Source organism: Bufo gargarizans, chromosome 1 (genome assembly GCF_014858855.1).
Source record: "Bufo gargarizans isolate SCDJY-AF-19 chromosome 1, ASM1485885v1, whole genome shotgun sequence".
Taxonomy (NCBI): domain Eukaryota; kingdom Metazoa; phylum Chordata; class Amphibia; order Anura; family Bufonidae; genus Bufo; species Bufo gargarizans.
This window is the reverse complement of record NC_058080.1, coordinates 120,104,138-120,176,226: the sequence shown is the minus strand read 5'-3', so window position 1 is coordinate 120,176,226 and position 72,089 is coordinate 120,104,138. Positions and strand designations below refer to the sequence as shown.

At 45.2% G+C, this 72,089-nt stretch overlaps 1 protein-coding gene and 1 long non-coding RNA gene across 2 annotated transcripts; one reads left to right on the top strand and one right to left on the bottom strand.

The window, feature by feature from the left end:
• Positions 1–21,743: 21,743 nt before the first annotated feature.
• On the bottom strand, positions 21,744–48,360 carry LOC122933893. The gene is made up of 3 exons (XR_006388588.1): positions 48,317–48,360; positions 22,336–22,589; positions 21,744–21,924 (listed from the first exon to the last, which is right to left on the bottom strand). It is a non-coding gene; the product is annotated as an uncharacterized LOC122933893 (long non-coding RNA).
• LOC122933827 (putative claudin-24) lies at positions 47,196–48,174 on the top strand. The gene has a single exon (XM_044288925.1). It carries the CDS (start codon positions 47,253–47,255, stop codon positions 47,913–47,915), a length of 663 nt encoding a protein of 220 aa, XP_044144860.1. The 5' UTR covers positions 47,196–47,252; the 3' UTR covers positions 47,916–48,174.
• Positions 48,361–72,089: the final 23,729 nt, after the last annotated feature.

Genomic DNA, 72,089 nt, shown 5'->3' with positions numbered 1-72,089 from the left:
GGCCTTAGACTCGACCATTACCATGCACTGGTGCTGCTGCTGTTATCTGTCCTGATCATCTTGAGTTATGTGTTGGCCTTATACTCCACCGTTACCGTTATCTGCTGCTGCTGTCTGTCCTGATGTTGATGAGTTATGTGCCGGCCTTATCTTACAGCATTACCATTTCCCTGATGCTGTCTGTTCTGTACCTGCTGAGGTAGGGCCAGCTATGTGTATGCCTTAGACTACAGCGTTACCAGTTACCTGCTGCTATCTGTTCTGTTTCTGGCGAGTTAAGCCCAGCTATGTGTACAGTCGTGGCCAAAAGTTTTGAGAATGACACAAATATTAGTTTTCACAAAGTTTGCTGCTAAACTGCTTTTAGATCTTTGTTTCAGTTGTTTCTGTGATGTAGTGAAATATAATTACACGCACTTCATACGCTTCAAAGGCTTTTATCGACAATTACATGACATTTATGCAAAGAGTCAGTATTTGCAGTGTTGGCCCTTCTTTTTCAGGACCTCTGCAATTCGACTAGGCATGCTCTCAATCAACTTCTGGGCCAATTCCTGACTGATAGCAACCCATTCTTTCATAATCACTTCTTGGAGTTTGTCAGAATTAGTGGGTTTTTGTTTGTCCACCCTCCTCTTGAGGATTGACCACACGTTCTCAATGGGATTAAGATCTGGGGAGTTTCCAGGCCATGGACCCAAAATGTCAACGTTTTGGTCCCCGAGCCACTTAGTTATCACTTTTGCCTTATGGCACGGTGCTCCATCGTGCTGTAAAATGCATTGTTCTTCACCAAACTGTTGTTGGATTGTTGGAAGAAGTTGCTGTTGGAGGGTGTTTTGGTACCATTCTTTATTCATAGCTGTGTTTTTGGGCAAAATTGTGAGTGAGCCCACTCCCTTGGATGAGAAGCAACCCCACACATGAATGGTCTCAGGATGCTTTACTGTTGGCATGACACAGGACGGATGGTAGCGCTCACCTTTTCTTCTCTGGACAAGCCTTTTTCCTGATGCCCCAAACAATCGGAAAGAGGCTTCATCAGAGAATATGACTTTGCCCCAGTCCTCAGCAGTCCATTCACTATATTTTCTGCAGAAGATCAAGTTGTCCCTGATGTTTTTTTTTGGAGAGAAGTGGCTTCTTTGCTGCCCTTCTTGACACCAGGTCATCTTCCAAAAGTCTTCGCCTCACTGTGCGTGCAGATGCACTCACACCTGCCTGCTGCCATTCCTGAGCAAGCTCTGCACTGGTGGCACTCCGATCCTGCAGCTGAATCCTCTTTAGGAGACGATCATGGCGCTTGCTGGACTTTCTTGGATGCCCTGTAGCCTTCTTAACAAGAATTTAACCTCTTTCCTTGAAGTTCTTGATGATCCTATAAATTGTTGATTAAGGTGCAATCTTAGTAGCCACAATATCCTTGCCTGTGAAGCCATTTTTATGCAACGTAATGATGGCTGCACTCGTTTCTTTGCAGGTCACCATGGTTATCAATGGAAGAACAATGATTTCAAGCATCACCCTCCTTTTAACAGGTCAAGTCTGCCATTTTAACCCAATCAGCCTGACATAATGATCTCCAGCCTTGTGCTTGTCAACATTCTCACCTAAGTTAACAAGACGATTACTGAGATGATCTCAGCAGGTCCTTTAATGACAGCAATGAAATGCAGTGGAAAGGTTTTTTGGGGATTAAGTTAATTTTCATGGCAAAGAAGGACTATGCAATTCATCTGATCACTCTTCAAAACATTCTGGAGTATAGGCAAATTGCTATTATAAAAACTTAAGCAGCAACTTTTCCAATTTCCAATATTTATGTAATTCTCAAAACTTTTGGCCACGACTGTACTCCTGACACTACAGCATTAGCATTTTCAAACTCCTGTTATCTGTCCTGATATTACAGAGTTAGGCCCAGCTATGTGTAAGCCGTATACTACAGCTTTACCATTTCCCTGCTGCTGTCTTTTCTGTTCATGCTGAGTTAGGCAAAGCTCTGTGTATGCTTTACACTACAGCATTACCATTTACCTGCTGCAGTCTGACCTGCTCCTGCTGAGTTTGGACTAGCTAGGTGTAGGCCTTATACTATACCCTTAACAATTATCTGCTGCTGCTGTTTGTCCTGATCCTGCTGAGGACTACCAGCATGGACCACTTATTCGCCTTGGATCATTCATCACAAAAAGTTTTATTTATTTATTTAATTTGTCATAATTTAGCTTTTATTGGGTTTTGGGCGGCCCTGGTTGTGGTTCTTACTAAAATTAGGTGGGGACCAAATGTGGGCTTCACTTGTCAAAAGGTCTTGTGCAGTTAACATTGTACAGGACTGATTGAGGACCCAAATTATTATTATTTTTTTATTAGTTTGTTTTAATCAGGATATAGGTTTGAACATGGTGTTTTCTGTCCTCCTGAACAGAATGCCTGACTTCCATGTTGACCTCTCCACATTGTTGGGTATGACTGGCGTTATACTCATCCGTGTGGTAATCCTGTTTTGGGAATGGAGCGTTATTGCCACATGTATATACACTCACCTAAAGAATTATTAGGAACACCTGTTCTATTTCTCATTAATGCGATTATCTAGTCAACCAATCACATGGCAATTTCTTCAATGCATGTAGGGTTGTGGTCCTGGTCAAGACAATCTCCTGAACTCCAAACTGAATGTCAGAATGGGAAAGAAAGGTGATTTAAGCAATTTTGAGCATGGCATGGTTGTTGGTGCCAGACAGGCCGGTCTGAGTATTTCACAATCTGCTCAGTTACTGGGATTTTCACGCACAACCATTTCTAGGGTTTACAAAGAATGGTGTGAAAAGGGAAAAACATCCAGTATGCGGCAGTCCTGTGGGCGAAAATGCCTTGTTGATGCTTGAGGTCAGAGGGGAATGGGCCGACTGATTCAAGCTGATAGAAGAGCAACGTTAATTGAAATAACCACTCGTTACAACCGAGGTATGCAGCAAAGCATTTGTGAAGCCACAACACGCACACCCTTGAGGCGGATGGGCTACAACAGCAGAATATCCCACCGGGTACCACTCATCTCCACTACAAATAGGAAAAAGAGGCTACAATTTGCTCGAGCACACCAAAATTGGACTGTTGAAGACTGGAAAAATGTTGCCTGGTCTGATGAGTCTCGATTTCTGTTGAGACAGTCAAATGATAGAGTCAGAATTTGGCGTAAACAAAATGAGAACATGTATCCATCATGCCTTGTTACCACTGTGCAGGCTGGTGGTGGTGTAATGGTGTGGGGGATGTTTTCTGGGCACACTTTAGGCCCCTTAGTGCCAATTGGCCATCGTTTAAATGCCACGGGCTACCTGAGCATTGTTTCTGACCATGTCCATCCCTTTATGACCACCATGTACCCATCTTCTGATGGCTACTTCCAGCAGGATAATGCACCATGTCACAAAGCTTGAATCATTTCAAATTGGTTTCTTGAACATGACAATGAGTTCACTGTACTAAAATGGCCCCCACAGTCACCAGATCTCAACCCAATAGAGCATCTTTGGGATGTGGTGGAACGGGAGCTTCGTGCCCTGGATGTGCATCCCTCAAATCTCCATCAACTGCAAGATGCTATCCTATCAATATGGGCCAACATTTCTAAAGAATGCTATCAGCACCTTGTTGAATCAATGCCACGTAGAATTAAGGCAGTTCTGAAGGCAAAAGGGGGTCCAACACCGTATTAGTATGGTGTTCCTAATAATTCTTTAGGTGAGTGTATGTACAGTTGCAAGAAAAAGTATGTGAACCCTTTGGAATGATATGGATTTCTGCACAAATTGGTCATATAAGTTACAACACTAGACAATCACAGTCTGCCTAAACTAATAACATACAAATAATTAAATGTTACCATGTTTTTTTTTTTTAACACACCATGTAAACATTCACAGTGCAGGTGGAAAAAGTATGTGAACCCCTAAGACTGATAACATCTCCAAGAGCTAATTGGAGTGAGGTGTCAGCAAACTGGAGTCGAATCAATGAGATGAGATTGGAGGTGTTGGTTACAGCTGCCCTATAAAAAACACACACCAGTTCTGCTTTTCACAAGAAGCATTGCCTGATGTGAATGATGCCTCGCACAAAAGAGCTCTCAGAAGACCTACGATTAAAAATTGTTGACTTGCATAAAGCTGGAAAGGGTTATAAAAGTATCTCCAAAAGCCTTGCTGTTCATCAGTCCACGGTAAGACAAATTGTCTATAAATGGAGAAAGTTCAGCACTGCTGCTACTCTCCCTAGGAGTAGCTGTCCTGTAAAGAGGACTGCAAGAGCACAGCGTAGACTGCTCAATGAGGTGAAGAAGAATCCTAGAGTGTCAGCTAAAGACTTACAAAAGAGGAAATCATTCAGCCGGCATCCCGTAACAACGCAGAGGGGATCATTTGACCTCCCGTATCGGCGATCGCAGAAAACCGCAGGTCAATTCAGACCTGCGGTTTTCTGCGTTTCCGGTCCATTCGGGTGTCCTGTGACCCGATGAACTGGAAAAAGACTGCGATCGGTGGCGTGATTACACACCACCAATCGCAGTGCGAAGATTTGGAGAGGTGGTGCTGGCCCTGGTGCTGAACACTGCTGTCCAGGGTGCTAATTGGTGCAGGGGAGAGAGTCGCGAGATTCAAACTTCCTGCGCTCCTCTCTCCCCTCCTCTTCCTGTTCTGCACGAGCACCCGGCAGCATCGTCCAGCACCAGCTCCTGAGTCCTCGTTAATCGCTATCCATCACCCTCCTGCACCCATCGCCCTCCAGGTAGGTTAGGGTCAGTGAGGGAGAGGCACCGTTAGGCAGGGAAAGAAGGGAAAAGTTAGTTGGAAAAAAAAAAAAAGCACTTTTATTCCAAACTTTCTTTGATCCATCTATCAGACCCCAGACCCCCCCCCCCGCCACTTGCCCCCCTCCCCCCACCAACCCCCCCACCAGGGGGCGCTGACTGGTCGGCACTTTTTAGCGTCTGTCCACTGTTAGCGCATCGCCCGCCCCACCACCCCACCGCTGATCAGCGTTGTACCGCTGATCAGCAAGTTTGAACACCCGTTGCCCCCACACACCTGCACATATAATAAAGTTTTCCACACACGCACACATACACGCACACACACCCATGGCCCGCCGGATGTTCTCGGCCGAGGAGGCAAACGCCCAGATTGCCTCCGACTCTGAGAGCCCCAGTGAGGATGAGGATGACCCCACATTCCTTTTATCATCCGCATCCTCCTCATCATCATCGCATGACGATGAGCCACCAAGGTGGCGGAGACGCTGCCAGGCGGAGCCAGGGGCCCCACATGCTAGGGATCCTATGGCCCACCCTAGTACGAGCCGCCCTGGGGTTCGTACTGGTTTCCCGGCCCACCAAATAAGTTCACCGGAGCCCCCTGCCGATGAACTTATCTGGTGTCCCCCAGTGGACTTTGAGCCTGAGATTCCGGATTTTGCTGGCAATCCTGGAATCCAGATTCCCACAGTGGGGTTTACTGAAATTGACTATTTTAGTTTTTTTTTCAGTAACCCACTGGTGAATCTGATGGTGGAGCAGACGAATCTGTACGCCCAACAGTTCGTTGCTCAAAACCCAGGCTCATTTTTGGCTAGACCCGGTGGCTGGACGCCGGTCAGTGCAGCCGAGATGAGGACATTTTGGGGCCTCGTGCTGCATATGGGTCTAGTCCAAAAACCCAGTGTCAGGCAATACTGGAGTGGGGATGTCCTATACCTGACCCCACTGTACAGTATCGTCATTACATGTCCCCGGTTTGAGGCCACCCGGAAATGTCTGCATTATTCCAATAATGCAGCATGTCCCCCCCGAGGTGATCCTGCCTATGACCGGCTGTATAAGATACGGCCAGTCATCGATCACTTTGGGGCCAAATTCATGGAGGCCTACGTACCTAGAAGGGAGGTCGCGGTTGATGAGTCTCTCGTTGCGTTCAAGGGGAGACTCAGTTTCCGCCAATATATTCCCACAAAGCGGGCGAGGTATGGCGTGAAGCTATACAAAATTAGTGAGAGTACCTCAGGGTACACTTACAAATTTCGTGTGTACGAGGGGCGAGATTCCCGTATTCAACCCACAGAATGTCCCCCCACTCTGGGTGTTAGCGGGAAACTCGTGTGGGACCTTATGTACCCACTGCTGGATAACGGTTACCACTTGTACGTGGATAACTTTTATACCAGCATTCCCTTGTTCAGGTCCCTTGCCGCCAGATCAACGTTCGCTTGTGGGACCGTGCAGAAAAATCAACGCGGCCTCCCTGCCTACCCCCTCCAGGTACCTATCCCCAGGGGTGAGACCCGTGCACTTACCAGTGGAAACCTGTTGCTGGTCAGGTATAAGGACAAGAGGGATATCCTTATGCTGTCCACAATCCACGGTAACAGCACCACCCTAGTCTCTGTGCGAGGTACCACGGCAACGGTCCTCAAGCCCAATTGTATCGTCGACTACAATCGGTATATATGAGGAGTTAATCTCTCTGATCAAGTCCTCAAGCCATATAATGCCATGCGCAAAACCCGGGCATGGTACAAAAAAGTTGCGGTCTACTTGGTACAGGTTGCCATGTACAACTCTTTTTTACTATCCCGAAGCGCTGGCAGCACAGGGACATTCCTCCAGTTCTATGAGGCAGTCCTCAAGGCCCTGATCTTTTCGGACCGGGAAAGAGCAGGCCGGAGTAACTCGGGAACTGGAGGCGCCCGGATCGTCCCTGGCCAACACTTTCCAGGTGTGGTCCCCCATACTGGAAAGAAGGGACGAACCCCAAAAAAGTGCAGAGTGTGTCGCAGGAGGGGGATACAGAAGGACACCACCACTCAGTGCGACACGTGCCCCGATCATCCAGGCCTCTGCGTTATCGATTGCTTCAGGGAGTATCACACTTCCATGGAGTACTACATTTTTATAATCCCCAATAGTCCACTAGAGAACATAAAAAACTATGGCTCTCAGCCTTTGGAGACACGAAAACAATTTTTTTTCCCCAAAAAAAATATTAGTTTTAGTGCAGGCATCCTCAAACTGCAGCCCTCCAGATGTTGTAAAACTACAACTCCCAGCATGCCCAGACAACCTACAGCCATCAGCAGGGCATGGTGGGAATTGTAGTTTTACAACATCTGGAGGGCCGCAGTTTTAGGATGCCTGCTTAGTGTCTCCAAAGTCTGAGAGCCATACATATTGGGCATCGTCGCGTGCGTAAAAGTTGTTGCTATAAAAATAACTTTTGACCAAACGCCTCGGATGAACGGTGTTAAAAATATAAAATAAAAACGGTGCCAAAACACCCATTTTTGGGCAAAATTTCAATTTGAATTCTTTTTGCCGGTAATAAAGCAAGGGTTAACAGCCAAACAAAACTCAAAATTTATTGCCCCGATTCTGTAGTTTTCAGAAACACCCCATATGTGGTTGTAAATGGCTATATAGCCGCACGGCAGGGCATAGAACGAAGGGAACACCATACGGTTTCTGGAAGGCAGATTTTGATGGACAGTTTGTTTTTGGACACCATGTCCCATTAGAAGCCCCCCCTGATGTAGCCTAGACTAGAAACTCCAAAAAAAGGTATTCAAAAGTTACTTTACAAACTATGTTAACCCTTTAGGTGTTCCACAAAACTAAATAGCGAATGTAGAAACAATTTTAGAATTACATTTTTTTGTTACATTGCCTCAAAAAAGAGTAATATAGAGCAACCAAAAATCATATTTACCCCTAAAATAGTCCCAAAACAACAACCACCTTATCCCGTAGTTTCCTAGATGGGGTCACTTTTATGAAGTTTCTACTCTAGGGGTGCATCAGGGAGCTTGAAAGGGTACATTGTGTAAATAAACCAGTCCAGCAAAATCTGCCTTCCAAAAACCATATGACGTTCCTCTTCTTCTATGTCCTGCCGTTTAGCCAAATAGTAGTTTACAGCCACATATGGGGTGTTTCTGCAAACTACAGAATCAGGGCAACCCATTTTGAGTTTTGTTTGGCTGTTAACCCATTTTTTTCCAGTAATAAAGTAAGGGTTAAAATGGAAAATTTTCCAAAAAATTGAAATTTCAAAATTGTTTCTCCATCTGCCATTAAAGAGGACCTTTCACCAGATTCAAACTTCTAAAGTAACTATACAGGCATGTAGAGTGGCGCCCAGGGACCCCCCTGCACTTACTGTTATTCCTGGGCGCCTCTCCGTTCTCCCGTAATTGCCTCCGGTATCTTTACAGTTAGGCTCCACCCAGGGGAACCTGCCGGCGCCTCCTTCTCCCATGCTGCAGCGCTGGCCAATCACAGCGCTCAGCTCATAGCCTGAGAGGCTTTTGAAATTTTTGAAATTTCTATTCAAGGGGTGCAACAGGGGGCTTAAAATGGGACATGGTATAAACAAAACCAGTCCTGCAAAATCTGCCTTCCAAAACCCATATGGTGTTCCCCTCCTTCTATGTGCTCCCGTTCGGCCAAACAGTAGTTTACGACCACATATGGGGTGTTTCTGCAAACTACAGAATCAAGGCAACCCATTTAGTGTTTGACAGTTAACCCTTGTTTTACTCCTGGAAAAAATTGATTATATTGGAAAATTTTCCAAAAAATAGAAATTTCGAAATTGTTTCCCAATCTGCCATTAACTCTTGTGGAAGACCTAAAGGGTTAATAAAGTTTGAAAAAACAGTTTTGAATACCTTGGGAGGTTTCTATTATCTAAGCCTCACAATATGATTTCAAACCGGAACTGGTCCATAAAAAGTGGGATTTTGAAGATTTCAGAAAAATTTCTAAATTTGCTTCTAAATTTCTAAGCCTTGTAAAATCCCCAAAAAATAAAATATCATTCCCAAAATGCTACAAACATGAAGTAGACATATGGGTAATGTAAAATCATCAACATTTTTGGGGGTATTACTATGTATTCCAGAAGTATAGAAACTGAAACTTAGAAATTTGCTAATTTTTCAAATTTTTTGTCAAAAAATGTATTTTTTTATGCAAAAAAGTAACTTTTTTGACCCAATTTTAGCAGTGTCATGAAGTACAATATGTGACGAAAAAACAATCTCAGAACGGCCTGGGTAAGTCAAAGCGTTTTAAAGTTATGAGCACTTAGTGACACTGGTCAGATTTGCAAAAAATGGCTAAGTCCTTAAGGTGAAATAGGGCTGAGTCCTTAAGGGGTTAAGCAGACTGTGATTGTCTATTGTTGTGACTTAGATGAAGATCGGATCACATTTTATGACCAATTTGTGCAGAAATCCATATCATTCCAAAGGGTTCACATACTTTTACTTGCAACTGTATGTGTATATATATATATATATATATATATATATATATACATTTTAATTTGATGTTACTTCTTGACAACTATGTAATGATAATGTGCACATGCGATTTTTATAGAATCAAAGCTTTTCAATTTACAATATATAATGTATATATAATATTCTTGCAGCCATGTCGCCATTTTGGGGGCTATTCTTATCATTTTCAAGGTTTGCTATCATGTAGCCACATAGACTAGATGTGTTTGTGGCTCAGCTTGTGTTCACTGTCTGGTGCGAACACGTGATCTGTTATCATTTGAACGCCCTGTCTATGGACACTCGTGGCCTCTGTGTGTTCCTCCTTCGATGCGATGACATTATTGCATCACATTTTTCTTTATGTAATGCGGAAGCTATGCGCCAACATGCGCCGTTAACCAAACGGGACGCTATATTGGATCCATGCTGGTTAGTTCTTGGCACCCTCCATTATATTTTTAATCAGTACACCGGACATAATTAGCTTTTTTGATATAATTTTAAATATTGAAATTTGATTAATTAAGCTGATAATATGAATTCACATACTGTAATGGAAGTTATTAACCGCCTCTGGACCGCCTAACGCAGGATCGCTGTCCGGAGGCGGCAGAGTCACGCATATGCCCGTCATCTCGCGAGACGCAAGATGACACTCACAGCCGGCCCGCGCATGCGCATCGCAGGCTGGCAAAAGTTAGAGGGGGGGTTACATCATCAGCCTGCCAACCAATGATCATCGCTGGCAGGCTGGTGATTAAAAAAAAAAAAACGAATCACAGGCCATTTAACACCTTATATTTATAAATATAAGGTGTTAAATGGCTTCTCTGCTCCTCTGCTGATTCTTTTGGTCGGTTGGTCTCAGCAGAGGAGCAGACATCACAGTGAGTACACCAAACACCACACTTAGCCCCCAGATCACCCCCTATCACTCCAATTAACCCCTTGATTGCCCCTGTCAATCACCTAGCGAAAGGGAAAAAAGTGATCAGTGTAAACTGTCACTTTTTTTTTTCTCACTGGTATTGACTGATAGGTTTTAGGATAGTTTAGGCCCCTTGGTTAGGTAGTTAGCGCCCAGCCCACCGCACCGCAGTCACTGATTCGCTGATTAGCGTATCACTAATCAGCATTTGTACTTTTATAGTATCTGTAAGTGATCAAAACTGATCACAGTCAGAGCTATTATAGTATTAGTGTCACCTTAGTTCGCCCTCCACCCAAAACACAGTGTTTGCCCGATCAGGGCTGATCGGACGCCCACACGTGCGTTCACCCACGCCCGCCCCACCGCAGTGACAAAATTTTATTTATTTTTTTATCACTACACAATCACTTTACAAGCGCTGCGGCGATAAAAAAAATCAGTTTTCATATTTTTTTTCAATCGCAGCGGCCTCCGGTTTGTAAGACAGGCTTGCTTTTTTTCTTGGGTAGTCTCAGGGAATACCCCTAAATTTAATAGTCCAAATGTCAAACAGGGGGTATTCTTCTGAAGAGGCCTACAGGCTTCTGACCCAGTCAGATGAGCAATGGGAACCCTCATCTGACGAATCCAGCGGGTTAGAATATGAACCTGTAGAAAGCAGTGGCAGTCTGACCCAAAGTTCAGACGAGGAGGTTGAGGTCCCTGATACCAACAGGCGTACCCGGCCTCGTGTTGCTACACCACAGGTTGTGCAGGATCCGCTTCAAGGGCAGCATAGTGGGGCTGGCGCTGTCGGATTACGTGGTGAGGCATAGACCAGCAGCGCAGCCCACCCTGGACCTAGTACCAGCACTGCCGTACAACATGGTGAAGTGGCGAGCACCAGAAGGGCAGTTGAAGCTGGTAAGGTGGCACGTGCAATAGTTACTCCGTCGCAGCCACCGCACAGACACCCCTGTAGACCCCCTAGAGTCCCTGAGGTGCTGGCAAACCCTGATTGGCAGTCCCCAACTTCAGCCACACCATTAGTTCCCCCTTTCACCGCTCAGTCTGGAGTTCGGGTAGAGACAGCTCAGATCGGTTCGGAACTGGGATTTTTTTTAGCTGTTCTTGACTGCGGAGCTCTTGGACATAGTCGTGGCAGAAACAAATCGGTATTCCACTCAATTTATAGCCGCCAACCCGGGAAGCTATTATGCCCAGCCTCTCCAGTGGAAACCCGTCCAAGTTTCTGAATAAAAAAAATTTCTGGGCCTTCTCCTCAACATGGGTCTAATCAAAAAGCATGAATTGCGGTCATATTGGTCCACGAACCCAATTCATCACATGCCCATGTTCTCTGCTGCCATGTCCAGAGCATGATTTGAGGCCATCCTGCGTTTCCTGCACTTTAGCGATAACACCACCTCCCGTCCCAGAGGCCACCCAGCTTTTGACCGGCTCCACAAAATTTAGCCCCTTATAGACCACAACAACAAATTTGCAGATTTGTATACCCCTGAGCAAAACATCTGCGTAGACGAGTCCCTTATACATTTTACCGGGCGCCTTGGCTTCAAACAATACATCCCAAGCAAGCGCGCCCGGTATGGGGTCAAATTGTATAAGCTCTGTGAAAGGGCCACAGGCTATACCCACAAATTTCGGATCTATGAGGGTAAAGATCAGACCCTGGAGCCGGTCGGTTGCCCTGACTACCTGGGGAGCAGCAGGAAGACAGTCTGGGACTTGGTGTCACCCTTATTTGGCAAGAGGTACCATCTTTATTTGGACAATTTATACACAAGTGTGCCCCTCTTCAGGCATTTGTTCCTAGAACTGATTGGCTGCTGTGGCACCGTGCAACCTAGTCACCAGGGCTTCCTCCAACGGCTTGTTACCACCCATCTTACAAGGGGGGAGAGGGCTGCCTTGTGTAATGAAGAACTACTTGTGGTGAAATGGAGAGACAAGCGTGACGTTTACATGCTCTCCTCCATTCACGCAGACACGACAATACAAATTGAACGAGCAACCAGTGTCATTGAAAAGCCCCTCTCTGTCCACGACTATAATTCGCTCATGGGAGGGGTGGACTTCAATGACCAGATGTTGGCTCCTTATTTAGTCTCCCGACGCACCAGACGCTGGTATAAGAAGGTGTCTGTATATTTAATTCAATTGGCTGTATATTTAAGGCTGGGAGAACAGGATCCTTCCTCAAATTTCAGGAAGAGATCATCAAGAACCTCCTGTATCCAGGAGGTTCCGTGGCCCCATCCACCAGTGTAGTGAGCTGTCTACACGAGCAATATTTCCCCAATGTCGTTGCTGGTACCTCAACCCAACCGTCACCCCGAAAAAGATGTTGTGTCTGTAGCAGGAGTGGAATAAGGTGTGACACCCGCTATTTCTGTCCTGACTGCCCTGACCACCCTGCCCTATGCTTAGGAAGTACCACACACAGGTACACTTAGCATAGGGATTGCATCTCACAGGACAGGCACACAGGGCTATTAGGGTCCATTCACACAGAGCTGCTGCAAACCTCTCCTTTCACCTGGGACAAAGTGCATAATGTACTTTGCCACATCTTTGGGCGATTTGCGCTTTGCACATTGTCCCATGGGGAAGGAGAGGTTTGTCCTATAAAAGTAAAAAAATTAATAAATCACCAGTAAGCAAAAAAGTTAACGTTCTGTTAAAAAAGTTAAATAAAGTTTATATGTTCCGTTTAAATGTTATTCTAAAGTTAATAAATTTATTGCGTTGCGGCCTGTTTTTTTTTTTACCTTCCAGGTGGACCAACTGATCGACTAGCTGCAGCACTGATGTGCATTCTGACAGAAGCATTGCGCTACTGTCAGAGTACACAAAAGTCGGTGTATGCGGCGCTGCAAGACGAGATTTCTCCTCTGCAGTAAAAGATACGTTTGCAGAGGCATATGAGCTGAGGGGGCGGCGGTGTTCATATGCTTTGGCAAACACTTTGTATATAAAAAAATAATAATCCCGGCAATGATTTATTTATCCACATTGATTGATGTGAATGGAGAAATCAGGTTTGCCAGGGCATACGAGCTAAGTGGGTATGGATGTTGGGCGGAGCTCCTATGTCCTGGCAGACGCCTTTCCCCTCCTTTTTTTTTTTTTTGGGCATAGATATTTTCATCCACATTGATCGATGCGAATGAAGAAATCTGTGTTCATTTTTTCTTTCAGCCCAGAGGCGGAACGGAAAAAAAAATTCTCATTACCTGTATGCTCAATATAAGTAGAATAGCAGAAACTCCTAATGCTGGCCATACATGTAATAATTGCCGAGACCCTCAAATGCCAGGGCAGTAAAAACACCCCACAAATGACCCCATTTTGGAAAGAAGACACCCCAAGGTATTCGCTGAGGGGCATATTGAGTCCATGAAAGATTGACATTTTTGTCCCAAGTTAGCGGAAAGCGAGACTTTGTGAGAAAAAAAATAAAATAAATTTCCGCTAACTTGTGCCCAAAAAAAAATATGTTTACGAACTCGTCATGCCCCTCATTGAATACCTTTGAGTGTCTTCTTTCCAAAATGGGGTCACATGTGGGGTTTTTATACTGCCCTGGCATTTTAGGGGCCCTAAAGCGTGAGAAGAAGTCTGGGATCTAAATGTCTAAAAATGTCCTCCTAAAAGGAATTTGAGCCCCTTTGCGCATCTAGGCTGCAAAAAAGTGTCACACATGTGGTATCGCCATACTCAGGAGAAGTTGGGGAATGTGTTTTGGGGTGTCATTTTACATATACCCATGCTGGGTGAGATAAATATCTTGGTCAAATGCCATCTTTGTATAAAAAAATTGGAAAAGTTGTTGTCTTTAGCCGAGTTATTTCTCTCACCCAGCATGGGTATATGTAAAAAGACACCCCAAAACACATTACCCTACTTTTTCGGAGTACGGCGATACCACATGTGTGACACTTTTTTGCAGCCTAGGTGGGCAAATGGGCCCACATTCCAAAGAGCACCTTTCGGATTTCACAGGGCATTTTTTACAGATTTTGATTTCAAACTACTTCTCATGCATTAGGGCCCCTAAAATGCCAGGGCAGTATAACTTCCCCACAAGTGACCCCATTTTGGAAAGAAGACACCCCAAGGTATTCCGTGAGGGGCATGGTGAGTTCATGGAAGTTTTTATTTTTTTTGTCACAAGTTAGTGGAATATGAGACTTTGTAAGAATTTTTTTTCGGTAACTTGTGACAAAAAATAAAGTTCGATGAACTTACTATGCCCACCACCGAATACCTTAGAGTGTCTACTTTCCGAAATGGGGTTATTTGTGGGGTATTTCTACTGTCTGGGCATTGTAGAACCCCAGGAAACATGACAGGTGCTCAGAAAGTCAGAGCTGCTTCAAAAAGCGGAAATTCACATTTTTGTACCATAGTTTGTAAACGCTATAACTAGAGTTTAGCGAACACCTGGATGTTCGGGTTCGAGAAGTTCGGCCGAACTTCCCGGTAATGTTCGGGATCTGAACCCGACCCGAACTTCGCCCTGAACCCGAACCCCATTGAGGTCAAAGGGGACCCAAACTTTTCGGCACTAAAAAGGCTGTAAAACAGCCCAGGAAAGGGCTAGAGGGCTACAAAAGGCAGCAAAATGTAGTTAAATCCCCTGCAAACAAATGTGGATAGGGACATGAATAAAAATACAAATAAAATAAATAAAAATTAACCAATATCAATTGGAGAGAGGTCCCATAGCAGAGAATCTGGCTTCATGTCAGCAGAGAATCAGTCTTCATGTCATAGCAGAGAAACAGGCTTCACGTCACCCAACACTGGAACAGTCCATTGTCACATATTTAGGCCCTGGCACCCAGACAGAGGAGAGAGGTCCCATAACAGAGATTCAGGCTTAATGTCAGCAGAGAATCAGTCTTTATGTCATAGAAGAGAATCAGGCTTCACGTCACCCACCACTGGAACAGTCCATTGTCAGATATTTAGGCCCCAGCATCCAGGCAGAGGAGAGAGGTCCCTTAACAGAGATTCAGGCTTCATGTCAGCAGAGAATCAGTCTTCATGTCATAGCAGAGAATCAGGCTTCATGTCATAGCAGAGAATCAGGCTTCACGTCACCCAACACTGGAACAGGCCACTGTCAGATAGTTTTAGGCCCCGGCACCCAGACAGAGGAGAGGTTCATTCAACTTTAGGTTGCCCCGCAATATAATGGTAAAATGAAAATAAAAATAGGATTAAATGAGGAAGTGCCCTGGAGTACAATAATATATGGTTAAGGGGAGGTAGTTAATGTCTAATCTGCACAAGGGATGGACAGGTCCTGTGGGATCCATGCCTGGTTCATTTTTATGAACGTCAGCTTGTCCACATTGGCTGTAGACAGGCGGCTGCGTTTGTCTGTAATGACGCCCCCTGCCGTGCTGAATACACATTCAGACAAAACGCTGGCCGCCGGGCAGGCCAGCACCTCCAAGGCATAAAAGGCTAGCTCTGGCCACGTGGACAATTTGGAGACCCAGAAGTTGAATGGGGCTGAACCATCAGTCAGTACATGGAGGGGTGTGCACACGTACTGTTCCACCATGTTAGTGAAATGTTGCCTCCTGCTAACACGTTGCGTATCAGGTGGTGGTGCAGTTAGCTGTGGCGTGTTGACAAAACTTTTCCACATCTCTGCCCTGCTAACCCTGCTCTCAGAGGAGCTGGCCGTGACACAGCTGCGTTGGCGACCTCTTGCTCCACCTCTGCCTTCGCCTTGGGCTTCCACTTGTTCCCCTGTGACATTTGGGAATGCTCTCAGTAGCGCGTCTACCAACGTGCGATTGTACTCGCGCATCTTCCTATCACGCTCCAGTGCAGGAAGTAAGGTGGGCACATTGTCTTTGTACTGTGGATCCATTAGGGTGGCAACCCAGTCGTCCGCACACGTTAAAATGTGGGCAACTCTGCTGTCATTGTGCAGGCACTGCAGCATGTAGTCGCTCATGTGTGCGAGGCTGCCCAGAGGTAAGGACAAGCTGTCCTCTGTGGGAGGCGTATTGTCATTGTCCTGCGTTTCCCCCCAGCCACGCACCAGTGATGGGCCCGAGCTGCGTTGGGTGCCACCCCGCTGTAAACATGCTTCATCCTCATCCTCCTCATCCTCGTCCTCCAGTAGTGGACCCTGTCTGGCCACATTTGTACCGGGCCTCTGCTGTTGCAAAAAACCTCCCTCTGAGTCACTTCGAAGAGACTGGCCTGAAAGTGCTAAAAATGACCCCTCTTCTTCCTCCTCCTCCTGGGCCACCTCCTCTTCCATCATTGCCCTAAGTGTTTTCTCAAGGAGACATAGAAGTGGTATTGTAACGCTGAGAACGGCGTCATCGCCACTGGCCATGTTGGTGGAGTACTCGAAACAGCGCAACAGGGCACACAGGTCTCGCATGGAGGCCCAGTCATTGGTGGTGAAGTGGTGCTGTTCCGCAGTGCGACTGACCCGTGCGTGCTGCAGCTGAAACTCCACTATGGCCTGCTGCTGCTCGCACAGTCTGTCCAGCATGTGCAAGGTGGAGTTCCACCTGGTGGGCACGTCGCATATGAGGCGGTGAGCGGGAAGGCCGAAGTTACGCTGTAGCGAAGACAGGCGAGCAGCGGCAGGATGTGAACGCCGGAAGCGCGAACAGACGGCCCGCACTTTATGCAGCAGCTCTGACATGTCGGGGTAGTTGTGAATGAACTTCTGCACCACCAAATTCAGCACATGCGCCAGGCAAGGGATGTGCGTCAAACCGGCTAGTCCCAGAGCTGCAACGAGATTTCGCCCATTATCGCACACCACCAGGCTGGGCTTGAGGCTCACCGGCAGCAACCACTCGTCGGTCTGTTGTTCTATACCCCACCACAACTCCTGTGCGGTGTGGGGCCTGTCCCCCAAACATATGAGTTTCAGAATGGCCTGCTGATGTTTACCCCGGGCTGTGCTGAAGTTGGTGGTGAAGGTGTGTGGCTGACTGGATGAGCAGGTGGAAGAAGAGGAGGAGGAAGCCGAGTAGGAGGAGGAGGCAACAGGAGGCAAAGAATGTTGCCCTGCGATCCTTTGCGGCGGATGGACGTGCGCCAAACAGCTCTCCGCCTGGGGCCCAGCCGCCACTACATTTACCTAGTGTGCAGTTAGAGAGATATAGCGTTCCTGGCCGTGCTTACTGGTCCACGTATCTGTGGTTAGGTGGACCTTGCCACAGTTGCGCAGTGCACACTTGATTTTATCGGATACTTGGTTGTGCAGGGAAGGCACATCTCTCTTGGAGAAGTACTGGCCGCTGGGAACAACATACTGTGGGACAGCAAGCGACATGAGCTGTTTGAAGCTGTCTGTGTCCACCAGCCTAAATGACAGCATTTCATAGGCCAGTAGTTTAGAAATGCTAACATTCAGGGCCAGGGATCGAGGGTGGCTAGGTGGGAAATTACTCTTTCTCTCAATTGTTTGTGAGATGGAGAGCTGAACGCTGCCATGTGACATGGTTGAGATGCTTGGTGACGGAGGTGGTGGTGTTGGTGGTACATCCCCTGTTTGCTGGGCGGCAGGTGCCAACGTTCCTCCAGAGGCGGAGGAAGAGGCCGAGGCGGCGGCAGCAGCAGAAGAGGCCGAGGCAGCAGCAGCAGAAGAGGTAGCATGGGGAGCCTGAGTGACTTCCTTGTTTTTAAGGTGTTTACTCCACTGCAGTTCATGCTTTGCATGCAGGTGCCTGGTCATGCAGGTTGTGCTAAGGTTCAGAGCGTTAATTCCTCGCTTCAGGCTCTGATGGCACAGCGTGCAAACCACTCGGGTCTTGTCGTCAGCACATTGTTTGAAGAAGTGCCATGCCAGGGAACTCCTTGAAGCTGCCTTTGGGGTGCTCGGTCCCAGATGGCAGCGGTCAGTAGCAGGCGGAGTCTCTTGGCGGCGGGTGTTCTGCTTTTGCCCACTGCTCCCTCTTTTGCTACGCTGTTGGCTCGGTCTCACCACTGCCTCTTCCTCTGAACTGTGAAACTCAGTGGCACGACCTTCATTCCATGTGGGGTCTAGGACCTCATCGTCCCCTGCATAGTCTTCCACCCAGTCTTCCTCCCTGACCTCCTGTTCAGTCTGCACACTGCAGAAAGACGCAGCAGTTGGCACCTGTATTTCGTCATCATCAGAGACGTGCTGAGGTGGTATTCCCATGTCCTCATCATCAGGAAACATAAGTGGTTGTTCATCAGTGCATTCTATGTCTTCCACCGCCGGGGAAGGGCTAAGTGGATGCCCTTGGGAAACCCTGCCATCAGAGTCTTCAAACAGCATAAGAGACTGCTGTATAACTTGAGGCTCAGACAGTTTCCCTGATATGCATGGGGGTGATGTGACAGACTGATGTGCTTGGTTTTCAGGCGCCATCTGTGCGCTTTCTGCAGAAGACTGGGTGGGAGATAATGTGAACGTGCTAGATCCACTGTCGGCCACCCAATTGACTAATGCCTGTACCTGCTCAGGCCTTACCATCCTTAGAACGGCATTGGGCCCCAGAAAATATCGCTGTAAATTCTGGCGGCTACTGGGACCTGAGGTAGTTGGTACACTAGGGCGTGTGGCTGTGGCAGAACGGCCACGTCCTCTCCCAGCACCAGAGGGTCCACTAACACCACCACGACCATGTCCGCGTCCGCGCCCCTTACTAGATGTTTTCCTCATTGTTACCGTTCACCACAATAAGAAAAATATTATTTGGCCCAATGTATTGAATTCAAATTCAGCCCTTTTTTTACAGACACCTAACACTATCTGGCTATCTATTTAGGTACCGTATTACACTAATACAGGCACAGCAGTAACAACAGATTTAGCTGAATATAAATTGTAGGCCTAGTATTTAGGCGCTGGATGACAGGTATACGTTTACGGACAGAATTAGACTTGGAAATGCACGGTAGCATGTGAAGTTATTGTGGATGACCCTATCAGCACCTTGAATCTAATATACCCTTTTATGGATAGATTTAAAGTAGGCCTGATACAGCAGAAACCACTAATTTAGGGAATTGCTAAGTTGGGAATTGTGTTTCAACCCAGAACAAATACTGTGCGTTGGCGGACACTAAATGAATTGAACAGCCTCAGCAATAAACACAGATTTAGCTGAATATAAATTTGAGGCCTATTATTTTGGTGCTGGGTGACAGGTATATGTTTACGGACAGAATTAGACTTGGAAATGCACGGTAGCTTGTGTGTGAAGTTATTGAGAATGACCCTATCTGCACCTTTAATCTAATATACCCTTTTATGGATGGATTTTAAGTAGGCCTGATACAGCAGAAACCACAGATTTAGGGAATTGCTAATTTGGGAATTGTATTTCAACCCAGAACAAAAATATATCCTTTGCCAGACAGCAGACAGTATTACAATTGGCTGGCCACAGGTGAAACACCAGATTTAGGGTACTGCTATTTTGGCAATTGTATTTCACCCCTCAATAAAATAGCAAGCACAGCCAAGCCCCTGATGTAGGATATAGCAAAAAAATAACCACACTATTGATGGTTAAATGGACTTGGTGGCAGCTTGTGCTGGCGCACCACAAGACAAAATGGCCGCTGATCACCCCAGAGAAAAGTGACTGAAAAACGCTCTGGGCAGCCTAAAAACAGTGAGCAATTGAATAGCAGCAGTTCAATGATCCACAGCTGTAGATCGATCACTGACTTAAGTGTTTTTGAGGAGTTAATGACTGCCTAATCTCGCCCTAACAGTCGCAGCTGCAACCTCTCCCTACACTGATCAGAGCGGAGTGACGTGCGGCCCTACGTGACTCCAGCTTAAATAGAGGCTGGGTCACATGCTGCACTGGCCAATCACAGCCATGCCAATAGTAGGCATGGCTGTAATGGCCTCTTGGGGCAAGTAGTATGACGCTTGTTGATTGGCTGCTTTGCAGCCTTTCAAAAAGCGCCAAGAAAGCGTCGATCACCGAACCCGAACCTGGACTTTTACGAAAATGTTCGGGTTCGGGTCCATGTCACGGACATCTCAAAATACAGTTTGGGTTCGCTCATCCCTAGCTATAACTTTTACCCAAACCATTTTTTTTACCCAAACATTTTTTTTTTATCAAAGACATGTAGAACAATAAATTTAGAGAAAAATGTATATATAGATGTCGTTGTTTTTTTTAAAATTTACAACTGAAAGTGAAAAATGTCATTTTTTGGCAAAAATTTTGTTACATTTCGATTAATAACAAAAAAAGTAAAAATTTCAGCAGCAATGAAATACCACCAAATGAAAGCTCTATTAGTGAGAAGAAAAGGAGGTAAAATTCATTTGGGTGGTAAGTTGCATGACCGAGCAATAAACAGTGAAAGTAGTGTAGTGCAGAATTGTAAAAAGTGGTCTGGTCATTAAGGGTGTTTAAGCTAGGGGAGCTGAGGTGGTTAATCTCTTCACAATATGGATAATTGCATATTATTGCATTTTTTTGTTTTAAATTTAAACACAATTCAAATCAAACATATAAAACAAATTCTATTATTAATAGTTTTAATAAAATAATCCCCTTGAGTTAGTATTTGTACTTGGCAACATTCACTTTTGTTACTGCTTGAGCAAGGTGCCATTGTGTGGACTGAAACGTAACTTTTTGTTAATTTAACGCACATTTACTTGAGGCTTTGCTTTGGCTTGTGTGTGTGTGTGTGTGTATATATATATATATATATATATATATATATATATATATATATAAAAAATTCTTCTGGGCTTTACAAACTTCAATATCCTTTAAAATAAAAATTGTAAAAGGACTATATTAAAATTTGTATGCATGGCAAAACATTCCTGCTGCCAACAAAGAACATGCTGCTGTCAGAGGTGTATAAGTTTATTTTTGGGGTTGCCACGGTCTAGCGGGGGCCCATTCGTGGAAACATATTCATCCTACAAACAAAGAACAGGCTCCTGTCTGTTCTGACTGAGTTTTGCAGAGCTATGTGTAGGCCTTATACTACACCATTACAATTTACCTGCTGTTGCCTGTCCTGATGACTTTGGTAGACCTATGTGTAGGCCTTATACTACACCATTACCATTTACCTGGGGCTGTCTGTTCTGATGAGTGTGGCCGAGCTATGTCTAGACCTTATACTACACCATCACCATTTACCTGCTGTTGTCTGTTCAGATGAGTTTGGTAGACCTATGTGTAGTCCTTATATTACACCGTTACCATGTACCTGCTTCTGCTACTGTCTGACCTGATCCTGCTGAGTTTTTTGTAGGCCGTTTACTCCACTGTCACCTTTACCTGCTGCTGCTGTCTGTCCTGATCCCGATGACTTTGGCCCAGGACTAAAGGGGACTTCCTACAATCTAAACAAACGAAAGCACATGTTAGAACGTAACAAAATATTTATTAACAATGTAGACGACCAAATATGCCTCTAAAGCATACGTTTCTTATGGAGGTCCAGCAACTCCTGGTTGACCTTACTATGCCTCTCCTCCAGCTGATGCACCTTCTTTTCGACATGGCGCAGCTGCTGATTCAACTGCATTTGCTACTCCCTAATCTTTTTTTATGTTTTTTATCTCCAACATTGCTTCTTCATCCTCGTCCTGCAGCTGGATTATTATTATTTTTTCAATTTACGGAGAACTGTTAGGATAAAAAAAAATTTGAATTACTTTCAATTAAGATTCTGAGGCAATTAGTGCATTGTGTGGAGTATTTGTTAAAGCACTGACGATTTACATTACAATTTTTTTTATGATATTTATGATGATTATATAGTTGGTTAGTGATAGTTCAGTATAGTATATTGTTATCTAGTTGGTTAGTTTGTGCTAGTACAGTAGAGTATAATTGTATTTAGTTGGTTAGTTTATTACAGTTATGTAGAGTAAAATGTGATTTATTGGTTAGTAAATGGATTTATGTAGACTACAGAGTTAGTGTATAGTGTTATTTTCTATTACTGTAGTGTGCTTCTTTCCCTTCATTTCTGGCCCTTTGTTTCTGTACACTTTATGCATATACAGAATTATATTGCTGTGTGCACATATTTACCCTCCTGACGGGGGCTGGTGATGACCTCTTCCTCTTCTTCCTCATCAGGAACTGGGGGGGATGCGGTTGGTAAGAGGGACCAGCCTCTTCGGCTTCCACCTCCACATTTTCTCCAACAGGTGGTGGTGTAGCATCAGCATGCTGGGAGGGTCCAGCCTGCTCTCCCTCATCCACCTCCTCCTCCTCTGCAGACACCACCACAACCTTCATTACTTCGGAGGCAGTCCAGCGGCGCACAGTGGGAACTGGAACCCCTGTAATTACACAATGTTCCGAATTTAGAGAAATAACTCAGAACTCATAACAAATGCAAACTCACCCCTTCATGACTGGGCCACTTTTCACCTTTCTGCCCAGGCCATTTTTAGCAAATCTGACATGTCACTTTATGTGGTAGTAACTTTAAAATGCCATTGGGAGAAAAACAGAACTGGATCGCACATCCATAATGCTATGCTTTGATCTAATTAAACTCGCTTCTCAGCGCCATATTGAAGTGTACAGCCCCCGATACTGCATGCTGTGCAAGAGGCTTTAGTGTACATTTTGATCAAAAGGTATAAGCCCACTCACCAAGCCAAGGTCGCCTCTTTGAGTGGGACCTACTCTGATAAAAAGGCGCAGCGCAATGTGGTGACAAAGCGGCACTGCCCTAGTAGGTGGTGGGAACCAGGAGTCAAACAGCAACCCTGCTGTCTGACAATGCCACCCATGGCACTGGGTCCCACCAACCCACCAGTACAGCACCATAAAAACAAAGGCCACCACACAGTACTGCACCATGTGAACAGTTGTCTAACACAACATGTCCATTGCTATCAGGAGCTACAGGTCAATGACCACTTTATGCAGACTTCTGTGATTAAAACCACCTGTGCTGAATGGGAGGAGTGCTGATACCAGTAGTGAAGAAGAAAATAGTCCAATAACATGCCAGTGGGAGAAAAACAGAACTGGATCGCAAATCCACAATGTTACTTTAAAACACTTTTACTTATCCAGGCAATTCTGAGATAGTTTTCTCGTCACATACTGTATTTCATGTAGTAATTCCCCTTTTCTTCCCATACCCTGCCCCTCCCTCCTCTACCCTCCCTTTCCTCCCCTTTCCATCCCTCCCCCCCTTTTCCCTTTTCTTATTCTCTTTTTTCCCAGTAACATATCTATAATTCTATATTTACATATATGGGTTACCCATAAGGCTATTTGCCCTCTATATCTGATTCTATATTTGACAAGTGGACAACTGACATCCCGCATTAATGTTTTATTTACTAAAAGTGGCAGTTTTCTTGATGATGACTAATCTGATGCAGCCTACGTATATTTATAATGTCCACACTCGGATGCTATTCCTGGGAAAGCAGGGTCCGCTGTTGGAACGCAAACCCGGCCAATTCCGCACACGTGGCGCATCCTGGCGTCCCGGATGTCACGTGAGGCCCGATCACATGACCGGAATGAGTTCCGGTCTGTACACTTTAGAAATACGGCGTACACGCTTGAACGCCACATATCCAGCGCCCTGCCGATTACCCCGCATGCGCCGCCTGTACAAGCACGGTCCCGGCGACTGAGCCGGGTGTCAGTTACACTACTTAGAGGCGGGGTTAGGGCAGGGGCGTTACAGCCCGGAGTGAGGGAAGGGCTACCCCCTTGACTGCTAGGGTGACTTCAGGAGCTGGAGACAAGGATTTTATAAGTCATTTTTTCATGAATATCCATCCCAGGAAAGCGGCACAAGAATGCATTGAAACACAATGAGGATAATCTATAAGGTACTGGTAATAGTTTATTAAGTGAAATCCTGGTGAAAGGTTTGCTTTATTCCATAAAGGGCATAAATTACCTAACAATCCCCAAATTTTTTGAACATGGTTTAAAACATCCAGTGTGTGTATACGATCACGTATGATGTTGTATCGATCAGGAAGTGTAAGGGTTACGCCCGCTTCACAGACATTGACAGACCAAACTCCCCTTTTAATGCCCCGCAAACAGTCCATTTGCCCTACTGCAAACTTCCCATTTGCACAAGGTTGGATACCAAGCTAGCCATGTCCTGTTGATGTCATTGAAGGTTTCTTCCTCCACCCAGCCACGTACAACACCAAGGGTCCCCGAAAGGTGAATTGATTTTTCGAACGGGGAGATGGTTAAAAAACGCTGCCTCCCTCTCCTTTTTTTTAATCCACTCCACGGTCATTGCTTCTTCGCCGTGCAATTTACTGTCACACCCGATATGAGTGGTATTTTCTGTAGTACTATTCTCATCAGTTTAATCCCTGTTACGTGACGTCCCCAATCTGGGGTCCATTTATTAAATTGATTTTTCGAACGGGGAGATGGTTAGAAAACACTGGCTCCCTCCCCTTTGTTTGAATCCACGCCACGGTCACTGGGTCTGCACCGTGCAATTTACTGTCCGATATGAGTGGTATTTTCTGTAGTACTATTCTCATCAGTTTAATCCCTGTTACGTCCCATATCAGGGATTGCCTTTTGTGAAAAAAAAATTAGGCAGGGTACCTTCGACTGCCTTCACAGTGACAGACCAAACTCTGACATACCAAACTGAATTGATTTTAGGAACCGGGAGATGGAAAAAGCAGCTTGGTCGGTCCTCTTACTTCCAAGTTGGGGCACTGCGTGTGCACAGAGCAATGTGCTGTGACACCCTAAATTAGTGGTGTCTTAACTAGTTCTATTCCTATCAGTTTAATCCCTGTTATGTCCCCTATCCGGGGACGTGTGTCAAATTGATTAATCATTGTCGAATTAACGACATCCTGATATAATTTTGTTCTGAGCTCTGTACTTGCTTTGTATTGGAATTGATGGGGATTTTTTAAATTGTCTGCATTATTTCTAATAAACTAGAGGCCAGAAAGATTAGGCATGTACACATGGCCGAAAAATCAGGTATTGTTGCAGCCGCTGCTGTAGCAGCGGCCGGAAAAATTGATGTTTTCAGGCAGAAAGGTGACTAAAACATTGCGGCTTGAACCCTAGTTGGTGGCGGAGCATTCACGAAAGTCATCCAGTATGCAGACATTAAATACAGCAGCGTGGGGACCATTTTGAGGCCAAGGCATGTCATCAGGCCTTTTGTTAGTCAAACGTATCCCCCACTGTCAGTCCCTTCGGGATCCATGCCTCACTCATCTTAATGAAGGTGAGGTAATCAACACTTTTTTGACCGAGGCGACTTCTTTTGTCAGTGACAATGCCTCCTGCTGCACTGAAGGTCCTTTCTGACAGGACACTTGATGCGGGGCAGGCCAGAAGTTCTATCGCAAACTGGGATAGTTTAGGCCACAGGTCAAGCCTGCACACCCAGTAGTCAATGGGTTCATCGCTCCTCAGAGTGTTGATATCTGCAGTTAAGGCGAGGTAGTCTGCTACCTGTCGGTCGAGTCGTTCTCTAAGGCTGGATCCCGAAGGGCTGTGGCGATGTGTAGGACTGAAAAAGCTCTGCATGTCCTCCATCAACAACACGTCTGTAAAGCATCCTGTCCTTGCCGCCGTGGTCGTGGTAGGAGGAGGATTACTTTCACCTCTTCCCCTGTTAGATTCCCGTTGTGCTGTGACATCCCCCTTATAAGCTGTGTAAAGCATATTTTTTAGTTTGGTTTTGAACTGCTGCATCCTTTCTGACTTTCGGTAATTTGGTAACATTTCCGCCGCTTTCTGCTTATACTGGGGGTCTAGTAGCGTGGCCACCCAGTACAGGTCGTTCTCCTTCATCCTTTTTATATGAGGGTCCCTCAACAGACATGACAGCATGAAAGACCCCATTTGCACAAGGTTGGATGCTGAGCTACTCATTTCCCGTTCCTCGTCCTCACTGATGTCATTGACGGTCTGTCCTTCCCCCCAGCCACGTACAACACCATGGGTCCCAGATAGGTGACAACAACGAGCACCCTGGGATGCCTGCTGTGGTTGGTCTTCCTCCTCCTCAAAGCCACGTTCCTCCTCTGACTCCTCTTCCTCATGCTCCTCTTCCAGCGTTGCCGCAGGTCCGGCAAGCAATGATAAGGCTGTTTCTGGTGGTGATGGTGACCACAACTCTTCCTCTTCACGCTCATCTACAGCCTGATCCAGCACTCTTCGCAGGGCGCACTCCAGGAAGAAAACAAATGGGATCAGGTCGCTGATGGTGCCTTCGGTGCGACTGACTAGGTTTGTCACCTCCTCAAAAGGATGCATGAGCCTACAGTCATTGCGCATGAGCGGCCAGTAACGTGGCAAAAAAAATCCCAGCTCCGCAGAGGCTGTCCTAGCACCCCGGTCATATAAATACTCGGCTTTTTCTTGTTGGAGCAGGAGGTCGAACATTAGGAGTTTTGAATTCGAACGTGTCGGGCTGTCGTAAATCATGTGCCTCACTGGCACGTTGTTTCGGCGCTGAATGTCTGAAAAGTGCGCCATGGCCGTGTAGGAACGCCTGAAATGGCCACACACCTTCCTGGCCTGCTTGAGGACATCCTGTAAGCCTGGGTACTTAGACACAAAGCGTTGTACGACGAGATTCAACACATGTGCCACAACTTGCCCAAATTCAATGCCGCCAACAATTTGCTTCCATTGTCACACACCACTTTGCCGATCTCCAGTTGGTGCGGGGTCAGCCACTGATCCACCTGTGCGTTCAGGACGGACAGGAGTGCTGGTCCGGTGTGGCTCTCTGCTTTCAGGCAAGTCAACCCTAAGACAGCGTGACACTGTCGTATCCGGGATGTGGAATAGCCCCTGGGGAGCAAGGGGGATTCAGTTGATGTGCAGCCAGACGCCGCAGCAGAAGAGGACTCAGCCAAGGAGGTTATCGAAGAGGATGGAGTAGGAGGAGTAGAGGAGGTGGCAGTAGGCCTGCCTGCAAGTCGTGGCGGTGTCACCAACTCCTCTGCAGAGTCACGCATTCCATGCTTGGCAGCTGTCAGCAGGTTGACCAAATGCGCAGTGTAGGTGATATACCTGCCCTGACCGTGCTTTGCAGACCAGGTATCAGTGGTCAGATGGACCCTTGCCCCAACACTGTATGCCAGAGATGTCATGATTTCCTTTTCAATCATTGAGTAGGGGTTTGGGATTGCCTTTTTTGAAAAAGAAATGTGTCCGGGTACCTTCCACTGTGGTGTCCCAATAGCGACACATTTTTTGAAGGCCTCAGACTCCACCAGCTGGTATGGTAAAAGCTGGCGGGCTAAGAGTTCCGTCAAGCCAGCTGTCAGACGCCGGGCAAGGGGGTGACTCTGTGACATTGGCTTCTTACGCTCAAACATTTCCTTTACAGACACCTGACTGTGGGCAGATGAGATGGAACTGCTGAAGGTGAGAGGCGGAGTGACGGGTGGTTGAGAGGGGGCAAGGAGGACAGCAGTGGTTGACGTGGCTGAAGATGCTGGACCAGGAGGAGGATGGTGGCTTTGAGCTTGAGTGCTGCTTCTACTCGTCATCATGTGTTGATCCCACAGGCGTTTGTGATGTGAGATCATGTGCCTTCGCAAAGCAGTTGTACCTAGGTGGGTGTTGGATTTCCCACGACTCAGTTTCTTTTGGCACAGGTTGCAAATGCCTCAATATTTACTACATGTAATGTGGCTAATTTAGCCTTTTGTTGGCACCGAATACTTCTGTATTGGAATGCATTGGCTGTATGAGTAATACAGTGAGTATTACTCATACAGCTTCCTGCCTGTGAGATCCAGGGGGCTGGATCTCACAGGCTCGTCACCGGAAGGCAGTGCGATGCCTTCCTTAGGCATTGCACTGCCTTCCATGCCATTGTGTCCCCCCTACAGCCGCATGGGGACCCGATGGCACCGCCGATGGCACCAGGTGGCGGTGATCGGAAATACACATGTCGTACTGGTACATCATGTGTCCTTAAGTACCAGGACAACATGCCGTACCGGTACGTCATTTGTCCTGAAGAGGTTAATGATGTAATATCGCAAAACAATGGTTTATTAAGCACACTTTTTTTTTTTTTTACGGTGTTCATCTGAAGGGTTAGGTCATGTGATACATAAGGATAAGGACGTGGTGATACATAATGTGTCTACTTTTCTTTTTTTTGCCTATTTTTTCCAATTTTTATTTAACTTTATTTTGGGAAAAGGTATTTTTTGGGGTGACTTGAATTTTTTTGGGGGAAAGCTTTATTTTTATAACTATTTTTTTCAGTTTAGTTTTTGTCCCTCTCTGGGACTTCAACTTTTGGGGGTCTATACTCCTTTACAATGCATTACTATACTTCTGTATTCTAATGCATTGGCTGTAAGTGTATTACCGCTGTAATACAGGGGGCTTGATCTCACAGGCCCTCCTGGAAGGCAAACACGATGCATAAGAAAGGAATTGGACTACCTTCCCAGCCATGGATGGACACCCCGCACATGTTTGAATCTCAAACAATCCACGGTCAGCGCTGACCATGGCCGTGCAGGGGTTAATGCTCTGGCATCTGTGATTTCACAAATCCCGGCGCATACAGCAGGGGTCCGTCTATCAGTGACTGCTGGACCACTGACCCCGATCGGGCGGGCGCAGCTCCTGAACCCGCCCTATCACCATGCAGTACATTTACGTCACTGGGCTTTAAGTCATGTCCAGATCTGAAATACATGTACGTCATCAGGCATTAAAGAGTTAAGTGGGGGATGTATTTAATGTAATGATGTATAGGGCCTTTTGCTGGAATACAGAATGATTATTACAGTTTATGCATATATTCACACACATATATATATATTTCTGTGTGTGTAAAACGCACAAAACAAACCAGTTACATCATACATCTGTACCTCGCTGCGTGTATAAATATATATATATATATATATATATATACAGTACAGGCCAAAAGTTTGGACACACCTTCTCATTCAAAGAGTTTTCTTTCTTTTCATGACTATGAAAATTGTAGATTCACACTGAAGGCATCAAAACTATGAATTAACACATGTGGGATTATATACATAACAAAAAAGTGCAAAACAACTGAAAATATGTAATATTCAAGGTTCTTCAAAGTAGCCACCTTTTGCTTTGATTAATGCTTTGCACACTCTTGGCATTCTTGTCATGGTCTTACCTTCTGCTGTTCTCCTTCGTTTGACATGTGCTGGCGGCCATCTTGGTTTCTGGGTTTCTTGTAGCCTCCCACCCTGCGGCTTCTCCTTCCCACTGGGAGGAGCTGGATGCCTAGCTCATATATATAGGAGGTCTGTGGCTTCAGTTCCTTGCTTGGTCCTCCTGTGTGCACATGCTTCTAAGACTGCTGCTGCTTCTGGTTCCTGATCCTGGCCTCGTCTGACTACCCCGCTGGTTCCTGATCCTGGCTTCGTCTGACTACCCTTCTGGTTCCTGATCCTGGCTTCGTCTGACTACCCCTCTGGTTCCTGACCTCTGGCTTCGCAAGACCCTGCTCCGGTTTAGCCATCCGTTTGGACTTTTGCTTACAGCTTGATTTGCAATAAAGCCTTCTTATTTCCACGTATCTCTTGTTGTACGTCTGGTTCATGGTTCCTTGACATTAGGACCAAGCCATGAATTCTGACGGTACAGGGCCATCCTCGCTACCTACGCTGGTTGCCAGACTTGATCAGCAGGATCACCTGTTGGGTCGGTTCGCTGTGGCGTTGCAAACCCTGCTTGAACGCACGGCTCATTTCGCTTCCGTTGCCGATGGTTCGGTTGTCGCTCCTGGGCCCGCTCCTACTGCCGCTCCGGTTGTTGCGCCAGAGTCTACCCCGACACCTGTTGCTGCGCCTGCGGTGTCTCGGGGTATGACCGGTTCTGCCCCCCTTCCACAGCGCTTTGGGGGAGAGCCAACTCAGTGCCGAGGTTTTCTTAACCAGGTGGGCATTTATTTCGAGTTGCTGCCACATGCCTTTCCTACTGAGAGATCAAAGGTGGGCTTCTTGATCTCGCTGCTCTCGGACAAGGCCTTGGCCTGGGCCAGCCCTTTATGGGAGAACAACAATCTGGTGGTTGCCGAGTTTTCCGGTTTTGTTGCTTCTCTTCGGAAGGTATTCGATGTGCCGGCTCGTGCTGCCTCTGCTGCGAAGCTCCTTATGTCCATCAGACAGGGTTCACGATCCGTAGCTGAATACGCCATTGAGTTTCGTACCCTGGCAGCAGAGGTGGGCTGGAATAATGAGGCTCTGGTCGCTGCTTTCTCTCATGGTCTCTCGGATGCCTTGAAGGATGAGGTTGCAGCTAAGGACCTACCAGTGGAGCTCGAGTCTCTTATTTCTTTCCTGATTTTGATTGACACCAGACTCAGGGAGAGACCTTCCTTTAAGGAGAGCCTGCAGGAGGTCTTCTAACAGATTGGCGCCTACGTTTGCTGTCCCACCCGTGCCTCCCTCTCCTCCCACGCCTCCTGGGGATGACTTGTCTGGGGGTGAACCCATGCAGCTGGGGTTTGCTCGCCTGTCCGAGGGGGAGAGGGTACTCCGCGAGGGCCGATGCATGTACTGTGGTCTCGGTGGGCATTTTCGGTTGGCATGTCCGAACCGTCCGGGAAACGCTCGCACCTGAGATCCTGTCGGGGGCAGATCTTGGGTGGAGTCTCCTCGTCCCCGGTTTCCCGTGTTGACAAACCACTGATCACTGTTGTCCCCTCCTGGGTCGGGGGCTCGGTGACGACCCAGGCGTTGGTGGACTCTGGTGCTGGTGGTTTGTTCATTGATAGTGTGTTCGCTGCCGCCAATTCCATTCCTCTGCAGCCTCGAGGTTCCCCACTGGCTCTTGAGGCGATAGACGGCAGACTCCTTCTGCCGCCACACGTGACTCATGAGACCCTTCCAGTGGGGATAGCCATTGGTGCCGTTCACAGAGAGTCGGTCTGTCTCCAGGTTATTTCGTCTCCACACTACTCGGTGGTCTTGGGGTACCCCTGGCTCCAGAAGCATAATCCGACTTTCGATTGGAGATCGGCCGAGATCCTCTCGTGGTCACCGCAGTGTGGGGCTAGTTGCATCCATGGGCCTGTCAAGTTGCTGTGTACTTCCTCGGACTCTCTGTTCCCTCCTGAATACGAAGAGTACCGGGATGTATTCGATAAGGTGCGCGCGGTTGCCCTACCTCCGCACCGCCCATACGATTGTGCCATAGAGTTACAATCTGGTGCCGTTCCTCCTCGTGGCAAGGTCTATCCACTGTCGGTAGCGGAGAATGAGGCCATGGAGGAGTACGTGAGGGAGGCGCTTTCACGCGGACACATCCGCAAATCCTCGTCCCCGGCAGGGGCTGGATTTTTCTTTGTGAAAAAGAAGGGCGGTGAGTTGAGGCCTTGCATCGATTACAGGGGTCTCAATCGCATCACGATCAAGAACGCTTACCCGATACCCTTGATTTCCGAGCTGTTCGATCGCCTCAAAGGGGCCACGGTCTTTACCAAACTCGACCTGAGGGCGGCATATAACCTGGTAAGGATCAAGGCGGGCGATGAGTGGAAGACCGCGTTTAACACCAGGACCGGTCATTATGAATCCTTGGTTATGCCCTTTGGGTTGTGCAATGCGCCCGCAGTCTTCCAGGAATTCATCAACGATGTTTTCCGTGACCTGTTGCAGCAGTGTGTGGTGGTCTATTTGGATGACATCTTGGTATATTCTGAATCCATGGAGGCCCACATTATGGATGTCAGACGAGTGTTGCAACGGTTACGAGAGAACAGGCTGTTCGGTAAGCTTGAGAAATGCGAATTTCACCGATCCCAGGTAACCTTAGGTTACATCATTTCCGCTGAGGGGTTCTCCATGGATCCTGAGAAGGTTTCGGCTGTCTTACAGTGGCCCCAGCCCAGTGGTCTTCGTGCCCTGCAGCGCTTTTTGGGCTTCGCCAATTATTATCGGAAGTTCATCAGGGACTTTTCTATGCTAGCCAAGCCTCTCACGGATCTGACCAGGAAGGGCAGTAATTTCCAGGTCTGGCCGCTCGAGGCCATCCGAGCTTTTGAGGCTCTAAAGTCCGCCTTTGTGTCGGCTCCGATTCTGTCGCATCCCAACCCTGGGTTGCCCTTTGTCCTCGAGGTGGACGCGTCTGAGACGGGAGTAGGCGCCCTTCTGTCTCAGCGTAGAACACCAGAGGGTCCTCTGCTTCCTTGTGGGTTTTACTCCTGGAAACTGTCTTCCGCGGAGTGCAACTATCAGATTGGTGACAGGGAGTTATTGGCCATCGTGCAGGCCCTTAAAGAATGGAGGCACTTGCTCGAGGGTTCGGTGGTTCCGGTTCTCATCCTGACGGACCACAAGAATCTGACCTACCTTTCTGAGGCCAAGAGATTGACACCACGTCAGGCCAGATGGGCTCTGTTCTTGTCACGTTTTAATTACGTGGTCTCCTACCTACCCGGTTCCAAGAACATCAGAGCAGATGCCTTATCACGGCAGTACTCCGAGCTGTCCAGGGAGGAGTCGATTCCGACTTCGGTCATACCTCCGAATCAGATCCTGGCCGCCATTCGCACCAGCCTGACCTCTCCCCTGGGTGAGCAGATTTTGGCGGCTCAATCTGGTGCTCCCTCTGGGAGACCCAACGGCAGATGTTTTGTGCCTGAGGAGTTGCGCACTCGGTTGTTGCGAACCTACCATAACTCCAAGGCCGCGGGGCATCCTGGAAAGAATCAGCTGTCCTGGGCTGTTTCACGTCTGTTCTGGTGGCCTTCTCTACGTTCCGACATCGCCGCATATGTAGCGGCATGCTCCGTTTGTGCCCAGAGTAAGTCCCCTCGGCACCTTCCGTTGGGCCTTTTGCAACCCATAGCCACCGGGGAGCGCCCATGGTCACACCTGGGGATGGATTTCATTGTGGACCTCCCTGCATCCCGAGGCCATACGGTCATTCTCATGATTGTGGATCGGTTTTCCAAAATGTGCCACTGTGTTCCTCTCAAGAAGTTACCCTCTGCACAAGAGTTGGCCACGATTTTCGCCAGGGAGGTCTTCCGGTTGCACGGTTTGCCCAAGGAGATTGTGTCGGATCGGGGGAGTCAGTTTGTGTCCAGGTTCTGGCGCGCCTTTTGCTCCCAGTTGGGGATTCATCTCTCTTTCTCCTCGGCCTACCACCCTCAGTCCAATGGGGCCGCAGAACGATCCAATCAGGCCTTGGAGCAATTCCTTCGTTGCTATGTCTCCGATCACCAAGACAATTGGGTTGACCTCCTGCCTTGGGCTGAGTTTGCCAGGAACACAGCGGTGAACTCTTCCTCTGGGACGTCTCCCTTCATGGCCAATTATGGGTTCCAACCTGCCGTGTTACCGGAGGTATTCTCTCCCCAGGATATTCCGGCTGTGGAGGATCACCTTTCCGTCCTACGTGCTTCTTGGGTACAGATCCAGAGGTCCCTTGAGGTCTCTGCGCAGCGCCAGAGACTCCAGGCTGATCGCAGACGAGCGCCCGCTCCTTCCTACCAGGTCGGAGACCGTGTATGGTTGTCCACCCGCAACCTCAACCTTCGAGTGCCCACTCCCAAGCTGGCGCCTCGCTTTGTTGGTCCCTTCCGAGTGCTTCGCAGGGTAAACCCGGTAGCCTATGCCCTTGCGCTTCCTCCTGGCATGCGGATCTCCAACGTGTTTCATGTCTCCCTGTTGAAGCCATTGGTGTGTAATCGTTTCACTTCCTCGGTTCCTCGGCCTCGTCCGGTCCAAGTGGGCAATCGTGAGGAGTATGAGGTGAGCAATATCCTGGACTCACGCCTGGTCCGCGGTCGGTTGCAGTTTTTGGTCCATTGGCGTGGTTATGGTCCAGAGGAGCGTTCCTGGGTTCCCTCCGCAGATGTCCATGCTCCTGCCTTGCTCCGAGCCTTCCACGCACGCTTCCCTCAGAAACCGTTCCTTACTCCGCGGAGGACGGGCCCTTGAGGGGGAGGTACTGTCATGGTCTTACCTTCTGCTGTTCTCCTTCGTTTGACATGTGCTGGCGGCCATCTTGGTTTCTGGGTTTCTTGTAGCCTCCCACCCTGCGGCTTCTCCTTCCCACTGGGAGGAGCTGGATGCCTAGCTCATATATATAGGAGGTCTGTGGCTTCAGTTCCTTGCTTGGTCCTCCTGTGTGCACATGCTTCTAAGACTGCTGCTGCTTCTGGTTCCTGATCCTGGCCTCGTCTGACTACCCCGCTGGTTCCTGATCCTGGCTTCGTCTGACTACCCTTCTGGTTCCTGATCCTGGCTTCGTCTGACTACCCCTCTGGTTCCTGACCTCTGGCTTCGCAAGACCCTGCTCCGGTTTAGCCATCCGTTTGGACTTTTGCTTACAGCTTGATTTGCAATAAAGCCTTCTTATTTCCACGTATCTCTTGTTGTACGTCTGGTTCATGGTTCCTTGACAATTCTGTTGATGAGCTTCAAGAGGTAGTCACCTGAAATGGTTTTCACTTCACAGGTGTGCCCTGTCAGTGGGATTTCTTGCCTTATAAATGGGGTTGAGACTATCGGTTGCATTGTGGAGAAGTCAGGTGGATACACAGCTGATAGTCCTACTGAATAGACTGTTAGAATTTGTATTATGACAAGAAAAAAGCAGCTAAGTAAAGAAAAACGAGTGGCCATCATTACTTTAAGAAATGAAGGTCAGTCAGTCTGAAAACTTGGGAAAACTTTGAAAGTGTCCCCAAGTGCAGTCACAAAAACCATCAAGCGCTACAAAGAAACTGGCTCACATGCAGACCGCCCCAGGAAAGGAAGACCAAGAGTCACCTCTGCTGCGGAGGATAAGTTCATCCGAGTCACCAGCCTCAGAAATCGCATGTTAACAGCAGCTCAGATTAGAGACCAGGTCAATGCCACACAGAGTTCTAGCAGCAGACACATCTCTAGAACAACTGTTAAGAGGAGACTGTGTGAATCAGGCCTTCATGGTAGAATATCTGCTAGGAAACCACTGCTAAGGACAGGCAACAAGCAGAAGAGACTTGTTTGGGCTAAAGAACACAAGGAATGGACATTAGACCAGTAGAAATCTGTGCTTTGGTCTGATGAGTCCAAATTTGAGATCTTTGGTTCCAACCACCGTGTCTTTGTGCGACGCAGAAAAGGTGAACGGATGGACTCTACATGCCTGGTTCCCACCACGAAGCATGAAGGAGGAGGTGTGATGGTGTGGGGGTGCTTTGCTGGTGACACTGTTGGGGATTTATTCAAAATTGAAGGCATACTGAACCAGCATGGCTACCACGGCATCTTGCAGCGGCATGCTATTCCATCCGGTTTGCGTTTAGTTGGACCATCATTTATTTTTCAACAGGACAATGACCCCAAACATACCTCCAGGCTGTGTAAGGGCTATTTGACCATAAAGGAGAGTGATGGGGTGCTGGCCTCCACAGTCACCAGACCTGAACCCAATCGAGATGGTTTGGTGTGAGCTGGACCGCAGAGTGAAGGCAAAAGGGCCAACAAGTGCTAAGCATCTCTGGGAACTCCTTCAAGACTGTTGGAAGACCATTTCAGGTGACTACCTCTTGAAGCTCATCAAGAGAATGCCAAGAGTGTGCAAAGCAATAATCAAAGCAAAAGGTGGCTACTTTGAAGAACATAGAATATGACACATTTTCAGTTGTTTCACATTTTTTTGTTATGTATATAATTCCACATGTGTTAATTCATAGTTTTGATGCCTTCAGTGTGAATCTACAATTTTCATAGTCATGAAAATAAAGAAAACTCTTTGAATGAGAAGGTGTGTCCAAACTTTTGGTCTGTACTGTATATATAAACAAAAAACAAAGTGGCAGCACCGTCGCTGGTGTAGACCAAAGGGTGCAGCTGGCCCAATATGGATATAAGCCAATCCAAATAGATAAAAAATGTAAAAAAAAGGCAGCACTCCAGAAGGTAAAAATGCAAAAAAGTACTTTATTTACCCAAAAAGGACATGCAACGGTTCGGCTCTATACAGGAGCCTTCCTCAAGCAATGTGTACAGACAAAATGCTGAGTATATATAGCATTGTGCTAAATCATATCAATTTACAAAACATATGTGTTCAATTCATAACAATTAAAAACCAATTTGATAAAAAATACAATACATATACATGACAATAAAGTGTAACACAGACAATCAATAATTCATGATCATATCATAAATATCCAAATGGCAAAGTGTACTCATGATTCTATAGTGTATAGAAACTCATCGGAGTATTGTGCGCAGTACTGGAGGCCATATCTCCAGAAGGATATAGATACTCTAGAGAGAGTTCAGAGAAGAGCTACTAAACTAGTACATGGATTGCAGGATAAAACTTACCAGGAAAGGTTAAAAGACCTTAATATGTATAGCTTGGAAGAAAGAAGAGACCGAGGGGATATGATAGAAACTTTTAAATACATAAAGGGAATCAACTCGGTAAAGGAGGAGAGCATATTTAAAAGAAGAAAAACTACCACAAGAGGACACAGTTTTAAATTAGAGGGGCAAAGGTTTAAAAGTAATATAAGGAAGTATTACTTTACTGAGAGGGTAGTGGATGCATGGAATAGCCTTCCTGCAGAAGTGGTAGCTGCAAATACAGTGAAGGAGTTTAAGCATGCATGGGATAGGCATAAGGCCATCCTTCATATAAGATAGGGCCGGGGCTATTCATAGGATTCAGATATATTGGGCAGACTAGATGGGCCAAATGGTTCTTATCTGCCGACACATTCTATGTTTCTATGTTTCTATGTTTCTATGTTTCTCATACATAAATCCATAACTGCTATTCATATCATTAACAGTGCCAGCTGTGATCCATAATAAAGTGCCTGGTGCTTACTATATGGTATTGCAGACGGAGGGTGAAGGAGGAGACAGAGTGTGAATGGCTGCCATTCATGGTAACTCGTGCGATTGGGCGTGCCTGAAGCGCAACTGCGCATGTTTGAATGACGTGTACATCATACTTCCCGGTTTCGGTATAATCATAATGCCGCGGCTGCATACTGCAGCCCTGATGTCCAATCTGCCATTCTTAATGTGGGAATGGTGCCTTTACTGACAAGCGCAAGCGTAGATGGCAGCATAGTCCGGTGCGCACAGGATCAAGGTGGTAATTGCACATATTCGTGCCATATAACTACATGAGTGGCTAAGCGGGGTCGGATGAGGGCTACCACAACCTAAGATGTGGAGCCTCCATCCGTGACCTCAGACCAACTGCCCATCTGCACGTTAGTGCAGGGTCGCACTGTGTCCATGATCAAAGCCCACCTATCACCACCATTTTAAGAGGGTTCTTCTCACAACCACCTGCCATGTGAATACCGGACTGTAACTGCAAAAAATACCAAATATAAACAAAAGTTAAATAAATCAAAGATCCTCTGCACATAACAGTGCGCCGTTCACAAATGCAGCCTCAGATTTCCTCACTCCATACTCTGTGGCATACCATCTATAATGAAAGTAGTGAAAAATAGAAAAATTTTAAATAATTAAAAACATGAAAATTCATAAAGAACATGTATTTTGTCCAGTACAAACAATCACAGAATATACACAGGTGCGGTCGACATCACAATATGCAGTAAAAAGGCAAGCCACAGCCCTAGCCAACCCCAATTTTGTAGTCTACATTCAGACCATGCGGTTTAAGGGAATTCAGTGTATGGATCCACTTCAACTCCCTTTTTTTTAACAAATTAGTTCTGTTACCACCTCTCCTAGGCATTGGTATAAAATCGATGATACAACACTTCAGATCCTTTTCTGTGTGTTTAAAGTCGACAAAATGTTTTGACACTGGCAGGTCAAGCCATTTTTTCCTTATGCTTAGCCGGTGATTATTAAGACGTGACTTAAAGTCAGTGGTTGTCTCACATACGTTAATCAAATTGCACGGACACATGAATGCATAAATAATATAGCTGGAATCGCAGGTCAGATAATGTTGTATCTGATATGCGATCCCAGTTTGAGGATGCACAAAGTTTCTACCTTTTAGGATATATTTACAATTAACACATGATAGGCATGGGAAACGTCTAACACTGCCTGTTGTCAGTGTCGTCTTTCTAGTCGTTTTCAGTGTGCCTACATCAGCCTTGACCAACTGGTCTTTAATGCTCTTGGATCTGCGATAGGACATTAACGCTGGGTTCAGACCTGAGCGTTCTGAAACGAGCGCTCTGTATGCGCGATTGTACGGGCGTTTACAATCGCGCATACAGAGATAGGGGTGCTATCTATGTGCGGGAACGCGTGACAAACGCCCCAAAAAAAGCTCAAGCACTTGTTTGAGCGTCGGGCGTTTTACAGCGCGATCGTACGCACTGTAAAACGCCCAGGTGAGAACCATTCCCATAGGGAATCATTGGTTCTTGCCTGTTGTGCGTTTTACAGCGCGTAGGAACGCGCTGTAAAACGCTCAGGTGTGAACCCAGCGTTAGGGCGGAGAGTGAAATTCCTCAATTGTATTATTGCAACCCCCCAGTATGTTCCAATGACGACGAATGATGTTCCCTATCTCTGTACTCTGTTCAGAGTGCGTCGAAATGAAAGGAATCCTGACCACTTTAGTTTGTTGTAGTTTCCTTTTAAGAGTATCCTCCCTATTTAGTCTCCTAGCCATTTCTTTTTTCTCATAAAGTAATTTGGATGGATAACCCCACTTCTTGAACTTATTTATCAGTATATCCAAAGTGTTATCAAACACCTCCGGATCTGAGACTATGCGTCTAGCCCTTAAAAACTGAGAATAAGGTAGGGATCTGACCATAGACCTAGGGCGATTGCTACTGTATGTCAAGAGTGTGTTCCTGTCAGTCGGCTTGGTAAACAGTCGAGCCTGCAAGCTGCCATCCGCCAGGATGACACGTGTGTCCAAAAACTGCATTTTAGTGTGGGAGTGCACTAAAGTAAATTGAAGTGCACTGTCGATTCCAAGTAACTTGAAGTGCACTGTTGATTCCAAGTAAATTGAAGTGCACTGTTGATTCCAAGTAAATTGAAGTGCACTGTTGATTCCAAGTAAATTGAAGGGCACTGTGGAGCAGCTTTGTGACTTCCATAGATTCCTTAATGGAATCGACAGTGCACTTCAATTTACTTTAGTGCATTCCCATTATATTATTTTTTATTTTTCTATTTTTCCCTACTTTCATTATAGATGGTATGCCACGGAGTATGGAGTGAGGAAATCTGAGGCTGCATTTGTGAACGGCGCGCTGTTTTAATGTGCAGAGGATGTTTGATTTATTTAACTTTTGTTTATATTTGGTATTTTTGCAGTTACAGTCCGGTATTCACATGGCAGGTGGTTGTGAGGAGAACCCTCTTAAAATGGTGGTGATAGGTGGGCTTTGATCATGGACACAGTGCGACCCTGCACTAACGTGCAGATGGGCAGTTGGTCTGAGGTCACGGATGGAGGCTCCACTTCTTAGGTTGTGGTAGCCCTCATCCGACCCCGCTTAGCCACTCATGTAGTTATATGGCACGAATATGTGCAATTACCACCTTGATCCTGTGCGCACCGGACTATGCTGCCATCTACGCTTGCGCTTGTCAGTAAAGGCACCATTCCCACATTAAGAATGGCAGATTGGACATCAGGGCTGCAGTACGCAGCCGCGGCATTATGAATATACCGAAACCCGGAAGTATGAAGTACACGTCATTCAGACATGCGCAGTTGCTCTTCAGGCACGCCCAATCGCACGAGTTACCATGAATGGCAGCCATTCACGCTCTGTCTTCTTCTTCACCCTCCATCTGCAATACGATCTAGTAAGCAGCAGGCACTATATATATATATATGTGTTCTATATTTATATATCGTATTTTTTGACCTTTAAGATGCACTGGCCCATAAAACGCACCTAGGTTTTAGAGGAGGACAATAGAAAAAAAATATTTTTTATTAGACCTCACTTCAGATCAGCAATCAGACCCCCAATATTAATCAGACCTCAGCTCACGGCCCCAATCAGACCCCCAATGTTAATAAGACCCTCAATCAGACCTCAGATCAGACTCCAATGTTAATAAGACCCCAATCAGATCTCAGATCAGAGCCCAATATAAAGAAGACCCTCCCATTTAGACTTCAGATGAGACCCCATGTCTCATATCAGCCCCCTGCTATATCTCATAACCCCCAGCCATATTTCTTTGCCCCCAGCCAACTTTGATCAGTCCCAAACCATGTTTCAGCAGCCCCTAGCCATGTTTCAGCAGCCCCTAGCCATGTTTGATCAGTCCCCAGCCATGTTTCAGCAGTCCCCAGCCATGTTTCAGCAGTCCCAGCCATGTTTTAGCAGCCCCCAACCATGTTTCAGCAGCCCCGAACCATGTTTGATAAGCCCCTAGCCATGTCTCAGCAGCCCCCAACCATGTTTAATCAGCCCCCAGCCATGTCTCAGCAGCTCCCAGCAATGTCTCAGCAGCCCCCAACCATGTTTCAGCAGCCCCTAGCCATGTTTCGGCAGCCCCCAGCCATGTTTCGGCAGCCCCCAGCGTCAGATCACAAAATAAATAAACCACTTACCTCTGCTGCTCTTGGACGTGGCCGCTCCTCACTGCCTGCGCTCTGACTTCCTCCTCCATCATCTGAGCTGTGAACCGGCGCGCACAGCGTGAGGTCACAGAGCACCCTCACGCCACTGCACAGCCGACAGCCGAGGACCAGGAAGCGTTGAGCACAGAGCCTTCGCTGCTTATTGGCCCATCGGAACTAATGAGCGCTTCCATAATTGGTATTCACCCGATAAGACTCAGGGCATTTTCCCCCCACAGTGCGTCTTATGGGGCGGAAAAAAAAAGGTATATACTTATATTATTTATATATATATGTGTGTGTGTGTGTGTGTATGTATGTATGTGTGTATATATATACATATATATATATATATATATATATATAAATATATATATATATATATATATTTATTAGCAGAAGGACCCGGTTTTGCACGGGTATATTTAATCGCTTTCATTTAATGTTTGTGTGTGTCGTTAAAAGATATCGACAGTATCCCCTTGACAGTGACCTCTACAGCACCTGCCCCTTAACACTGATCTTAGGTTACAGTCCACTTAACTGTGACCTCCACAATTCCTGGCCCCCTTATCAGAGACCTCAACAGCGACTGCCCCTTTAACAGTGACTGCCACAGTACCATGCTCCCTTAACAGTGACATCCACTGTACCCCACTCTCTTAACAGTGACCTCACAGTCCCCTGCTGCCCCATTAATAGTGGCCTCCACAGTCCCCTGCTCTCTTAACAGTGACCTCCACAGTGCCCACCCCTTTAACAGTGACCTCCACAGAGCTCCGTTCCCTTAAAATGTGTCCTCCACAACACTCCACCCCCTTAACAGTGACCTCTACAGCACCCCGCCCCTTAACACTGACCTCCATAGCAGACCGTCCCCTTAACCGTGACCTCCACCATTCCCTGCCTCCTTAACAGAGACCTCCACAGCCCTTGCCCCCTTAACAGTGATTTCCACAGCAGCCCGCCCTTTTAACAGTGACCTCCACAGTGGTCGCCCTTTTATTAGTGACTTCCACAGTACCCCATCTCCTTAACAGTAATTTCCACAACACCCTGCCCCCTTAACAATGGCCTCTACATCAATCTGACCCTTAACACTGTATTCCATAGCGGTCCCCTGAACTGTGACCTCCACAGCAGCCTGTCCCCTTAACTGTGACCTCCACAGCACTCTGCTACCTTAATAATGTAATCCACAGCGCCCTGCTCCTTTAAAGCTGACCTACAGCAGTGAAGAAAAATGGCTGGGTTGTTATGGAAACCTGGTGTAAAACTGTGTGTATCTGGAGACTAAGGGCCTGCGAGCGTCTATTGGCTTTTCCAGCAACATAATTCATTTTTTACTTGACCTACTATTTTAGTATGGACATAACAGAATGCCACACAAAATGTGGGAAGTACCCTTCAACCTATAATATGAGCTCTTGCTATTGAAAGTCTGGCCTAAATTAGTGTGAAACTGTCATATCTCACAGCTGCTCACTAGAACAGTGAACATAAGAGTGTTCAGTGCAACCCCTTCCTTCAGACCACTGTCAATAATCAGCTCGATGTAAGGCAATAGTGCTTTAGTTGCTGAAATCCAGTAACTTAGAACTTCATTCACTACACACACAGAAATTTCAATGGTATTAAATGACATATGGTTTAACAGCTTAGATTTAACACCTACCTGAAATCTGCCATACATGTACTGCAGATGTCGGATCTTTAACCTGACAGCAGTGCTTGTGATTGGAGACCACTCCAATCACAGATATTTAACAAACTTCTGATATGTCACAGGCTTCCTGTTAATCCATGCACCCCACAATCGACCATCATATTTTACCTCTTAGGGTCCATTCACACGTCCGTAGTGTACTGCGGATCCGCAATACACCCGGCCGGCACCCCCATAGAACTGTCTATTCTTGTCCGACAAGAATAGGACATGTTCTATTTTCTTTCCGGAACCGCGGACCGGAAGATCGGGGGCGCGATCTGGAAATGCGAATGCGGACAGCACACTGTGTGCTGTCCGCATCCATTCCTGCCCCGTAGAGAATAAATGGGTCCGCACCCGTTCCTCAATTTGCAGGATGGATGTGGACCCATTCTACAGACGTGTGAAAGGACCCTTAGACTCTGGTTTTATTGTGACAGATTTACTAATCCAAAGATTTAAACAGTGTATACATAGACTAGAAAGCCAAAAGGTGTGCCTTTACACTGTTAAGTTTGCTTATTAGTTGGCTTAGGAAGGTTCCCGTCCCAGCCTCTCACTGATGTGATTGCCTGTAGTCACGTTCCCATGCTTTCTACACAAACAGCACACTCTCTCGGTCTAAGTCTCCACTTGGCCTACGTCCAGACCAACAGTTTACCCTCCATATTAAGGGTAAAACCTCTCATCCCAAAAATTCGGATTTTCCTTCCTCCCTGTCGCATTGCCAGTTCTCAGTGACACATCCCAGAAGCTTTTCTATTGTACATATCTTGTATTGTTGAGTAAATTGCAGTTTCATGTGTGTAGTTTTATTTGTATACATCTGTTGGGCCTAATAATAGGCTAATTATGTTGAAATACTATATATTTTATCCCAGTCCCTCCTTTGTTTTCATCCCCTGTATTCCTTATATTGTATCATTGCTGGTCACAAACCAGTATGTACCAGCTCTAAAGTGGATTTACTTGTATGTAGCTTTAAAGGGGTTTTGCACTTTGTTTAAACTGATGATCCATCCTCTGGATAGATCATCAGCTTCTGATCGGCAGGGGTCCGACACCCGGGACCCCCGTCGGTCAGCTGTTTGGGAAGGCAGCGGCACTCCAGAAGCGCCGCGGCCTTCTCACTATTTACCGCAGGCCCAGTGATGTCACGACTAGTATCACTGGCCTGGGCGGGGCTAAGCTCCATTCAAGTGAACAGAGCTTAGCCCCGCCCAGGCCAGTTATACTAGTCATGATGTCACTGGGCCTGCGGTAAACAGTGAGAAAGCCGCTGCGCTGCTGGAGTGCCACTGCCTTCTCAAACAGCTGATCAGTGGGGGTCCCGGGTGTCGGACCCCTGCTGATCAGAAGCTGATGATCTATCCAGAGGATGGATCATCAGTTTAAACACAGTGGAGAACCCCTTTAAAGATGTTGTTCCATGGATTTGAATCCCCCTTTTACTCACTTCTTTGTGTATCTGGAGGATTTTCTTTCCTTTCTGTGTGGAAAAAATAGTTGTAAATGCATGTCAACATGGCAGATTTTGCTTTTGGAAAGATCCATTGCAAAATCAGTAGCACTAATTCAAGGCTGACCTTTGGATACATCACTTCTTGGTCAGTGGGGATCTAATTCCCAGCACCCCTGCCGATCAGCTGATTGAAGAGGCCACAGCCTCTTCCTAAGCCAATAATGTCACATGCATCAGTCATGTGACCTAGGTGAAGCCCAGTCCCATTCAAGTGAACAGGGCTTAGCTGCAATACCAAGCACAGCACTATTCAGTGGATGGCGCCCCAACCTCCTCAACCAGACCCCCACCTATGCTGAGGATAGGTCATCAATATCAGAATCTTGTAAAACCCCTTTAAAGGACATCGGTTAGCAGATTTTTATCTATGAAACTGACTGACCTGTTGCATGTGCATTGACCTGCAGCTGAAGGCATCTGTGTTTTTCCCATTTGTCTATGTTCATATGTCCCCACATTGCTGAAAGAAAATCATAAACAGTAGAGGCTTTTATTGGGTGCTCGTCCCTCGGCAGTCCCTTCCACTAGTGTTGAGCGAATTGAAGTTTACGAAGTGGACTTCAATCCATCTTTTGGGCCACATCTGCACCCGAAATATGTCTAATATAGGCGTATTACAGCTTAACAAATGCCCCCCATAACTTTTCCCAGCTGTGTTGCACAGCTTCTACTTGGATTCCCCTTTTGTCCAGTGACAAACAGTTTTCTTGTATTCTTACAACTAGATATATTCTCAATAATGTAGGATAATTCTAATTAATTTGATTCTACACTTGGGGATATTTTAGCAAGGTTTCATTTCAATAATTTGATAAAATAGCCTAGCACAATAACGTTTGTGGATTTTTATTAAGTCTAAAATTTTTGTAGAGAAGGAAATAGAACAACCATCTCCTCCAGCCAAGTTCAGCATTAATTGTTTTCTGAAACAGGCATAGAAAATTGCAAATCAGACGGGTCTAACCGTTGTGCAGCAATTTAGGCATATTTCAGATTGATAAATGACCCCCTAATTTTAAGTAAACTGGTTTGTTACATATGAAAAGACCCATATTTTTCATCCTGAATATCCAGGACCATTATCCAAAAATACAATTAATTTGTTCTTAGCCTACTATTTTTAGTCTACAGGACACATTATGCTTTGTGTGATGACTACTTTTCAGGATGCAAAGTGTCCTTGTATTCATATTAATAAATAAGTGGTTGGCTCACACCTAGTGGCTATGATGGGTTCTACTATCTCACAATTGGGTGCCCTGCCCCAAAATGAGGTAATAGGAAAGCGATTGAAAAAAAGGTGAGTGAGCACTCACAACATTTGGACCATAAGGATATATTTATTGGTAATTGCAGGAATAACCTGTATAATAAAAACCTTCTAAAAATGCATATAACAAACAAATAAAATACAATTGGTACCAAGAATTAAAACATAAAAAATAAAAATACTGGTGTTGGGGTGATGCCCCTATACCCACAATATTAAATAGCATAATGTGCAGTGATAATATGTGGCGTTCAGAAATGTCTCTTTGAGCAACCAATTTGTTGTACTAAAAACTCTGTTCATACGTTGAATACCGCAAACCGCAAGACAGAAAAAATGTCCTGTAGATGTGTATATAAATCACCTCAACGGATGCAGGCGAATAATATGCAAGAGGACAATGGTGAAAAGTCCTTCCGGAATTTACTTGTTATTTATTCAGCTGTTTGACAATGCCGCCAAGGTAAGTAAGATGATAGTTCCAGGTTCCTACCTGTCTCCTGTTAAGCCGTTCCCCTGAGACGTATAGTTCGTTGCATGAGTAGCGAGCGGTGCCGGCAGCACTCAGCGTCTCGCGTCGCTCGCCTCGAGTGAATGACGTTGCGTTGTCGCGGGATTATGCAAACAGGAATGATACCTTATCGGCGGCGTCTGTTGCTGTGAACTGTATCGGTGGTTTAGCTGAAAGTCTTTATCGCATGGCCATGCAATATTTCAGTAGATGTCCGGTTGATTAGGTGGGCGCTTATCCTTCCTTGACTGGTAAAGGAAGGATAAGCGCCCACCTAATCAACCGGACATCTACTGAAATATTGCATGGCCATGCGATAAAGACTTTCAGCTAAACCACCGATACAGTTCACCGCAACAGACGCCGCCGATAAGGTATCATTCCTGTTTGCATAATCCCGCGACAACGCAACGTCATTCACTCGAGGCGAGCGACGCGAGACGCTGAGTGCTGCCGGCACCGCTCGCTACTCATGCAACGAACTATACGTCTCAGGGGAACGGCTTAACAGGAGACAGGTAGGAACCTGGAACTATCATCTTACTTACCTTGGCGGCAGTGTCAAACAGCTGAATAAACAACAAGTAAATTCCGGAAGGACTTTTCACCATTGTCCTCTTGCATATTATTCGCCTGCATCCGTTGAGGTGATTTATATACACATCTACAGGACATTTTTTCTGTCTTGCGGTTTGCTGTATTCAACGTATGAACAGAGTTTTTAGTACAACAAATTGGTTGCTCAAAGAGACATTTCTGAACGCCACATATTATCACTGCACATTACGCTATTTAATATTGTGGGTATAGGGGCATCACCCCAACACCAGTATTTTTATTTTTTATGTTTTAATTCTTGGTACCAATTGTATTTTATTTGTTTGTTATATGCATTTTTAGAAGGTTTTTATTATACAGGTTATTCCTGCAATTACCAATAAATATATCCTTATGGTCCAAATGTTGTGAGTGCTCACTCACCTTTTTTTCAATCGCTGTCCTTGTATTCAGTCCGCTAGTACAAATGAGCCCTTTGCCTTTGAAAGTTGGTTTATAAATAGTGTTAAGCTCATCTGTCATATCTCATAGCTGTTCACTTTAATTCAGAGTTCAAAATAGCAACAACCATAAGAGTGTTCAGTGCAAACCCCTCCTTGAAATCATTGTCATCAATGATGACATCACTCCAGAGTCTGTCCGTAAGGCAATAGTGCTGAATTGGCTGAAATCCAACAACTGTAACTGAGAACTTCATTCACTAAACATAGGCAGAAATTGCAATGGAATTAAATGACATACAACAGCTCATATTTAATGCCACTAACTTCAATACCAGCACACCACTAAGATCTGGATCACTGTCGTTAGCACATCAAGCTTCTTCTATCATCCTATTTTTCCTGGTAGACTAAACTTAATGGCTGTAACCCACAGGCTAAAGCTGCAATGTGGTGCAATGTTTTTTGCATTGCTGGGATGTGTTCTTACTTGTGTTAGCACTTTTGTGCCTCTCTGGAAAAACCTGAACTTAGATCTGAACGAAATGGAAATCTGGAACACTGGACTTTGGCAGACGTGTGTAGTGCAAGATGAAGGCGGCATGCAGTGCAAAGATTTTGATTCCTTTTTGGCATTACCATTCCCACTCCAGATGGCAAGGATACTGATGTTTCTCTCGGATGGTTTAGGAATTATTGGTCTTATTGTTTCTACCATGTGTTTGGAATGTCTGAAGACTGGAGAACAAAACAACAAAAAGAAACTAGCACTTCTTGGTGGGATTTTACTTTTGATCTCGGGTATCACTGCTTTAATTCCAGTTTCTTGGATAGCTTATGACACAGTTCAGGAATTTTGGGATGAGACAGTCCCAGAAATTGTTCCCCGATGGGAGTTTGGAGAAGCTATGTTTATGTGCTGGTTTGGCTCTTTTTTCCTAATATTTGGGGGCTCACTCTTGTTTTGCTCAATGCCATCTACAAAAGAACAACCAAGTGTTAAGTACCTGGATGAAAATATCCCTATATCATTGTATCAACCGACTTTTGAACAAAGCAGATGTCCCGATCTGGTCATCTAAACACCATAGAACTCAGAAAACTTCTGGAAACTAGAACTTTATATTTAAAAGAACTTCTTGCAAACCCAGTGAGGACAGCATGACAGACACACTACATATTTACATGGTTATTTTATGTGGACCTGTATTCATTTTAATGTATTTCATTTTTTTTGTTAGATACATATTATACATTTGCATCATTTTTGTGTTCTATGTGGGTTATGGTAACAATGTTATTTACTTACTACATGCTCGTTAGTATACCTTCAAGCTATGCCCAAATGTTAGCAGCTATCTTTCCCTTTTGTAAATGAATTAACATGTACTATTACTACATACTATGTAAATGTTTGTCAGTCATAAAATATTATGGGAGATTACATAACCAAAATCAAACTGGAAACAAATGAATACAATACCTTTACCAGTCGTCTTGTACTGCCGTCTTCATGCATTGCTGTCTGTTAGGTCTCTCGTTGATTTTGCAATATTCATTACATATATATGTTTTCCACCACTTGAACAGCTTAGTGAGAAATACGTGTCAATGCCTTTCTTTGTTTTTAGTAAGCAGGTCCCTAACACTTAAATCAGTCGCTTCAGATTGTGCAGAATATTTCATGACACATACCACAAAATAGGTGTGTGTGTTCTTCACATTAATCACATGCTGACAAGTTTGGTTAGCATCAGCCATTCAGCTCTAAAATCTTATGTTCTAGCACATACATGGTAAATATTAAATATATAATAATAAAACTCTTTTATTGACCCCTTTGGTTACAACACATTTTGCAATTGAGTCCTGACTATCTTCAGGGAGGCTTTATAGAAACAGACTGTAACCCTTTACAGCCCAACAATTAACATATACATTATTGTGGTAATAATATTATTGCAAACATCAGCATCTATTTACCATATTATGGATGTCAATTAGCTTTCCTCCAAAAGGGGGAAACCACCTCTTACTAGTCAAACAATACACCTATTTGTAGACAAGGGTTCTAGGTTGCAGCTGTTTTAGAGTCCTTGCCCCCTGTCATGACTTAGCAGGGTACTGTTTTGCTGGATGAGATGTATTTAATGTGACTCTTGGTAGTACTGATTTTTAGTGGGAAAAATAGTATAGAAATTTGCTCTCCTCCAAAAGGATGAAAATCAGCACATACATGCAAATCAGAGTCCTCCAAAAGGAAGAAACACCAATCTATAGACAGCTCTTTAGAGGTTCTTGCCCCTCATCTCTTTCTTTTGAAGGAGTCTCCAGTTTGGCAGATATGAGGTAAGCAGCTTGCTTCATTAATTTACATGCTTTTTCTCATGGAGTATCACAACTATCTATACACCACTGGATCACCTCAACAAGCACCAGCACACCCTGGAGCCATAGTGGCAGACCATGTGACTGCTTTGGGGCCCAGGGCAAGAGGGGGTCCAGTTGGGTTTATCCTCTCTTCTAATGGGGGTGAAAACTTGGTAAGGACTCTACCCTCTAGTCTAAAGGAACAACTTTTAGCAATTGATGCAGTGGAATAAATGGCTCAAGGATCATTGAAAGGGGTTTAGGTGGAAACCCTTCTGTCCTGTGTGGGGGGCCTGGTTTGATCCCTGCTATGGGGCCTTTACTTCTCTATGTACTGGAGCCTACATCAAATACATCTTATTCAGCCAAACAGTGCCCCTCTCTGAACTGATGAGGGACAGAAACTTGTAACAGCTGTCTACAGATAGTCGTCTCTTCCTTTTGGAGAAGTATCTGGCTTGACTTATATGAAGTAGATTTTCCTTTTAGAGGAGAGCTAATTCACATACTTTGAACATAGAGCATTGTCTGAAGTAAATCTCCATATGCCACTAGACATCTTCAGTGAAAACCAGTACCCACCAAAACCATATGATGGACAGATTTATAGTATATTTTCAAAAAGACAACTACTTTCCTTGTATACGCAACTCCTTAACCTCTTACGGACACAGGGTGTACAGGTACGCCCTGTGTAGTTCATTGAGCAGGCACCTTGGTTCAATGCCCAGGGAGGTCCTGTGTTTCAGGGTTATTCGGGTCTCTGGTGACCCGATAACACAGGATAGGATGGTGATCGGTGGTGTTATAATACACCACCAATCACCGTCCTGCGATCCTGAGAGGTGATTGGAGAATTGCTTTCGATTGGCCGGCTGGGCAGGTGGGCGGACGCAGCGGCAATTTTGAATTGCCAGAGCTCCTCTCCCCGCTCATACACATCCGTGGATCGGGGAGAGAGAGGAGCTTGGCTATAGTGTAAGTTTTTTTTGTGCCATCAGGCACAAATCAGTGTATTTGGGTAAGGTAGGGATAAGTAGGGAGAGGTAGATTAGGCAGGGATAGTGAGGGAGAGTTAGGGGGAAAAAATATGTTTTTTTACTGTGGTGTAGCATCCAGATCGGGTGTCTGGGGTCCACAGCACTCAGCTGTGTGACCCTAGACCCCCCCAGGGGTGCTGCAGCTTGCCCCCCACACACATTTTTGTGTTTTTTGTTTGTTTTTTGCTGACTGTGGCCGGCACTCTTAGCGTCCGGCTATTGTTAGCGCATCACCCACCCCACCGCTGATCATCATCGTACCGCTGATCAGCGCGTTTCAACTTTTTTTTTTTTACACTTTTGGGAATTTTCAAATTTTTTTTATTTTACATTTTCTTTTCCTGTTAGGTGTAGGGCAAAGAACGCGAACACCCATCCCCCACACACACTCACACTGAATAAAGTTTTCCACACATGCACACACAAGCACACACACACACTCCCCTATGGCCCGCCAGACGTTCTCTGCCATACGCCCTGCCTGCCTCTGAATCCGAGAGTCCCAGTGAGGACGAGGATGACACCACTTTCCTCTTGTAATCCGCGTCCTCCTCATCATCTAGCAATGATTATGAGCCCCCAAGGCGGCGGAGACGCCGCCAGGTGGAGCAAGGGAACCGCCATGCCAGGGACCCTGTGGCCCATACTAGTACGAGCAGCTCTGGGGCTCGTACTAGTTTATCGGCCCACCAGATAAGTCCACCTGAGCCCCCTACCGGTGAACTTGTCTGGTGTACCCTAGAGTATTTTGAGCCTGTGATTCCTGATTTTGTTGGCCAAGCAGGAATTCAGATTCCCACAGTGGGCTTCACTGAATATGACTATTTTAGTCTTTCTTAAGTTACCACTTTGTGAATCTGATGGTGGAGCAAACAAACTTGTACGCCAAACAGTTCATTGCTCAACACCCGGGCTCCTTTTTGGCTAGGTCCGGTGGCTGGACTCCGGTCAGTGCAGCCGAGATGAGGAAGTTTTGGGGCCTCGTGTTGCACATGGGCATAGTAAAAAAAAACGGTGTCAGGCATTACTGCAGTGGGGACGCCCTCTACAAGACTCCACTTTACAGTACGGCCATGACACGTACACGGTTTGAGGCCATTCAGAAATGCCTGCATTATGCAGATAATGCAGCATATCCCCCTGAGGTGATCCTGCCTATGACCGCCTGTATAAAATCAGGCAGGTCATCGATCACTTCGGGGCCAAACTTTTGGAGGCCTATGTACCTGGAAGGGAGGTCGCAGTTGATGAGTCTCTCATTGCTTTCAAGGGGAGACTCATTTATCGCCAGTATTTTCCCTCTAAGCAGGCGAGGTATGGCGTACTCTCCCAAACTTTGGGAGAGTACCTCAAGGTACACTGACAAGTTATGTGTGTACGAGGGGCAAGATTCAAGTATTGAACACCCAGAATGTCCCCCCACTCTGGGTGTTAGCGGGAAACTTGTGTAGGACCTTATGCACCCACTGCTAGGTAAAGGTTACCACCTGTATGTGGATAACTTTTATACTAGTATCCCCTTGTTCCTGTCCCTCGCCGCCAGATCCACTTCCACTTGTGGGACCGTGCCGAAAAATCTACGTGGCCTCCCTACCAACCCCCTCCAGGTATCTATCCCCAGGGGTAAGATCCATGCCGTTACCAGTGAAAACCTGTTGCTGGTCAGATATAAGGACAAGAGGGATGTCCTTGTACTGTCCACAATTCACTGTAACGGCATCACCCCTGTCCCTGTGCGAAGTACCGTGGCATCGGTCCTCAAGCCTGATTGTATCGTCGACTACAATCGGTATATGGGAAGAGTTGATCTCTCTGATCAAGTCCTCAAGCCATAGAACGCCATGCGCAAAACCCGGGCATGGTACAAAAAAGTTGCGGTCTACTTCGTACAAGTTGCCTTGTACAACTCTTTTGTGCTGTCCCGGAGTGCTGGCAGCACAGGGAAATTCCTCCAGTTCTATGTGGCAGTTCTCAAGGCCCTGATCTTTTCTGACCGGGAAAGAGCAGGCCGGAGTACCTCGGTAACTGGAGGCGCATATTGTGTAATAACAAGTGATCAAAAAGTCATATGACCCCAAAAAAGTGCCAATAAAACCATCTTCTCATCCCGCAAAAATGAGCACCAACCTAGGATAATCGGCTAGAAAACAAACAAAAAAACTGACTCAGACTATGGAGATACTAAAATGTTTTCTTATTATAATATAGTGTAAAACCTAAAAAATTTAAATAAAGTAGACATATTAGGTATCTCCGCATCCGTAAGAATCTGCTCTATAAAAATACCTCATGGCCTAACCCCTCAGATGAACACGGTCAAAAAAATAAAATAAAAAAGGGTGCAAAAAAAGGTATTTTTTTTTACCTTACTTCACAAAAAGTGTAATAGCAAGCGATCAAAAAGTCATATGTCCCCCAAAATAGTGCCAATAAAACCGTCCTCTCATCCCGCAAAAAATGAGCCCCTACCTAAGATAATGTCACCACCAGACATCTGAGAAGCTCTGACAGACATCCTTCAAAACCTCCTCCTTGAGGTTCCTTTTGTTTTGCTTTCATTTTCTCATCTCGTTAGCCTCTCTCAGCTGTCATGTAGTTGCACTGATTGCATCCCTTTAAATCCCTCCCCATACTGCATCACTTTGCGGTTTATATTCCTTCCTGGAGTGTGTGCATGCTGATCCTACTTCTGAGTCTTCTACAGATAAGTTTTGTTCGTTCATTTGTGTTTTCCTGTTTGCTGGATCCCAGGTGACCCTGACTCCCTCCGTATCAAGTGTAGGGAGCCGGTGGTCGTGTCCCCTCACTATTATAGGGTGTTCAGGTGTTATACAGTCGAGGTACGAGGATATGTAATCATCTACCATTGGGATTTTCGCATAGGCTGAGCAGTTAGTGAGAGAGCCAGGTCTGATGCAGGGCTCTCCCTTTTGTTCCTTAGTTTTGGATCCAGTCAGTCGGATCTTCATTTTGTGTCTTCTAGTTTCCTATACACCTTCCGCGACAAATGACATATTAGGTATTGTCGCGTCCATAAGAATCTGCTCTATAAAAATACCCCATGACCTAACCCATCAGATGAACACGGTCAAAAAATAAAATAAAAACGTTGTCAAAACAGCTATTTTTTGTCAAATTTTCCATTTTAATCAATTTTTTACAGTAACAAAGCAAGGGTTAACAGCCAAACAAAACTTTGTATTTATTACCCTGATTCTGCTGTTTACAGAAACACCCCATGTGGTTGTGGTTGTAAACTGCTGTGTGACCAAACGGCAGGGCACAGAAGGAAAGGAACGCCGTATGGTTTCTGAAAGGCAGATTTGGGTGGCCTTTTGTTTTGGCACCATGTCCCATTTGAAGAACCCCTGATGCACCCCTAGAGTAGAAACTCCATAAAAGTGACCCCCATCTAAGAAACTACACCCCTCAAGGTATTCAAAACTAATTTTACAAACTTTATTAACCCTTTAGGTGTTCCTCAACAGTTTATGGCAAATCGAGATGAAATTTCAAAATTTCTATTTTTGGTAACCTTGCCTCACAAAAATGTAATATAGAGCAACCAAAAATCATATGTACCCTAAAAATAGTCCCAACAACACTGCCATCTTATCCTGTAGTTTCCAAAATGGGGTCACTTTTATGGAGTTTCTACTCTATGGGTGGATCAGGGGGGCTTCAAATGGGACATGGTGTAAATAAACCAGTCCAGCAAAATCTGCCTTCCTAAAACCACACGGCACTCCTTTCGCTCTACGCCCTACCGTGTGCTGTTAACCCTTGCTTTGTTACTGGAAAAAATGGATTAAAATGGAACATTTGCCCAAAAATTTAAATTCTTAAATTTAATTTCCATTTGCCAATAACTCTTGTGGAACACCTAAAGGGTTAACACAGTTTGTAAAATCAGTTTTGAATACCTTGAGTGGTGTAGTTTCTTAGATGGGGTCACTTTTATGGAGTTTCTACTCTAGGGGTGCGTCAGGAGGGCTTCAAATGGGACATGGTGTAAATAAACCAGTCCAGCAAAATCTGCCTTCCAAAAACCACACGGCGCTCCTTTGCCTCTACGCCCTACCGTGTGCCAGTACAGTAGTTTACGACCACATATGGGGTGTTTCTGCAAACTACAGAATCAGGGCAAGAAATATTGAGTTTTGTTTGGCTGTTAACCCTTGATTTGTTACTAACAAAAATGGATTAAAATGGAAAATTTGCCAAAAAATCAAAATTCTGAAATTTTATCTCAATTTGCCAATAACTCTTGTGGAACACCTAAATGGTTAACAAAGTTTGTAGAATCAGTTTTGAATACCTTGAGGGGTGTAGTTTCTTAGATGGGGTCACTTTTATGGAGTTTCTACTCTAGGGGTGCATCAGGGGGGCTTCAAATGGGACATGGTGTAAATAAACCAGTCCAGCAAAATCTGCCTTCCAAAAACCACACGGTGCTCCTTTCCCTCTATGTCCTACCTTGTGCCCGTACAGTAGTTTACGACCACATATGAGGTGTTTCTGCAAACTACAGAATCAGGGCAATAAATATTGAGTTTTGTTTGGCTGTTAGCCCTTGCTTTTTTACTGGAAAAATGGATTAAAATGGAAAAATTGCCCCAAAAATTACTTCAGACCTGAACTGGTCCTTAAAAAGTGGGTTTTTGAAATTTTCTGAAAAATTTCAAGACTTGCTTCTAAACTTCTAAGCCTTGTAACCAAAAAATAAAATGTCATTCCCAAAATTATCCAAACATGAAGTAGACATATGGGTAATGTAAAGTAATAACTATTTTTTGAGGTATTACTATGTATTATAGAAGTAGAGAAATTGAAACTTGAAAATTTGCAAATTTTCTAAAATTTACAACATTTTGTCTTTTTTTATAAATAAAAAAGATTTTTTTAACTCCATTTTATCAGTGACATGAAGTACAATATGTAACGAAAAAACATTCTCAGAATGGCTTGGATAAGTCAAAGTGTTTTAAAGTTGTCACCACATAAAGTGACACTGGTCAGATTTGCAAAAAATGGCCTGGTCCTTAAAGTGAAAATGAGCCCGGTCCATAAGGGGTTAAAGAGGATCTGTCACCAAAAAATGCAATGCAATCTGAACGCACCTTGCTTTAAAGCAGGAGTAGTTGAGCAGATTGTTACTGTATATAGTTTTGTGGGAAAAGATTCAGTAAAACATGTAATTTATACATTTATATCTTTGCATTTTTCTACCTCCTGTGAACAGCTATCAGTACAGGAGAGAGGGGTTATCAATGATTGATAGGACTGTTTGTATACGTGTGCATAAGAGATGTCTGTCAGTCACTGATAGCGCCTCCTCTCTGTACTGATGTTTTTTTGCAGGAAGTGGAAAAAAACTAAGATATAAATGTATAAAATTAACAGTTTTACTGAATCTTTTCCCACAAAAATATATATATTAATCTCCTTGGCTTCCCCTGCTCTATATCATGCTGATTTCAGATTGCATTGCATTTTGTGGAGCTGTGCCTGTCCAATCAGCTGCAGGGGATCAGCGCATTTACAGATGCCGATGCATTTACCCCTTCTATGCCTCAGTCAGCGCTGACCGCGACATAGAAGGGGTTTGCTGCGGGTGAAGGAGCCCTTCGGGTACCCGCACTGCTGTGGCAGGGACCCGATGGCTGAGAAGGCAGTCTGATGCCGTGCAGAGGCTGCCGAATGCCTTGCACGGCATCTGGACCTGCCTTCTACGGGTGTCCAGGAGATCCAGCCACAGGCTGGGTATCCTAGGCAACCTGTTAGTGTATTACTCTGTGTAATGCAGTAACAGGCAATGCATTACAATACAGATGTATTGTAATGCATTGCAGAGGGGATCAGACCCCCAAAAGTGATTATTCACCAGAGAGAGAAGCTGAACAGACATTCACTCCACTAAGAGCTGTGTTTAATGGAAGCAGAGAGGCCAAACAAGGTATTTAAAACAGTTATATAATGTTCTTACTGGTAATATAGTGATAAGAACTGTATACTGAACTGGTTATATGTATGTTTACTTACAGTTCCACCATACAAATGAACTACTGAGACATACCATCATACAATCCAAACAAATTGCATACAAATGCGAACTGCTCATACCAGATCATAAGCAATTGTATAGAGCACACTGCAAACCAAGTAGAGCAAGTGAACTATTGGTTAACCTCAGATATACCTCTCAGAGAAATCATAAAGTGCTTAACCACTTCCAATCTGGGCCATTTGCCCCCTTCCTGACCAGGCCTAATTTGGCAAAACTGACATCTCACTTTATGTGGTAATAACTTTGGAACACCTTTACTTATCCAAGTCATTCAGAGATTGTTTTCTCGTGACACATTGTACTTCATGATAGTCATAAATTTGAGTCAATATATTTCACCTTTATTTATGAAAAAATCCCAAATTTACCCAAAATTTAAAAAAATTCGCAATTTTCTAAATTTTAATTTCTCTGCTTTTAAAACCTCATAAAATATTTATTACTTAACATTCCCCATATGTCTACTTTATGTTGGCATAATTTTGGAAATGTAATTTTATTTTTTTAGGATGTTTAGAAGTTTAGAAGCAATTCTTCAAATTTTTACGAAAATTGCCAAAACCCACTTTTTAAGGACCAGTTCAGGTCTGAAGTCACTTTGTGGGGCCTACATAGTGGATACCCCCATAAATGACCCCATTGTAGAAACTACACCACTCAATTTACTTAAAACCGATTTTACTAACTTTTTAACCCTTTAGGCGTTCCACAAGAATTAAAGGAAAATGAAGATCAAATTTTAAAATTTCACTTTTTTGGCAGATTTTCCATTTTAATCCAATTTTTTCTTTAACACATCGATGGTTAACAGCCAAACAAAACTCTATATTTATTTCCCAGATTCTGCGGTTTACATAAAGACCCCACGTGGTCATAAACTGCTGTATGGGCACACGGCAGGGCGCAGAAGAAAAGGATCTCCACATGGTTTTTAAATGCCATGTCCCATTTGAAGCCCCCCTGATGCACCCTTACAGTAGAAACTCCCAAGAAATGATCCCATTCTGGAAACAAGGGGATAAGGTGCCAGTTTTATTGGTACTATTTTAGGGTACATATGATTTTTTGATCATTCATTATAACACTTTATGGGGCAAGGTGACCAAAAAATTTGTTGTTTTAGCACAGTTTTTATTTATTTATTTTTACAGCGTTCACCTGAGGAGTTCGGTCAAGTGACATTTTTATAGAGCAGATTGTTACGGACGTGGCGATACCTCAAATGTATACTTTTTATTATTTATTAAAGTTTTACACAATAATAGCATTTTTGAAACAAAAACATTATGTTTTAATGTGTCCATGTTCTGAGAGCTATAGTTTTTTTATTTTTTGAGAGAATTTCTTATGTAGGGGCTAATTTTTTGCGGGATAAGGTGACTGTTTCATTGGTACCATTTTGTGGGACATACGCCTTTTTGATCACTTGGTGTTGCACTTTTTGTGATGTAAGGTGACAAAAATTGCTTGTTTTAACACTTTTTTTTTTTTTTTACGGTGTTCACCTGAGGGGTTAGGTCATGTGATATTTTTATAGAGCTCGTTTTTACGGATGCGGCAATACCTAATATGTATACTTTTTTTTACTTATTTCACTTTAACACAATAATAGCATTTTTGAAACCAAAAAAATTATGTTTTAGTGTCTCCATGTTCTAAGAGCTATAGTTTTTTTTTATTTTTTGAGAGATTTTCTTATGTAGGGGCTCATTTTTGGCGGGATGAGGTGACGGTTTTATTGGTACCATTTTGTGGGACATAGGCATTTTTGATCACTTGGTGTTGCACTTTTTGTGATGTAAGGTGACAAAAATGGCTTTTTTTGACAGTTATTTATTTTATTTTTTTATGGTGTTTATTGGACTGGGTCGATTATGTGATATATTTATAGAGCTGACCATCACGGACGAGGAAATACCAAATATGTTTATTTTATTTAATTTTTTCTATTTTTAACAATTTCTTTTATTCCTTACTTGTGGAATTTATTTTTTTACATATTGAAACCTTTTTTTTTTTTTTTTTTTACACTTTTCGTCCCCCATAAGGTCATACAAGACCTCTGGGGGACATTTACTTCACTTTTTCTTTTTACTGTCACTCACAGCGGGCAACCCGATCAGCAGCTGCTAGATTAGCGTGCAGCTGCAGTTTCTGAACGGACGTTCTGGAACGTCCATTCAGAAATAGAGAACCACCTCCCGGACGTTTATAGTCAATGTGCGGACGGGAGGTGGTTAAATAACTGAAAGGGAGAGTACAGATACTGAAGAGAGAAATATATCCACCATTTTATGTTGAATGACAAGATTGAACAGTTGAACCACCATCTTATGCATACTGCCATTTTGTGATATCTTTTCAACACGTGTTATGTACATGGACTGTCTGCTGCGGAGGCATCAGTGTTATATTTGAATAAAAGTTGAAGTTAATAAAGAAGTTATTTCAAACATTTGGCGTGCTCTTTAAACCTACTGTTTCCATAGAACGGCGCTAGAGGAATTACAGAGTAATAGACAGTCTGGTTAGACTAAAAGTTAGAGATATCAAAATTCTTCTAATGCCACAGAGCAAAAGGCACTTCATAGTGCTGCGCGTGCCACATATCACTCTCAGACAATGGAGACACTAAAATATATATATATTTTTTTGCTTCAAAACTGCTATTCCCTTACGTCCTACCAGCAGCACAGATGGGGTTAACTACCCCCCGTGGGCTGGTAGGACCGGCGGAATTTTAATGAGCCCAAGAACCAATAACAAAGCTTTACACCCCTACAAAAGGAGGGGACACCCCCCAGCCCACTGTGTTCTTTTCTGTCGTCCGGACAGGTGGACTGGCGGTTCCCCTCAGTTTTTTGGGGGAAAATGTTTTTTTGTTGTTTGCCGGTTTCTTTCCGCCTACTTTGGATGTTTTGTATTTTTTTCTCTTAGCCCCTCTTTAATAGGTTTCGGGGCTTCTCCTTTTCTTACCTCCCCTCTTCTCCGGGCTGTAGACCGGCGCCTATTTTTCAAATTGTAATAGGCTTATTTTGTCTGGGAGTTAGGATCTAGATTAGATCCTCCTGGAGGCGGGAGTTCCACCCTTGGGGGCAGAGCTCAGCCTATTTAAAGCTCCTTTTGTCTCTCAATCGTCCTCTGGCAGCACACACTTTGTAAGCTAGCTCCCAGAGCCCATTAGTACCTGGTACTTCTACTATTGTTCTCATTGCAGTTTTTTCTGCTGCGCTACTTCGGTGGGCCTCTGCTTACGCCTTTCTCCTGATAGTTGTCAAATTGTCAGATTTATTAATTTACTTTTCTTTGCAGCGATGGCTTCACCTAAGGACCCGGAGACCTGTAAATTGGTCTCAAAGAGGAAGCATCTGGCCTGCTTTGACTCCAGTACGCTGCTGGATAACAATTGTCCCTTCTCGAGGTGCGAGGCTTGCCATAGATCCCAGTCGGCCACAGAACCCACCATGCAAGAAATGTACACGTGGGTTAAGGGATATGTCGACGAATCAATCAAGGGCGTGGTTAACCTGCTGGACAAGAGGCTTACTGCCACTACTCAAGCTTCCATGGATACCTCCGCGCTCGTGGAGAGGCCCATCACAATTTCTTTGGTTTCCTCCTCTTCGGATGAATAGGAGTTAACATCATGCTTTTTTCCACCAGAGAAAACTCAGAAATTGCTAAAGTCCATGAGGTCGGGGGACCATGATGTTGACACCGGGGAGTCCTCCGATCCTGCCGGTCGGACACAGCGTGTCTTCAAGGCGGATGAGACCCTTCTTTCTATTATGCGGATGGAATGGAAAAAGCCTGAGAAAGGTCCAGTCCTGACTATGAAATTCAGGACCACGTTTCCCATGGCAAACTCCTTGGTGGAATTGTGGGGTTCCATTCCCAAGGTGGACATGGCTATCGCCAAACTGTCCAGACGCACTCTGGTGCCAGCAGACGATGGGTCTAGTCTGCAAGACCCCCTTGATAGGAGGGCAGAGTGCACGTTAAGAAGAGGCTACTCGGCTGCTGCAGCCTCTACTTCGATCGCTATTGAGGCTACAGAAGTTTCATCCTTCCTCCGTTCCCGCCTAAATCAGATCCAAATGGATGTGGACCAGAGGGTGTCCCGGGACGACATCCTGGCTTCATTTAAGACCGGCAACCTGGCGACTGACTTTCTGTGCGACATGGCACAGTTACAACTAAAATTGGCAGCCAAGTCCATGGCCCTGGTCTCTGCACCCCGCAGGCCCTTATGGCTTAAACCATGGGTTGCGGATAATGCATCAAAGTATAATTTGTGCGGGCTCCCCTTTAAACCTGACCGCTTGTTCGGCTCACAATTGGACAAGATCATGGAGGATCTCTCCGATAAGAAGGGGAAAAATCTTCCCCAGCAGCCCTTTCGGGGACGGGGCAGACAAGAGCGTGTCGGTAGATCTGGCCAACAAGCCCAAAATAGATTGCGTAGAGACTGGGGGGGCGCAGCGAAAATTTTCGAAGCGCCCTCGCAGAGGAGCTAAGGAGGCTAAGCCCTCCTGACTATGGGCCTCTTGCAGGCTCTTGGTTAACCCCCGCTACTCCTGCCATCCTTCCAGAAGATTTTCCTATTCCTTGTCCCCTTGTGCCCGTTGGGGGGCGTCTCGCCCAGTTCAAGGATGTCTGGGCTCAGGAGATTCCGGACCCTTGGGTCCTAAAGGTCATTTCCGAGGGCTACTTAATAAACCTCAAGTCGCCTCCCCCAGACAGATTTGTCGTCAACCGCCGCCTACTGCCTGTCAGGCAGGCGATTCTGGAGGCCTATATCCAGGATGATATCCTCAAGGGCGCTATGAAGGAGGTTCCGGCAGGAGAGCGGGGCTTAGGGATCTATTGTCCGCTTTTTCTAGTTCCCAAGAAATCCGGAGACCTCAGGATGATTATCGATTTGAGATTTTTCAATCGTTTTATAAGGAAGGCCTTTGGGCAGGCTATCCTTAGCTCTTATCACCTTCACTCCTTTCACCTTCACCAAGGTGGTGGTTTCGGTAGTGGCAGCTTTGAGGCTTCAAGGGCTGACCGTAATTCCTTACCTGGACGATTGGCTCCTAAAAGCCTCCTCGGTTCCAGTTCTTCCCCACATCTTCATGTAGCTATCTCTTTTCTGCTCCACCTAGGGTGGATAATCAACTGGCAGAAGTCGAACGTGAGCCAGTCGACTTCAGTAACCTATCTAGGCTTCAAAGTAGACTCTGTTGGGATGTCCCTCCAGTTGACTCCAGAAAGAAGAACTCGGATTCTGGACCTGGCAAGGTTCCTATCTGTTCCTCGTCAAGTTTCCATCAGGACTCTCATGAAGATGTTGGGGCTCATGCCAGCGGCTGCGGAGGCAATCCCTTGGGCTTTGTGGCACCTCCACCCTCTACAATTGGAGATCCTTGCCAAATGGGATGGCAGCCCCGCCGGGCTAAATTCCCTGTGTTCCCTGTCTTGTCAGACTCGAACCTCCCTGAGATGGTGGCTTTATCTCCCATGGGGGAAGTGTATAACCCAGCCATCCTGGGTCATATTGACTACGGATGCGTCCCAAGTATGCTGGGGCGCTCACCTAGACGATTCACTTGGTCTCCTCAGGAGCGGCTACTTTCCTTCAATCTCCGCGAGATTCGAGCCATCCGGCTAGCCCTCCTTCACTTTGCCACCCGAATCCAGGGCTTGGCAGTAAGAGTACAGTCAGACAACATGACTGCGGTCCTGTACATCAACAAGCAGGGAGGCACAAGATCTCTACCCCTCCTTTCAGAGATCGGGGTAATTCTTCGGTGGGCAGAGTTGAACCTTTCCCAACTGTCTGCCATCCACATCTGTGGTTCCTGTAATATAATCGCGGATCGTCTGAGTCGCGGTCTGCCGACAATGGAATGGTCCCTGCATCCGGAGATATTCAGGCAGATAATCCTCAGGTGGGGTTTGCCACAGGTAGATCTCATGGCAACGAGGTACAATGCCAAGGTGGAAAGGTTCTGCTCCCTTTACAGGGAGGAAAACCCCCTGGCGATAGATGCTCTGTTGATACCGTGGAGGTTCAGGCTGGCTTATATCTTCCCTCCCTTTTCCATGATACCGAGGGTATTGATGAAAATTCGTCACCTCCGCCATCTATTACATCACAAAAATTGCAACACCAAGCGATCAAAAAGGTATATGCCCCCCAAAATAGTACCAATCAAACCATCACCTCATCCCACAAAAAATGAGATCCTACCTAAGACAATCGGTCAAAAAATAAAAAAAGCTATGGCTCTCAGACTATGGATACACTAAAACATTTTTTTTTTGCTTCTAAAATGCTATTATTGTGCAAAACTTAAATAAATGAGAAAAAGTATACATATTAGATATTGCCACATCCGTAGCGATCTGCCTAACCCCTCAGGTGAAACTTTGCCAAAATCACAAATTTTTTGGTCACCTTACCCCATAAAATGTAATAATGAATGATCAAAAAATCATATGTACCGAAAAATGGTACCAATAAAAATGTCAACTCTTCCTGTAAAAAATTAGCCCCTGCACAAGATGATCGGCAGAAAAATAAAAAAAATATGGCTTTCAGAAAATGGAGACACAAAAACATAATTTTTTTTCAAAAATGCTTTATTATGTAAAACTGAAACAAACAAAGTAGACATATTTGCTATTATTGCATCCTTAACATCCTGCTTTATAAAAATAGCACATGATCTACCCTGTCAGATGAATGTTCTAAAAAGTAAAAACTGTGCCAAAACAAATTTTTGGGTTACCTTGCCTCACAAAAAATGTAATATAGAGCAATTAAAAATCATATGTACCCCAAAATAGTACCAATAAAACTGGCACCTTATCCCATAGTTTCCAAAATGGGGTCACTTTTTGGGAGTTTCTACTGTAAGGGTGCATCAGGGGGGCTTAAAATGGGACATGGCATCATATGGCGTTCCTTTTGTACGGCGCCCTGCAGTGCGCCCATACATCAGTTTACAACCACAAGTGGGGTGTGTCTGTAAACTGCAGAATCAGGGTAATAAATATTGAGTTTTGTTTGGCTGTTAACCCTCGATGTGTTAAAGAAAAAAATAGATTAAAATGGAAAATCTGCCAAAAAAGGGAAAGTTTGAAATTTCATCTCTATTTTCCTTTAATTCTTGTGGAACACCTAAAGGGTTAAAAAAGTTTGTAAAATCAGTTTTGAGTAGCTTGAGGGGTGTAGTTTTCTACAATGGGGTCATTTATGGGGGGTTTTCACTATGTAAGCCCCACAAAGTCACTTCAGACCTGAACTGGTCCTTAAAAAGTGGGTTTTGGAAATTGTCTTAAAAATTTTAAGAATTGCTTCTAAGGTGGCCTGACTGGCATGGAGTAAGGTCGCACACAGGTCCAGCCCCTACAAAATCCTGCTGTTATCCTGGTCATCAGTGAAGCCATCATAGTAATTTTGCCTCTATGGACACTCTGGGACCGGCTTCGAGATTCTTTGCCAACATCTACACCTGGAGACTTAACGCGTAGGCAGCGCGACTACTCATACACAACCGAGTGGAGCAGCCTTTACATCGCTTGTGCACGCCGGCGCCTGGGCTCTCCTCCGCACACCTGGGGGATCGGAGCGCCGTAAGAGACTATCCTGGAAGCGACAGGACTGCGGGGCTGAGAGAGGGCAGTGAGTGCAACTGTCCGGCATTACCCACAGAGTCAGCACCTCCCCGCGCGCATCCCCTCAAGGGCGTCATTACAGCCCGGTTCAGAGGAAGCATCTAACTGGCTCGACCGAAGGGGCTGAATATATAGAGACTATCAGATGGTGAGACTTTGTCTACAGTTTTGAAGATGGCCAAGACATAGTGAGGGGCTGTGTTGGACAGAACTGTTCCACTTCCCCGGGGTTAGTTCGGTTAGTCCAGGGGTGGCAGTGTCTAGAACGGGCCGCCCTGTTTTTCCATTAGGAAGCTATTAGTATTTGTTCGGGTTACTGGGCTCAGATAGGTTGGTTGGTCTGGGCAGGGAGGGGGGAATTTGTTTGCGGGTCTTGTTTCACCTGTTACTTATCTGTTCTATGTGTTGGTGTGTTGTCTTGTGGTATGAGTGTGTGAGTGTCTGGCCTGGATGTCCTAGGATCTCTGTGACTTACGTGGTTGGCTTTGTTACATGATGGCTACTTGCAACTTAATCTCCTGGAACGTCAGGGGGCTTAATGAAAAATTGAAGCGATCTCTTGTATTTAATTACTTGAATACATTTTCCCCAGATGTGGTGTTATTGCAGGAGACCCACTTGAGAGGCCAAAGGTTGATGGCATTGAAGCGTCCTTGGGTGGGATCTTCATTTCAAGCGGTATATAGTGACTACACTAGAGGGGTTTCTGTACTGGTGTCCAAATCGATCCCTTTTCAACTACATTCCGTGCAGACGGATTTGTCTGGGCGCTATGTAATTGTACATGCTGCAATACGGGGAAGAGACTACATAGTGGTAGACATATATATCCCCCCCTTTCAAAGAAGAGTATTGGATGACATTATGGGGAAGGTATCAACTCTGCCGACTGACCCACTAATTATGATGGGAGATTACAATGCTGTGTTAGACCAGATTGCAGATAGACTCTGTCCTCAAGCCTCGCATAATAGGTCACTGGTAAATTGGGCTGATGCGCATGATCTGACTGAGGGATGGACATTTCTTCACCCAAGTGACCGTCAATATTCTTGTCACTCGGCTTCCTTTGATACCCTGTCCTGTATTGATCTGGTGTTTGTCAACAGGGAGCTTTTGCCGTGGCTGTCTAAGGTGGAATACCTTCCGAGGGGTATCTCGGATCATGCCCCGCTACTGGTAATTTTGACAATGCCGCTGGCACCCCCCGGAAAGGCAGTGGGGTCTTAATGCAAGATGGCTGGAGGTTTTACCTGTGGCCTGTGTAGCTTTGGAAGGAGCAGCAGATTACTAGGCGTCTAATGAGGGGTCAGCTAATCCTGCTGTTGAATGGGAGACCTTTAAAGCGGTGCAACGCGGTACTTTTATACACGCTATTGCCTCCCACAGTAAAGAACTACTCAGCACTAGGACCAAACGAGAGGAGGAAATAGCTAATAAGGAGGGTGAATATACTCGGAACCCTGGCCCAGATTCCCATGAGAAGTGGGAGGAGGCACAGAGGAGACTCACCTGCACTTATTGGAATATACTCAGAAGAAGCTATTGTACCAGAAACAAGTGGTGTTCTCGGAAGGGGACAAAAATGGGAGGGCCCTGGCCTATTTAGCAAAAGCAGAAAATCCCCAGACAGTGGTCTCCCTTATTACTAACATGGAGGGTGTCCAGTTTTCTGAGCCGAGGGATATATGCGCTCAATTTGCCTGCTATTACTCTGACCTATATACCTCTAAAACACCTTACATGGGTGGGGATATTCGGGGGTACCTAGAGAACGTCCAGCTTACGCCTCTCTCCCGCTCGGACAGATCTTTTTTGGACGCCCCCATTGAGGAAGGGGAAGTTAGGGCAGCGATAGAAAGTATGATGGGTGGGAAGTCTCCTGGTCCGGATGGTTTTCCATTAGAATGGTATAAGGCGGATGTGGATAGGCAAAGTAAGAGATTGTGGAACACCTTTAATTATGCATATGAATGTAACAGATTGCTCCTCGTCATTCATGGAGGCGACCATTGTGGTAATTCACAAACCGGGGAAGCCTCCGGACCAGTGCAGCTCCTATAGACCAATCTTCCTTTTGAATGTGGATGCGAAAATCTTAGCTAAACTTCTCGCCAGGAGACTCAGGGATGTAATCTTGTCTGTGATTGATCCCGATCAATCGGGTTTTATGCCAGGCAAGACAACTGATATTATCCTTAGAAGACTGTTTACTAACCTACAGGTCTCACATGATAATGCGGGTTCCCGAGTGATCGCATCCCTCGATAATGAAAAGGCATTTGACTCGGTTGAATGGAACTTTATGTGGGAGACGTTGCGCGGTCTGGGCTTCCCCCAGTCTTTTATAAGGTGGGTGCAACTATTCTACCAGGCCCCTATGGCCAGGGTAACGGGTACCTGTTGCGCCCCTTGGCTTTGCATAGAGGTACTAGGCAGGGGTTCCCCTTGTCACCCATGTTATTTGCCATAGTCATGGAACCCCTGACTCAACTAGTTAATGGATCAGGACTGATTGAGGGATGGTCTATAGTGGGAATACAGGAAAAAATGTCACTCTACGCTGATGACCTACTGGTGTACTTAGCTGATGCAGGCCCATCCTTGGAAGCACTTCTAGATACCATAGATGGTTTTGGGAAGTTTTCGGGCCTCAGGGTCAATTGGAGCAAATCCAGTCTCTGCTTAATAGATGAGATTAATCCTGCAGATATAACCCCCCTGATGCGTCTAAAGGTAGTGGATTGCTTTGTTTATTTGGGAATTAAGATTGACAGAGATCCTGGACAATTTATCGGCTTAATGTAGTCCCCACTATGGAGTATATTACTCGTAAACTGGAAGCTTGGGAAAATTTACCACTGACCTTGATAGGTAGAGTGAATATGATAAAAATGGCCATACTACCGAAACTTCTATATCTCTACAGAGCAGCTCCCATAAAGATTCCCCGTACCCACTTTGACACTCTAGATAAGATTTTCTCCCCCTTCCTGTGGAACCACCAGTCCCCTCGCATTGCTAGGAAGTCTTTGAAAGCTCTTTATAACCGGGTGGGGGGGTTAAGACTACCAGATATGTATGTGTATTACATTGCTGCTTAACTAGTGTATGCCTGCTGGTGGATTAGAGCAGATGCCAATAATCCGGCTGTGGTTTTAGAGGCAGCTCTGGTGGGCTCCTATGAGGCACTAACTAACTTGGTGTATCGGGGGGGGGGGGGTCTCCAGTCCTACACTACGCAGAAGCCATGGCCGCAGTGGTAATGGCATGGAAACAATTTGTGGTGACACATACAGAGGGTGAGGGGGGAGATACCTGGTCTGCATACACTCCACTATGGCGCAACAGGCAATTACAGGAATTGTTCCATTTATCCGACTATGAATTCTGGCCTCAAAGGGGTGTGAAGTACCTTACCCAACTATATGTGGATGGGGCCTTCTGCTCATTTGAAAGCCTTCTCAAGGAATACAAATTGTCCCGTACATGTTTTTTATCGGTACCTCCAGCTGAGACACCCCTGCGAGACCCAATTTAAATCCTTGTCCTTGTGTTTAAAATGTGGCCCCATGGAATAGGTGGCTCAGTTGAAACAACCATACAAACCTATTTCATCGTTCTATGTTGAAATCATGAAAATGCAGGATTCACCGCTCATTCGCTCCTTCGAGCGTTGGAGGGCTGATATCCCAGATCTGGAGGCGTCTCACCTGGAGGAGCTGAGCTCTGTATGGAAAAACACTGTCATAAGTGCTCGTGATCAGCTCATTCAACTTAAGTGGTTACACAGAGTTTATCTCACTCCAGTCCGTCTGCATCATATGCGTAGACTCCCAGACCCTTCTTGTACCAGGTGTGGAGAGCCGAGAGGATCCTTTTATCAAATGTTTTGGTCTTGTCCTGCGGTGCGGCGGTACTGGAGTGAGATCTGTGACTTTGTCTCCTCAAGGCTGGGGCTCCCAGGGATACTCTCCCCTATAGTCTGCCTGTTGGGATTAGTGTCGGAAATAGTACCTACTAAGTATGGAAGGAAGCTACTCCGCCTACTCATGTTCTATGGGAGGAAAATAATCCTATTGAATTGGAAACCACCAAAGACCCCTACTCTAAGTGCGTGGATACAACTGATAAATTCTAACCTGCAGTTGTACAAACTCACTTTTGCAGCAAGGGGGACTCCTGATAGATTTGACCAGATCTGGGGATTGTGGTTAGGTGCACAGGGTACTATCTGAGTTTATGTGCGGGTATTCGGGAATCCAGGTTGTATGATTGTGTGTGTGGATGGTTGTCTGGTCATGTGCTTGCCAATGCGCTTAATATTACGGGACGGCTGAATGGTTTTGTCGACATTAAGCCATTGTTTAGCACTATTGTTCTTCCCGGCTAGTTTTCATTGCATGGGTACTGGACCTTGGTCTTATTGTTCACGTGTCTTGTTATGTATTCCCTCTGGGATGTTCTTTTACAATTGAAATGTTCTCTATAAATAAATACTATTAAAAAAAATAATTGCTTCTAAAATTCTAAGGCCTCTTTCAGATGGGATGCGTCCCGGGTGCATTGCGGGAAACCCGCATGAGTGCGAAAACAATTTCAGTCCTTTTTTACAGCGATAGCGTTGCGTTGTTCAGTTTTTATGCAATGCGTTTTGCACAGCCGTGATAAAAAACTGAATGTGGTACCCAGACCCGAACCCGGACTTCTTCACTGAAGTTCGGGTTTGGGTTAGGTGTTCTGTAGATTTTATTATTTTCCCTTATAACATGGTTATAAGGGAAAAAAATATCATTCTTAATACACAATGCTTACTAAAATGTCAATTGAGGCGTTAAAAAATAATAAAAATTAACTCACCTTATCCACTTAATCGCGCAGCTGGCATTGTCTTCTTTCTTCTTCTTTCAGGACCTGAAAAAGGACCTTTGATGACCTTTGATGATGTAATCAAGTGATCCTTCTATCTTCATTCAGCAGGACCTGCGCTGACGTCACCACACTCACCACGTGGTGAGCGCGATTACGTCATCAAAGGTCCTTTTGCAGGTCCTGAAAGAAGAAGAAAGAAGACGATGCCGGCTGGATGAGGTGAGTTAATTTATTTTTATTTTTTAACCCCTCAATCGACATTTTAGTATTAAGAATGCTATTATTTTCCCTTATAACCATGTTATAAGGGAAAATAATACCGTGAATTTACTTCAATAGGGTCCGGGGTTGCTCATCCCTATCATCTCCTAGCAACCATGCGTGAAAATCGCACCGCATCCGCACTTGCTTGCGGATGCTTGTGATTTTCACACAGCCCCATTCATTTCTATGGGGCCTGCGTTGCATGAAAAACGCAGAATATAAAACATGCTGTGATTTTCACGCAACTCACAAGTGATGCGTGAAAATCACCACTCATCTGCACAGCCCCATTGAAGTGAATGGGTCCAGATTCAGTGCGCATTGCACCCGTGCGGAAAACTCGCCCTTGTGAAAGGGGCCTAAGCCTTCTAGCGTCCTAAAAAAATAAAATGACATTTACAAAATGATGCCAACACAAAGTAGACATATGGGGAATGTTAAGAAATAAATATTTTCACTTTCTGTTTTAAAAGCAGAGAATTTTTCATAATTTTAGGTAAATTTGTCATTTTTTCATAAATAAAGGTGAAATATATTGACTCAAATTTATGACTGTCATGAAGTACAATGTGTCACGAGAAAACAATCTCAGAATGACTTGGGTAAGTAAAAGTGTTCCAAAGTTATTACCACATATAGTGAAACATGTCAGATTTGCAAAAATTGGACTGGGCAGGAAGGTGAAAATGGCCCGGGGTAGAAAGGGTTAAAGCATTGCTTGATCTCATTAACACATTTCACAACTTGGTTTTGTTGTAAATTTCATGTATTGTGGAGTAAATTCTGGTTTAATGTGTGTAGGTTTTTTTTTGTGTTTTTTTTGTGTGTGTGTGTGTGTACATCTACAGAGCTTAATAACAGGCTGGCATGAATAACAGGCAATGTAGTGAAATTCTATATACCTTATCCAAACCCCTCCTTGTTTCCTACTGATATATTCCTTCTATCATTGTTGTTGAGAAAACAGTATGTACTAACTGAAATGTGGATCCACTGAATCATATAAATTGGTGCTAGAGTTACTGAGCTGTGGAGTCCCTGGTCTTCAGGTCATGGGTGACTGATGTGCAAATATGGTTTAAAACAAGCCAAGGTGCATGGGAGCTTCAAGGGTAGGTGCTATTTCCTCATTTACAAATGCCCTAAAACCACCTCAAACTAGTGCACTTACCTGTGATCAAGGACAAAACCTTTTTCTTAATCAGTGGTAGAAGTCAAAAGACATTTGGCGGGGAGATAATTATGTAAATACCATTTTTAGTTCTGAGAGATGATTGAAAGAATATGCCAAAAAGAGACATACTTTGGTACTTTCACAAGCAAATAAAAAGGGTATGGGCTCATGCACATGACCGTATGTATTTTGCGGTCTGCAAAAAACGGATTCGCAAAAAATACAGATGACGTCCATGTGCATTCAGTATTTTGCGGAACAGAACAGCTGGCCCCTAATAGAACAGTCCTATCCTTGTCCCTAATGCAGACAATAATAGGACAGGTTCTATTTTTTTACGGAACGTACATACGGGAAAGAAATGCATACGGAGTAACTTCCGTTTTTTTTTTTTGCGGACCCATTGAAATGAATGGTTCCGCATACGGTCCGCCAAAAAATCGGAACGCACAGAGAAAGAAAATACGTTCATGTGCATGAGCCCTATATCTGAGATTTTCCTACCATGGCACATATAAAGCTGCCTATTATTTTTCATTTGTGTTGTATGTGCTTTTCTAGTTTTCTAACCTATATTTTCCTTTTGTTTAAATTGAACTCTGCAAACGGATAGTGAGGGCTTCTGTTTGACAGCGATATGCACTAAGGCTGGGTTCAGACCTGTAAAACGCGCTGTAAAACGCAACAGGCAAGAACCAATGATTCCCTATGGGAATGGTTCTCACCTGAGCGTTTTACAGCGCGTACGATCGCGCTGTAAAACGCCCCACGCCCCAAGAAGTACAGGAGCTTCTTTGTGGCGTCTTGTCGCGCGTTCCCGTACATAGACTTCAGCAGGAACGCGCGACAATGGGCGTTCGCTTGTCTCTGTATGCGCAATTGCAAACGCCCGTACAATCGCGCATACAGAGCGCTCCATCCCGAACGCTCAGGTCTGAACCCAGCCTGACAGAGCATATGGAAAGGGAATGGAATGAAGAGACAACATTTTTAACCTGTACAGGTCCAGGGTATTTTGCACGTTTAGTACACTGTTTAGTACACAATAGTTATGACTTTTTGTGGGGTTATCAAAGTGATTTTTGAGGCATTTCATGAAAGATACAGGTTTCTTTTCTAATTAATATATACACCTAAGGTTACATTTACACGATGTATGAATGAGTCTGCAGCCGTTCCGCAATTTTGTGGAACTAGTGTGGACCGATTAATTTCAATGGGCCCGCAAAAGATGCGGACAGCACACCTTGTGCTGTCTGCATTCGTAGTTCCGTTCTGTGGCGAAAAAAAAAAAAATAGAGCATCTCCTATTCTCGTCTGACAAGAATAGGCATTTTCTATGATAGCGGCGGCATGTGTGGTCCACAAATTGTGGAACACACATGGGTCGGTATCCGTGTTTTGAGTATCCGCAATTTGTGGATCCGCAAAATACCATGGTCATGTGAATGTAGCCTAAGTTTGACTTGTTTGGAATTCTGATGGCTATAGTTTGAAAAAAACATTAAAAAACATAGACATTTTAGCATTCTTGACATTTTTATTTCATGGTCTGGCCCTCAAAGGCAACAAAAGACCATTTGAGGATTTAGTCAGTGGTGGACATATGACCTGTGCAGCTGCTTCAGCTACATAGGGACCCATCCCAGTGCAAGCTGAGTTTTTTTTTATGTATTATTTTTTTTTTCACTCCCTTCCTCTGCCAACAGGGTAACTTGGTCATCTTGGGGTGGAGGGCTTTTGCTGATTGGGGGTTGTCGTTTTAAAGGAGGGGGGGGCTTTTGTTGATTAGAACTTACTG

Excerpts from the sequence above, each read along its gene's own strand:
- LOC122933827 (XM_044288925.1), top strand. The coding sequence starts at position 47,253 with ATGGCTGTAACCCACAGGCTAAAGCTGCAATGTGGTGCAATGTTTTTT.